Source organism: Oreochromis niloticus, linkage group LG3 (assembly GCF_001858045.2).
Source record: "Oreochromis niloticus isolate F11D_XX linkage group LG3, O_niloticus_UMD_NMBU, whole genome shotgun sequence".
Taxonomy (NCBI): Eukaryota; Metazoa; Chordata; class Actinopteri; order Cichliformes; family Cichlidae; genus Oreochromis; species Oreochromis niloticus.
Genome location: NC_031967.2, coordinates 49,877,099 through 49,949,187, shown reverse-complemented (window position 1 = coordinate 49,949,187; position 72,089 = coordinate 49,877,099). Strand labels below are relative to the sequence as shown.

At 37.9% G+C, this 72,089-nt stretch overlaps 3 protein-coding genes and 1 long non-coding RNA gene across 4 annotated transcripts; all 4 read left to right on the top strand.

Moving 5' to 3' along the window:
• Positions 1–23,349: 23,349 nt before the first annotated feature.
• LOC112846504 (uncharacterized) lies at positions 23,350–24,374 on the top strand. Its single transcript, XR_003219513.1, has 2 exons — positions 23,350–23,674; positions 24,337–24,374. It is a non-coding gene; the product is annotated as an uncharacterized LOC112846504 (long non-coding RNA).
• A 6,949-nt stretch (positions 24,375–31,323) lies between these two features.
• On the top strand, positions 31,324–43,964 carry LOC109199761 (Fc receptor-like protein 5). Its single transcript, XM_019355089.2, has 5 exons — positions 31,324–31,547; positions 36,696–36,956; positions 37,226–37,471; positions 37,983–38,043; positions 43,934–43,964. The coding sequence occupies exons 1-5, from the start codon at positions 31,451–31,453 to the stop codon at positions 43,962–43,964; spliced, it is 696 nt and encodes a 231-aa protein (XP_019210634.1). The 5' UTR covers positions 31,324–31,450.
• Positions 43,965–44,632: 668 nt separating this feature from the next.
• Positions 44,633–49,122, top strand: LOC106096880 (high affinity immunoglobulin gamma Fc receptor I). Its single transcript, XM_013265843.3, has 6 exons — positions 44,633–44,697; positions 44,874–44,936; positions 45,375–45,632; positions 46,623–46,868; positions 48,073–48,342; positions 48,545–49,122. Exons 1-6 carry the CDS (start codon positions 44,667–44,669, stop codon positions 48,691–48,693), a joined length of 1,017 nt encoding a protein of 338 aa, XP_013121297.2. The 5' UTR covers positions 44,633–44,666; the 3' UTR covers positions 48,694–49,122.
• A 3,337-nt stretch (positions 49,123–52,459) lies between these two features.
• On the top strand, positions 52,460–63,801 carry LOC109199760 (low affinity immunoglobulin gamma Fc region receptor II-like). Its single transcript, XM_025906175.1, has 9 exons — positions 52,460–52,526; positions 52,885–52,947; positions 53,663–53,917; positions 54,041–54,289; positions 55,677–55,853; positions 56,175–56,184; positions 59,094–59,116; positions 60,834–60,908; positions 63,650–63,801. The coding sequence occupies exons 1-8, from the start codon at positions 52,469–52,471 to the stop codon at positions 60,905–60,907; spliced, it is 909 nt and encodes a 302-aa protein (XP_025761960.1). The 5' UTR covers positions 52,460–52,468; the 3' UTR covers position 60,908; positions 63,650–63,801.
• The last annotated feature ends 8,288 nt before the right edge of the window (positions 63,802–72,089 follow it).

The window sequence follows — 72,089 nt, the reverse complement described above, 5'->3', positions numbered from 1 at the left end:
TTCCACTGGAGGACCTGAGCAGACCCATGCTGCAGAAGACCATGATACAAAACAAGGGGAGCATGAACATATTGCCGCAGGATCAAGCATTCGTGCTCTCCAAATTGGATGAAGCAAAGAGGAGCTCATTTATTTTCCTTTTGATTTTTTTTTTTTTTTGTTTTGTTACACAACTGACATCATTTAAGAAGACAATATCAAATAATTAACGTGTATAATACTTAATACTTTTAAATGAATAAATGGTCAACTTATGAAATAATAAAACTGGGATAAATAAGCATTTTTTTTTTTTTGCTTAATACACAAGCACAGCAGTGAACTAGCTGTAGCAGAGGCTACGAGTTTTCCTTTGAAATCAAAGGAGCGAAAACTAAATTTTGACTTCATTAGAAACAAGGGGAACCGTGCACATAATATTGAGGTTCTGAAAGCTGGCTGTGGGACACTAATCCTAAGTCAGCAAACTCAGAAACCAGTGAAGGCAAATGATTACATTGCATAAACTGCCTGTTGGAGTCGAATTGTTAAATGTTGTCATTGTGTTACTTAAATTTGTAAGTCGTGGTTCAAACTGTATGATCAAAGACATTCCTTTGTTTCTGACTCCCTCCCCAGCCAGTCAGTTGGTGCAGGAGGCTGTAGTATTTTATTGTAGGGACATCTATGTGAGGGTTCTGTTTTGTTGCTTAGTGAACTTCCTGCCTTTATGACCCTTTGGTGAGCAGGAGGTCACACAAACGCACCCACAAACACACACGCACACTCTTGCACATGCACATATACGCACTTACACGTGCACACACATACACACATTGTGCCTTGTCTTTTGTAACCATCAGTGTTGGGCAAATTACTTTGAAAAAGTAATTAATTATAGTTACTAGTTACTTCTTCAAAAAAAGTAACTGAGTTACAATATTCTAAAAGTAATTAATTACTTGAAAAATAACTATTGCATTACTTTAAAAAAAAATGTTTAACCCTCTAGGGTCCAGGGTACAATTGGCCATTTTTAACTACTTTTGATTTTCCCTCCACATTTTACCTTTAAAAACAATTTACTTCACCTTGTTTAGCATCATTCTTTTCAGCACAACCTCATGTGTCTGAATTTACAGTTGTTTTCATTTTGAGATACTGTATTAACACAATTGATCTAAAATCAGACAGAAAACACAAAATCCAAGTAGAAAAAGTTATATTTTTACTGTAACAACCACAAACATGTTTAATGAATCATATTTCACAACTTTAAATGCAAATATAAATTATCAATTTTAAAATCCTTTTCACAAGTTTTGCAAACAACAAATTTATTTGCATCCATTTACCTTTTACCTTGATTTTTTTAAACAACAATTTCAAACTATTTAAAGAACAATCAGCTGTTCTGCATTCATTCAGTCTCGGTCGTTGTGTCCTTGGGCAAGACACTTCACCTGCTGCCTACTGGTGTTGGCCAGACGGGGCCGATGGCGCGATATGGCAGCCTCGCTTCTGTCAGTCTGCCCCAGGGCAGCTGTGGCTACAACTGTAGCTTGCCTCCACCAGTGTGTGAATGTGAGAGTGAATGAATAGTGGAATTGTAAAGCGCTTTGAGGGTCTGTCCACTATAAAGGAGAACATCACAGCCTGATACCTGCAGGTCTGACAGCAGCAGGTGTATCACTGCTGTTTCTACCTGGAGACAGCAGTCGCCTCATTGTTCTGACACACAACACAAAACTATCCACAACACTACACACTAACTACACACTCCAAACATGCTAAACGTCACAAATCTTTTACATCTCAAAACTCGCTCTCCCTCTTTTTCGTCTGTCTGTCTTGCCGTCACTCCTAAAACTTACCCTGTTTTTATTTTTTTTTGCCCATAAGCAGAGAGTGCTTGCTAGCACTGTCCTTAGACAGTAAATGTGACAAAACTATTGAGGAAAAAACGCCGCGTATATCTTGTTTATCACGACTCTGGTTTTACGTGGCCTATCAACACAATTTAAAAACTGGTATATATCACCTTGTTGCTTTGTCTTTAAGTGGTCATGTGATTGGCTTACCACGACTACTTTATTCTTCCTCAGTCAAACAGCAGCACTCATGCGATTGTTTTGCCCCCTGAGCTCCAGGTGTTGTGCTAGACAGTGATCGTGATTACCGTCCGCGGGAGCGCGCAGCTGCTTAAAGCTGTAGCATCCAGATTACTTACAGCTACTTCCTGCAGCTGATATAAGATGCGGTAAGCTGAACACAGCTTCAACCGTCTGTTTGTTGAAAAATAGTAACGGACCGCGTTTCCTTGTTAGTAACTGTAACGGCGTTGTAACGATAGGAATAGTAATTAGTTAGATTACTCGTTACTGAAAAAAGTAACGCCGTTATTCCCATCACTGGTAACCATGGGGGGGGGTTACAATGGGAGGTGCTTCTGTGTACTGTAACTGTTTTCAATAAAAGGCGGCAAGCAGAGGCCTAAGTCGGAGTCATTTTGCGGTTGGATTCAGAGTGCTCTTCTGAGACTCTGACCTGGGCTTCCCTTGTGCAAGTAAAATCAATCGATCGCTGATTGTCTTGCTTCCTTGTCGTTAACAGGAATACGTTTCTAAACCAGCGGGGCCCGTGGAAGCACAGACCCAACATTGCCAGGCATTATGGAGACATATTTCAAGATGCAAGCTTTCAAAGAATTGCAGCACAGCAAAACCAGGCAAAAGTCGGATCTAGTCAATTTGCACAGCCTGTCCCAGATGGTGTCAGCAGAACGGTTTGGGAACTGGTGGATGCTATGCATCAGGATGAAATCAGAAACATCATCAGAGAGGAGAAAAGTATCTTGAGACTCGGAGGGCACTTGTATTCAAATCATGGACATGACAAGACCAAACATAAGTACATCGGACAAAAAATGCGAGAAATAGCATGATTACTTCTGCAGGGAGACAGAAATCCTCAATTTTTTTCAATGTACCTTCCAACTTCAACTTTGTGGTTGAAGCAGTCAAGGATGTGGCTGGCTTTGATGAAGACAAAAACAGAAAAGAATACCAAACCAGACTTGCCAGTGATCTCAATAAGAAGAACTGGTCCATGCTGACCAATTTGACTCTTCGTGAAGTGATACTCTTTAACCGCAGGAGAGAGAGTGAGGTATCAAAAATGCCACTAACTGCATTCATCCTGCGAGACACTTCAGGAGTTTGAAAGTCCTACTGCCAAATCCAGAGTTTGAACAAAAACTTTGTCTGCATTTCCAGCACATCGAAATAAGAGGGAAAAGAAACAGAAAAGTTCCTATCCTCTTAACACCAGACATGATGTCTTCAATGGAAGCCTTGGTTTCACATGGGTGGGCCTGTGGGGTGTCTGATGAAAATCCCTTTTTCTTCTCTAGACCTGAAGCAGACACTCACTTCAGGGGATTGAATACCATCAGACAGATTGCAAAGGAATGTGGAGCGAAGCAACCAGAATGCTGTCCTCAACAAAGTTGAGAAAGCATGTGTCCACACACTGTTCAGTCCTAAAACTGAGAGACAATGAGATGGACATCCTCACAGATTTTCTAGGCCATGATATCAGAGTTCGTAGGGAGCACTATAGACTGCCTGAAGGAACACTTGAGTTGGCTAAAGTCACTAAAGTGCTCATTGCTCTAGAACAAGGCAGACTATCAGACTTCAAGGGAATGAGCCTCAATCAAATCCAAATTAATTTAAAGAAAAAATGCAGGAAGATGTGGACAGTGATCTTTCAGAGACTGATGCATCAAAGGACTATCTTTCAGTTCCTCAACATTGAGTAGGTGTCAGGTTTAAATGTTTTTAGCATCCAGCCATTTACTGTGTATAAAAATAGATGACATGATAGTTTTTAGCTAAAATGTGGAATCTTATAGTGGCAGACTGTTAACAAAGGGGATAAACTAAAACCTCAAAGTACATGGCAAAAAATTGTTCCAAAAGAGCTTCTAAGATAAGATAAGATAAGATAAGATGGCCTTTATTAGTCCCACAGGTGGGAAATTTGTTTTGTTACAGCAAAAGTGCAAAGTTATGTAGCAGAAATTAGAAAACACTGGAATGCAATAAAATACAATAAAATAAAATAAAATACTATATACAATAGAATAAAATAGAATAGAATAATATATACAATAGAATAAAATAGAAATACAAATACTATATACAACTGAGTAGGAAAATACAAAAACACAACTTCGTCAGAAGAAGAATTGCACGTATAGCAGTCTTATTGCACATGTGTGGGTTTGTGTGTTTGATCAGCTGCAAAAGTCTTTATTGTAGAGTCTGACAGCAGTGGGGAGGAAAGACCTGCGAAATCTCTCCGTCCCACACCGTGGGTGCCGCAGTCTCCCACTGAAGGAGCTGCTCAGTGCTGTCACAGTCTCATGCATGGGGTGGGAGATGTTGTCCAACAGGGATGACAGCTTAGCCACCATTCTCCTGTCACTCACCACTGGGTCCAGAGGGCATCCTAGAACAGAGCTGGCCCTTCGGATCAGCCTGTTCAGTCTCTTCCTGTCCCCAGCAGAGATGCTGCCCCCCCAGCAGACCACACCATAAAAGATGGCTGAGGCCACCACAGAGTCATAGAAGGTCTTCAGGAGTGGGCCCTCCACTCCAAACGACCTGAGTCTCCGAAGCAGGTACAGCCTGCTCTGCCCTTTCCTGTAGAGGGCGTCTGAGTTATGAGTCCAGTCCAGTTTGTTGTTCAGATGAACACCAAGGTACCTGTAGCTGTCCACAGCCTCGATGTCCATACCTTGGATGTTCAGTGGTTGCAGTGGAGGATGTTTGTGCCTGCGGAAGTCTACCACCAGCTCCTTGGTTTTACTGGCGTTGATCTGGAGGTAGTTCAGCTGGCACCAGTCCACAAAGTCTTGAGTCAGTCCTCTGTACTCCTTGTCGTCCCCATCAGTGATGAGGCCGACTATTGCAGAGTCATCAGAGAACTTCTGCAGGAAGCACTGGGTGGAGTTGTGGGAGAAGTCTGCAGTGTAGATGGTGAAGAGGAACGGAGCCAGAACCGTTCCCTGTGGGGCCCCCGTACTGCAGACGACCCTGTCCGACACACAGCCCTGAGTCCTCACATACTGTGGTCGGTCGGTGAGGTAGTCCAAAATCCAGGTAGTGAGGTGATGGTCCACTCCAGAGTTCTCCAGCTTGTCCTTCAGAACCGAGGGAAGAATGGTGTTGAAGGCACTGGAGAAATCAAAGAACATGATTCTCACAGTGCTCCCAGCGGTCTCCAGGTGAGCGAGGGAACGATGTAGGAGGTGAATGATGGCATCATCCGCTCCAATGCCAGGCTGATAGGCAAACTGAAGTGGGTCCAGTGATGAGCTCACAAGGCGCCGAAGCTGAGCCAGGACCAGCCGCTCCAGGGTCTTCATCAGGTGGGATGTCAGAGCCACCGGCCTGTAGCTGTTGAGGTCCTTGGGGCGTGAAGTCTTTGGCACTGGAACAACACAGGAAGTTTTCCAGAGCTGTGGGACTCTTCCCAGCCTCAGGCTCAGGTTGAAGAGGTGCTCCATCACACCACACAGTTGGTCCGCGCAGGACCTGACGACCCTCGAGCTGATGCCATCTGGACCCGCTGCCTTCTTGGCTTTAATCCTCCTCAGTTCCCTCCTAACCTGGGTGGTTGAGAGAGACAGGCTGGAGCCTTGTGTTGAGTGTGTATTGGATGCTGTTGTTGGGGGTGGGGAGGAGTGAGCAGGGTGAATAGAGGAGGTGTGAAGTGTCTGAGGTGTCAGAGGTGGAACAGCAGCAGTGGGGGTGGGTGAGTCTGCAGCCGATGTTGGAGACTGCCTCATGGCTGAATCAAATCTGTTGAAGAAATGATTCAGTTCATTTGCCCACCTCACATCCCTCCCAGGCAGAGAGTTCTGATGTTTGTGGCCTGAGATGGTTCTGAGGCCTCTCCAGACTTCACCAACATTGTTTTGCTGAAGCTGGTTCTCCATCTTCTGCCTGTAGCTGTCCTTCCCATTCCTTATCAGTCCCCTAAGCTCTCTCTGCACCCTTTTCAACTCCTCTTTGTCTCTGGATTTGAAGGCCCTCCTCTTCTGCTTGAGGACAGCTTTAATTTCTGAAGTAATCCAGGGTTTGTTGTTGGAGAAACACCGTACAGTCCTGGTAGGTACGGTGTTATCCACACAGAAATTAATATAGTCAGTAATGCATGTAGTAAGGCTGTCGATGTCCTCTCCGTGGTTGTCACAGATCACCTCCCACACAGTCGACTCAAAACAATCCTTAAGAGCCTCCTCGCTCTCCTCCGACCATCTCTGCACTGTGCGGGTGGCTGGTGGCTCCCTGCGCACTAAGGGCTCATACACAGGGACAAGGTGCACCAGGTTGTGATCAGATCTGCCTAGGGGAGGGAGAGGTGATGAACTGTATGCCTCTTCAGCATTGGCATACAGTAAGTCCAGTGTTTTATTGTCTCTGGTTGGGCAGGTCACATACTGGGTGAAGGTGGGCAGTGTGGAGTCCAGTGAGGCATGATTGAAGTCCCCTGATATTATGAGAAGGGCTCTCGGAGATTGTGTTTGCAGTCTGCTGACCACAGAGTGGAGAGAGTCACAGGCTGCATCCGCGCTGGCCGAGGGGGGGACATACGCTGTTATCGCGATAACATGCGAGAATTCCCGGGGCAGGTAGTATGGACGCATGCTAACGGCTAACAGCTCAATGTCTCTGCTGCAGAGTTGTTCTTTTACAGTGATGTGCCCAGGGTTACACCATCTGTCATTCACAAACACTGCCAGTCCCCCTCCTTTCCTCTTACCGCTCTCTCTCGTCCTGTCCGCTCGCAGCATCTGGAATCCCGGTAGTTTCACGCTTGTGTCCGGAGTTAGCGGTGTTAGCCACGACTCCGTTAGCATCATGATGCTACATTGCCGGTACTCCCTCTGTGACCAGGTTAGCGACGTTAGCTCATCCATCTTATTGGGCAAAGATCGTACATTTCCAATAATTACAGAAGGAAGAGATGGTCGATAACGTCTCCTTCTCGGGCGACGGCGCTCCTTCCCAGCACGACACCCCCGTCTTTTCTTCCTCAGTTCACTGGGAATGTCGAGTCTGTCCGCCGGCAGTACCACTGCGGGACGCAGCGCTAACAGCTGATCCCTACTGTAAACAAAGGATCCCTGCTCTGGGTCCCAGACACGGGTGAAAAAAATAGAAAAAAACTAAGAAAAACAACCAGAACTAGCACAAAACGGTAGAACATGGTTGCAGAGTCTAATTACTAATACGTTAGTTATAAAAATTACTAGAAGAAAAAAGATAAGAAGGAAAGAAACTCAGAATGAGCAGAGCTGCTGTAACAGGCTGCCGCACACGGGGGGCGCCGGAAAACTCACTCTCATTTTACTTAGTTCTTATCACGTGAATGTGTGTTCAATTGTTAAATTTTCTTATCAGTTTGGTTTGAAGTGTACTTCAATGTTATAAAAAGGCTGAGCTGTCATTATTGACAGCTGATTTCAGTTTGTTTCTGGCAGGTGGATGGACAAGAACTATATCCCTTGCTGCAGTGTCCCATCACTATTGTGCAGATTCTTGATCCAAACGACAAGCAAAAGATTTCTGAGCTTGTTGTTTTGGCTTAATGTTTGAATAGTGCAAAGATGTGGAGACATACCAGTCATCTTTACATACAGTTAATACGTCGCGTAGTGTCCAGGCTGAATGGGCACTGAGTTCAACCATTCCTGACTCTTTTTTTTGTCAAAGGATCCCAAAGATCGAAATGTCAGCCCACAGATGAAACACCCACAGGTATCCAGCAGACTAACTAGATGGTACCTGTTTTTATTCTTTTGTGGTTTTTATAAACACAGAAATGTAATATACATATCATTATTATTATTATTTTTTAAACAGGATCCTCAACACCTAAGAGAAGAATGGAGACAGATCTGACATTGATGACCCTAAACGGGTACTTCTCACACCTACCGCACACCCTGTTACATCTGAGCTACCTGTCTTAATTTAACCTCTAAGCAAGCTTAGAGGCGTTACAGTGGACAAAATGTGTGCTAAATTTCTTAATTAAGGCTAACTACTTCTGGTTGATTAGCTGGTTATTAAACTCTTGTCCAAAAAGACTGTTACTGGTCAAATAATTTACTCTTGTTACTTAACATAAAAACACTTCTTCATCTTTCAGCTCTTTTTTGAGACCTCCAGTATGTGAATACTTTTACCTGAAGCAACCAAAGTCATACTCCTTGGGTGGGTGAATACAGACAGAAGTCTTTATCTCATATTAATTCTGGACAAGATGATTCCAGGAATCAGGGCTCTGTGCCAGAAGACATGTTTGGATAAAATTCTGAGTTTAACTTGGTGATGAGGTATAATCTGGGTTTTCCATTTCATAGTGAGGGTGGAGTCAGATACTGGGGTACAGACCCTGTAAACCTAACCTGCAGGATTTCTTTGACTCCTCTCCTGCTCCTGTTGTGTCTGAACTGGCTGACTTGCATTAAGTTTTCTTTTTCTCATTCATAAAGTTGCTGTCAAAGGTCATAGTTGAGTGGTTTAGTTTGCAGAAGTTTACAGTTTTACAGACATTGAGAGACCTAGTGAGATAGTAGTTTGTACTTAACAAGATGATTTACCAATGTAAGAACGGAAACAGAAATTACATCAGATTACTATCAGGTAAATATGAAATTTATAGCCCACTTTCTAACTCTTGATGGCAGTACAGCTGTTAGGCTGGTAGTTCCCATGTACTCAAACATTTCCTGTGCATTACTGTTTTTTTTTTTTGTTTGTTTTTTTGTTCATTAATAGCATGTAGCGACTGTCATCAGATATAAAAAACCATATGTCATATTTTTGATGACAAAGATGTCATACTGATGCAAATAAATACACTGGGTGCATCCTAATTCCCTAATTTTCTTGTTCTTTTTTTAAAATATAAAGTTGGCTTGATTCTAACTCTTGCAGGCCAGTGAAGCAACATTCACAGAAGCAGGCTTCACAAAAGTAGTGGCGATCGTGGCTCAACAGTTGGGAGTTCGCCTTCTAATCGGAAGGTTGCCGGTTCGAGCCCCGGGTCAGACAGTCTTGGTCGTTGTGTCCTTGGTACTTCAAGGACACTTGACCTACCGCCTACTGGTTTTGGCCAGAAGGGCCGATGGCGCGATATGGCAGCCTCGCTTCTGTCAGCCTGCCCCAGGGCAGCTGTAGCTTGCCTCCACCAGTGGGTGGATGACTGGATCTGTAAAGCGCTATACAAATACAGGCCATTTACCATTTAGTTTTCCAACTATCAAGCCACCCTATTTATATATTATTGATATTTTTATTCATAGAACTTAAGTACATACAGACACTGATTCTGTAAGCGGATTCTGTGTTTGTGAGCAGGATACAGTATGAATCCAGATGGCAGCTTGTTACTTATGTACAGGTGCTAAACCGATAGCAGGCTACAGGGAGAAAACAATGCCGCTTTCAAGTGTCTCTATTAGTATAAGTCATCTTGCAGGATAAGTCTCAACTGTTAAAGCTGACTGACAACTGATCCAGCTGTGATCAGCTACCTCACTTGTCAGAGATGGATGTTTCCTTACATTTTCTTGTATCTATCCTCTATCCTACGTGTGGAATATTAAGAAGCAAGGAAAATATGCAAATGATAGAAAAGTGTAGGCAGTTTCAGGGAACTAAGACGTATCCACAGATAATCGTGTTAAAGCACCTAATATGTAATTTGCAAGTTCACTGTCAGATTTATTTTATTAATATTCCGAAAATTCATGATTTAACTGGACCCTCAACAGCTAAGAGGGAACATGTCAAAATGTTAAGCGATTACTGTTGTCGTCAAATTGTTAAATGTTGTCATTGGTTTACTTAAATTTGTAAGTCTTAGTTCAAGCAGCATGATCAAAGACATTCCTTTGGCTCTGACCACCTCTCCAGCCAGTCTGTTGGTGCGGGAGGCTATAGTTTTTTATTATAGGGACATCTATCTGAAGGTTCTGTTTTCTTGTGTAGTAAGTTTTCTGCTTTTATGACCCTTTTGGTGAGCAGGAGGTCACACAAAACACACACACTCACATACATACACGTGCACACACACACACACACACACACACACACACACATTCTCGTACATGCATACACGTGCACACACAGTGCCTTGTCTTTTGTAACAATAGGGGTTTTTACAATTGGAGGTGCTTGTGTGTACTGTAACTGTTTTCAATAAAAGGCGGCAAGTGGAGGCCAGAGTTGAGGTCGCCTGTGGTTGGATTCAGAGTGCTTTCCTGAGACACCGAGCGGGCCTCCCATGCTAGCAAGTAATAACCAGTTAAAGATGTTCGTTTTGTTTCCTTGCTTGTTGTTAACGAGAATAAGTTTCTAAACCAGTGGGGCCTGTGGAAGCGCAGACCCAACAATTACCCTAAAACTGCAGTTTCTACCCTTTTAGTTTGTCTTAATTTATCTTAAATTAATTATTAGAATACATTAAGTTACTTTCTTTTCTATTCTAGGAACATCAAAGAAGACGACTTGGACATCAGCTGAGGTCAATGCTGTGGAAAAGACACTAATGTCCTTCATTGAGTCTGGTAAAATACCAGGAAAGTCAGAGTGCGTTGCCTGTATTGAGGCTTCACTGAAAGCACTTAAAAATAGAAGCTGGACAGCGGTAAAGTTTTATGTAACAAATCGAATCACTGCAATGCAGCGTAAACCAAATGAGTGTGTGTGAACGAACTGCTGAGGAGGTTTCTGTTGGACTAATTCCCTTTTCCCCTGCCACATTCTGTATATATTATCACCTGGTGTTTTCCACTGTTAATAAATGCACTGTCTTCTTTGCAAAGGATTTCTGGTCTGCGCTTGAGTCCGTTTCAAACCCCTTGACAAGTGTGAGGTTTTCTACTGTCAATACAGACTGTAATTATCCTGTGGAGATGGCAACTTTCCTTTTTAGAGCATTCTAGTCATTTAAAAAAAAAAAAAAACAAAAAAAAAAACCCACACAACACACTGATATATGGACAATTGGAAAGGGCTTTTATTTTAAAAAGCTAAATGTCACTTCATCATTAGTTGATTTGGTTTGGTACTTGTACAGGTCCTATTTGTGAAACAGGTATTTGGGAAGGGCTGCCCCAGTACTTCCTGTTTTTACAGGGAGTGCAGAATTATTAGGCAAGTTGTATTTTTGAGGAATAATTTTATTATTGAACAACAACCATGTTCTCAATGAACCCAAAAAACTCATTAATATCAAGGCTGAATGTTTTTGGAAGTAGTTTTTAGTTTTAGCTATTTTAGGGGGATATCTGTGTGTGCAGGTGACTATTACTGTGCATAATTATTAGGCAACTTAACAAAAAACAAATATATACCCATTTCAATTATTTATTTTTACCAGTGAAACCAATATAACATCTCCACATTCACAAATATACATTTCTGACATTCAAAAACAAAACAAAAACAAATCAGCGACCAATATAGCCACCTTTCTTTGCAAGGACACTCAAAAGCCTGCCATCCATGGATTCTGTCAGTGTTTTGATCTGTTCACCATCAACATTGCGTGCAGCAGCAACCACAGCCTCCCAGACACTGTTCAGAGAGGTGTACTGTTTTCCCTCCTTGTAAATCTCACATTTGATGATGGACCACAGGTTCTCAATGGGGTTCAGATCAGGTGAACAAGGAGGCCATGTCATTAGTTTTTCTTCTTTTATACCCTTTCTTGCCAGCCACGCTGTGGAGTACTTGGACGCGTGTGATGGAGCATTGTCCTGCATGAAAATCATGTTTTTCTTGAAGGATGCAGACTTCTTCCTGTACCACTGCTTGAAGAAGGCGTCTTCCAGAAACTGGCAGTAGGACTGGGAGTTGAGCTTGACTCCATCCTCAACCCGAAAAGGCCCCACAAGCTCATCTTTGATGATACCAGCCCAAACCAGTACTCCACCTCCACCTTGCTGGCGTCTGAGTCGGACTGGAGCTCTCTGCCCTTTACCAATCCAGCCACGGGCCCATCCATCTGGCCCATCAAGACTCACTCTCATTTCATCAGTCCATAAAACCTTAGAAAAATCAGTCTTGAGATATTTCTTGGCCCAGTCTTGATGTTTCAGCTTGTGTGTCTTGTTCAGTGGTGGTCGTCTTTCAGCCTTTCTTACCTTGGCCATGTCTCTGAGTATTGCACACCTTGTGCTTTTGGGCACTCCAGTGATGTTGCAGCTCTGAAATATGGCCAAACTGGTGGCAAGTGGCATCTTGGCAGCTGCACGCTTGACTTTTCTCAGTTCATGGGCAGTTATTTTGCGCCTTGGTTTGTCCACACGCTTCTTGCGACCCTGTTGACTATTTTGAATGAAACGCTTGATTGTTCGATGATCACGCTTCAGAAGCTTTGCAATTTTAAGACTGCTGCATCCCTCTGCAAGATATCTCACTATTTTTGACTTTTCTGAGCCTGTCAAGTCCTTCTTTTGACCCATTTTGCCAAAGGAAAGGAAGTTGCCTAATAATTATGCACACCTGATATAGGGTGTTGATGTCATTAGACCACACCCCTTCTCATTACAGAGATGCAGATCACCTAATATGCTTAATTGGTAGTAGGCTTTCGAGCCTATACAGCTTGGAGTAAGACAACATGCATGAAGAGGATGATGTGGACAAAATACTCATTTGCCTAATAATTCTGTACTCACTGTATAGGATGTGTTGTCATTGATCATGTCAATTGGGTGTAACAAAATGAAGGGGTGTTTCTTTTGTTTAAAATTGTTTATTTCCTTTAAAATAACCTCATGAGTCAGATTTTGGGAAGAGATTGACTTTTCAAGCCGTTTAGCTGGGTGAATGAGTTTCGTAAGTGGAAGATTGATTTTACTTCTTTTTCTTTGTCTATACTGTGTTATTTAGTCTACCCTGTTTTCTCAATGGAAGAGGTTAATGAGGTTCCGATGTGAGTGGAATTCTATATAAAGCAGGTGAGATATGAAACTGCCAGGTTTTGATGTTTCGTGAAATATTTGTTGAAAGGCGACGCCAGAAAACAAAGGACAATTAAAAGAAACTTGAACAGTCTGCAGATGCTGTCTTCCTTTCACTTTCCATGCTGCTTATGTTATGCTACCTCACAGGCTTTGTTTTTGAAATCAGTTTTCAACATCTCTTCCCGTAGTACATGGAATACAAACACAAAACAAAGTTGAGGCTGGCTTGACACAAGTGCGAAGAACCCACTGGATTTTTTGGTAGCCTGTCTTTGGGTCTTCTGGCATAGGTGGCATTGCTGTTCCCTTCACCAATTTTTTTTTTTTTAAATTAAATTATTTATATATTTTTTTAAATACAAAACTAGGCAAATTTAAAAATGTAAATTATAGCTGACTGATACGAGAAATTTTCAAATACAATTTCTCTTTTGTTCCAGACATACTATTAACTACCTGCAACCAACTTCAACATGGTCAAATGTCACCTGAAACTGACATAAAATGTTAGTTTTACTTGCCCAGATTATGCTTGTTTCCTTGGTATCAACTTTATGCAGCTAGTTAAAAGATATGCTAGGGTGAATGCTGCAAAAACTGCAGAGCAATTTTCCTGCTCACTTTAATTGCCAAAATTTAGATTTTGTAGCTAAATACATGTTTTAAAAAATGGAATGGGGTTTTAGTGTAGAGATTGAAACAAAACAATGTTACGGTCATGATTTGCTGTGTGGCAGGCAGGATTGGACTCTAAAGCAGGACTCTCAGAGACGGGAGGTTAACCTTAAAGCACAGCTTTTATTGCTGGATAAAAAAAAAAAAAAAAAAAAAAAAAATCATAGAACTACAAACTGAAATCCAAACACTACGACAATAGAAAGCTACAGAACTAAACAGGGAGACAACTAGAAAAGTACAAGAAGCACAGAGGGAAAACACAGCATAAAGAGGGTGCAACGCAACAGAGGGCAAGGAAAACACAAGAAAATACACACTGGAGTAATCAGGGAATGGGAGACAAGAGGGAAACACAGCTGGGAGAAATCATCTTCTCTCTCCTTACAGATCACTAAAAGGAATGTCAGCTAAATAAGGTAAGATAAGATGGCCTTTATTAGTCCCACAGGTGGGAAATTTGTTTTGTTACAGCAAAAGTGCAAAGTTATGTAGCAGAAATTAGAAAACACTGGAATGCAATAAAATACAATAAAATAAAATAAAATACTATATACAATAGAAATCAAGGAGATTGTCCAACCCATTCACTTGCTAGGATTGGCCCACATTTATTAGATATTCTTCTAATGTTTTTGTTTTAGTGTGTGTTTTTGGAATAAGGTGACTTGAGCTAAATGTGTGTAAAATTCCAAAAAATTCTTTATAAATTTTTTTCTTGATTGTCTGAGCATGGTTGTGTTATAGTGAAAATATTATGTTGTAATGGAAACGCATCAAATTTTCAAAATATGGATGTAATAACTAAATGTCATGTAGCCACACGATAATTCTTGTTTATGGTTATGTAAGTAAATGTGAAATCACTTCACAAATTTGGTAAGCATCAGAATTTCTTGTTTGACAAAATTTGAATTATTGCAGTCCCTGATTTGTTTGATAACATGCACTTATAGTATGAATTTGCCAATCCTAAGTTAACTCATTTTCAGAAAGATTTTCAGAAAACTTGACCACAAAGCTTGGACACTGCTAGCACGGGGCACCCACACAAACGCAAAGCAGGAGATGAAGCATCGCTGAATATGTTTCCAAACCAACTTCCTTCCAAGCCAAAGACTAGAAAATATGGTGAAGCATATCTTCCCTTTGGCTTCACCTGCACAAGTGCCAAGGTAGGTCTCCCTTGCAGAATTGGTTTTCCCTTCGTCGGGAGCAGCGCTGGGCTCTCCAAATCACGGACAAACAGTATCCCACATTCTTGATTTTTAGTTCACAAACACTTCTTGTAATGACTACTTCTGACATTTTGGAGATGTTAGCTCTTTATACAGTAAAGTTACAGTGGGATACAAATAATATCAGGCTGATCCTGCCAGGATTGGTACCCCCATTTCAAATCACAGGCAAACAGCATCCCGCAGTTGTTTATGTTTTTAAACCCATTTTGCACAGAGAGACATTTTTTTGAAAATTGTATTGATAGCAATGTTGAATATTATTACACAGGAAAAAAAAAAAAAAACAACTACATGTAAAATAATTACACTGTGACGCCTCTGCCTTTCTAAATGGAGGGACAGCGCGTATGTCATGGCTACTGGACGGACTCACGCGCAGACAGTTCTTTCTTTGTGAACAAAAGGAGATTATTTATTTACAACAGTGATCACCTCAGTGCTATATACATGTACAGTGAGTTGGAAGGGGGGGGTCCAGGGCTCCAGGGAGAGAAGGGGGGTAATCCACACACACGCTTCCTCTTCCACACAGTCACCCCCACAGCTCCTCCGCACACACGCACTCCTCTTCAGCCGCACTCGCTCCAAAACTCCACACACGCTGCCACACCCAGGCAGGTCCCATGATTTGGTCCAGAAGAGGGATATCTACACACAGAATTCAACGTTAGTTTCACAGCAAAACACATAGAGGGATTTCTTTTGATAATGCCGAGAGCACGAACTCAGGAGGTTCAACGTTCCAGCGGTGAGCTGCTCTGTGCCACTGCCTTAAATAGCAGCTGGGGAAATCAGCCAGATCAACAGCAGGTGGAGACAATCACACAGGTGCGTGGGCCAAGAGCGAGAGCCCGTAACGAGCTCCACCCAGGCAGAGAGGAGGAGGAGAGACAAAGAAAACAAAAAACAAAAAAGAACAACAACAAAACCTGTAGCCAGCGTGAGCCAACCAGAGAGACACGGGGACCGTGACAGTGTAAAACCTGAAGATCGAGACAAAATACTGTTAATCTGACTATCTGCCAATTCATCTTATGTAAACAATAATGTGGCGCACAGCATGACGTGAAAAAAGGCACATACCTTTGACGTTGCGTGACGAACTCTGTATTGCTCGTCCACACGTAAACGCAAAAAAGGAGTTTTAAAAATCTCTGTTTTCGGTGAATCGAAACACCGTTTACGTGTGGACGACACAGCTGCGTTTTCAAAAATACTCATGTAGGGGCGGATGTAGCGTAAAAGAGTTATTAGTTTATTTCCTTACTACCTGTAATTTATTGCAGATTACTTGTATTTGCTTAATTGTTTACTAAATGTTTGAGGTGTGAAATAAACCGCAATGGAGCAAAATATGGGTGTGTGTGGTTGGAGGATGTGTTCGTGCGCGCGGGGGGACATTTTTCTTGTAAAACAAAGGGGGGCCCAGCAAAAAAAGTTTGGGAACCACTGACTTAGTAGATGCAGCTATGGTATCATTTAGAAAATCCTTTGGGACATATTTCTCAATTCATTGCATTCACAAAATTTTCAGAAAACCTCATCTCTGACTCACCAAGATTCGAACTTGTTCAATATGATTAGTAGATGCATCTATGATATTAAACTTCATATTAAAGATGCACTACTGAAGCAGTTTTTGCCATTGCTGCTAATTGAGAATGTGTGATTTACCAACAAATCAAAAGTTGCAATTGTTTCATACAAGAAAGCAGCCCAGCCCAGCAGCAGAAAAATGAGAGAAAAACTATGAAAAAAATCATGTAAAAATGATCAAGAAAGTGGAAGAAAAAAATGCAAGAGATTAGACGCAAAATACAAGAAAAAAAGAGCAGTGATTACAGACATCACTCAAAGCTGCAGAGAAATGTAACAGAGAGAAGTCAGAGAAGAAATAAAGTAAGAAATAATACATAGTTTATGACTTTTACTTGTTGAAAGTCACATCCATCAGAGTAGAGGAGCCCCTCACTTATAACTATTCCTGCCACTACCACAGTGGTGGCTCATACTGAAATCTTTATAAATTAAAAGCTGAAGCTGTTTTACTTTATAAGTTTCTCCTAATAATATTACATAAAAAGTATAAGAAAAGAGTCACACATGAAATGCATCATGGTAATATAATAAAAATGCATATTACATCATCTAAAATTACTACTTAAATTTAATACATTTGCACTGAAATACATTAAATGAGTAAAAGAAAACAAAATTCCTGCAAAATTACCTTTTACAACCCATTTAACACTTCATCGAGGCCTGACTGTGCTACTGATCAAAAGCTTTTTATTAAAGTTCTGCTGTGTTGACAGTTAACTGGTTGTAGAATATTAATAACCAAGTCTGAAGGTACATGTAGACATTTAGAGACATGTATTGAGTTTTTACAGCATGTCTTCAAAGTTTTATTTAGTAGCTGCAGCATATTAAAAGCAAACCACACATGAAGACAACAAACAGAAGAAACACCCTACTAGACACAGAAAAAAATGGTCATATGGTTTAAAAAAGAAAGTTGTATCTTAGTTCATGAATATTAGCGTAAACACACAAACAACCAAAAAAACAGCAAAGGAAGTGGAAGACCTTAAATACTTCGAGCTTTATTGTTGTCTCATTGTCACAGCCAAGACAACATCAAGACAGCATGATGGTCACAGCTTTCTGGAGCACAATCTGTAAGTAGTGTATTATTCTGTAGTCCTCATAAATTGTCTTTCACAAGTAAGGCATGACAGTTTGCAAACTATGTTGCTGTTTTTCATTCACTGGCTAGTTTTAAGTTTTTGAAATTATTCTACTTCCACCATTCTTCTTTCGGCATAATGCAAAGTTAATGTCTTTTTTATTTATTTATTGGACATTTTTGCAAGTTATATGATCAATGAGATGATGTCAAACATTTAAACGCAAGACTTGCAATGCAATATGTGCAATGTGTGTCCCAATAAGTTATCAATAAGTAATCAACTGGTGTAAATTTTAACCTGTAAGTTACTATTAGTTCATCCTATCAAATTCATTTGGGCCTTCTTCTTGTTTGTCTTTGATTTGCATACAATTCTATGGTCTATAATGAGGACACAGAGAATGATTGCTGTAAATTTTAACTTGCACATTTGTTTAGAAACTTTTTTGGGAAAAATCATCACTTTTTTGAAAAATGAGGCAAAAACTATTGAAGAAAGGAGCCTGAAATGTTCCCTGTGATTTTTTATCATTGTAATTTACCAGGATTTGGATTTTAGAACAGACACTTAAAAAAAAACCCTCTGAGTACTAGCAAGTAAAAAAAAATGTGGAAAGAAAGCCAGCACTCCTGCAGATGCCCAGATTTGACTAACTAAAATGTCACAAATGTCAAAGGTTCGTGGCAATTTCTGATGGTTTACAGCTGAATTTCACAAAAAGGCAAACAAAAACATTTCAAATGCTTTTTTTAAGATAAATGCAAAATGACAAAAATGCTATTTTTTATTAACCATAAAAACAAAAACGTAAATACAGATTTTATTTTAAATGTTTGATCATTTTCAGATGATACTCTAATTATAACTGAGAAAATTTATTTGTTAAACATTTTTTAAAATTTTACTCTACCTGCTGTTTTAAGACCTACTGCCCTCAAGCAGTCATATAATTCAAGTAAAATTTATAATATTGTAAGAGGCATTAAAATCAACAATATATGTTTTTACTTTTTATTAGCCTATGCGCAAATATGGGACTTTAGTAGCATCTGAATGCTAGACTTTTCTTTTAGTTTTAGATTTACTTTAGGTTCTTAACATTTGTTCATGTAAGATCTACAGCACTGAATTGTGAAGTGTAAAATAATAGATATCCAAAAGTCTCATAGTAAAAACTATCAGCTAAAATAATATTTCAAGAAAATAAAATAAGATATGCTAAACCGTTTATTGTTTATATATTTTTTTACATTTATTTTTTGTGAATTCATGAACCAAAAGTACTAGACAACACCCCTCTTGTTCGTTTATAAGAGCAAGAACCGTGTTAGCCTCAGATTAAGATTGAATAAAAAGGGAGCTCCTTCCACACAGCACAATACTAATAAGAAAATTACAAAATTGTTTCAGAACTTGAAGTGAAAACATACTGAGTATAGCCAGACTATGACAGCATCACCAGGTAACCATAGTTTAATGTGCAGTGCATGTACAGCATATGTATGGTGCTCTATCACTCTCCAAAGTAGATTATAAAAATGAGTGTATATTTATATATATCGTTATAGAATCAACATTATACAAAACTATCCTTGCTGTTTTTTTTAAGGGTCGATGCTGCTGGTTGCATATGTTGTATCTGGTAAGTAGTAGTCAACTTAACGTTAATCTTAACAAAAAATCACACACACACATTTCTTTCACACTCTTTTGATGGGCTTTGCTTAACCTTGTTCTTTTTTCCCTAATGTCTGCATTAAACTGAATTTTACATTTATGACATGCTTTCTTCTCAGATTCAGCATTTCACATCCTTCCATCGAGGCTGCAGCTCTTTGAATATGAGTCAGTCTATTTTACTTGTAGTGGGTTTAATATTTCAGCGGAATGGAAAGTAAGGAACGTTGAGCAAATCGTTTCGAAATGTTCCACTAACACTACGATGAAGACCTGCACGATCGACTATGCTTTTGTATCAGACAGTGGAGAATACTGGTGTGAGAGTGGAGCGGAGAGAAGCAACACCATCAATATCACTGTGTCAAGTATGTTTTCTCAGAGTTAAAATCTGAAATAAGAAAATTATACAATCCAGCTTTTATAAAGTCAGAAGAAGAAAAAAAAAACCTTTCTACACATTTTTCAGCTGGTTCTGTGATACTGGAGAGTCCCGTCCATCCTGTGATGGAGGGAGAAGTTGTGAATCTGTACTGTAGAAACAAGACGACTTCCTCCAATTTTACAGCTTATTTTTACAAAGATAACTTACTCATTGGCACAAGCTTTGAAGGAGAGGTGAAAATCCAAAATGTTTCCAAGTCTGACAAAGGATTTTACAAATGCAAAATACATGGAGTTGGAGAATCACCAGAGAGCTGGCTAGCTATCAAAAGTAAGCACAGCACAAAGGATATATGTCGTCATTTTGTTTTATTGTATATTTTGTATATGGTGTATGCATACAATTCGTAATGTAACACTAATGGAAACATTCTTGGTTCCAAATTGGATACCAACCAATGTGAATCAGGATTTGTGTGCTAATCAGGATGCATGTGGGCATTTTTGATGTACTGTAGGGATAAAAAAAAGTGATTTTGAAAGGCTGAAAATTCTGTGATTAACTTTAATATGTGCAAACATATTTTTGGTCACATACAGGTAGTGCTTTGACTCTAGGAGCTGCTAATGTTGGCACTGAAGGTAAACCCTCAACTCTTGTTGATCTCGATTCTTATTAATATACGAATTATTGTCTTATATGTCAAAATATACAGTTAGGGTGATACATTTGACAGAGCTTCTGTAATCTTTCATCTGTTAAATGAAACCATCAAGATGTGATTATCATGCAGATTTTCAGTTGGGCAGAAGGTATTTTTGATAACATGTTGATGTCAATGATCTATTTCAGCTGTTACTGTTATGCTAGAGAGTCCTACACATCCTGTGATGGAGGGAGAGGCTGTAACTTTGTGCTGCAGAAAAAGAATGTCCGCCAGTCTCCCAGCTGTCTTCTATAAAGATGGCATCTTCATTGGGACCAGTTCTACAGGAAACATGACCATCCACAGAGTTTACAAGTCTCACAAAGGGCTCTACAAGTGCAGGATATCTGGAGTTGGAGAATCCCCTGAAAACTGGTTGTCAGTCAGAGGTGAGACATAAACATATTTCAAAATAAAAGCCTCAAGTTTGTTACATATAAAAGTGTATAAGAATAGATGAATTAGTTGTTCTAGGATTTAAAATGTATCTTAATAAATATGGGTCAAATTTTAACAAGATCAAACAAGAAATTTGCAACACTTATACAGCAGTTTAAAAAAATGTTCAATGTTGTTTATTTTTATGTCACTTTAACAAAAGTAATCAAACTTTAGGATGCAAGGATTAAATTTAGGGTATTTTTGACTCTATCAAGGAGAATTTAAGGATTAAGGGACACATTTTGGCAACCAAGAATGTTTCCAGTAACTATGTTGCCTCAACTTTGAGGGGCTGCCACAGGTTTACACTGTTTGATTTATTTACCGTATTTTCTGCACTCTAAGGTGCATTTAGAATCCTTCACAAAAATCGCCAATAATCCAGTGTCCCTTATGTATGAATTCTGGTTGTGCTCACTGACCTCGATTTTATGTGTTACACGGCACTCAAAAATCTCTCAAAAAATGGATTGTCGGAGCACCATACCATACCATAGTCCAGTGGTTCCCAAACTTTTTTTGCCAGGCCCCCCTTTTTTACAAGAAAAATGTTCGCCCCCCCCCACAAACACATCCTCCAAACACACACACCCATATTTTGTTTACAAACTCCATTGCGGTTTATTTCACACCTCAAACATTTAGTAAACAATTAAGCAAATACAAGTAAACGGCAATAAATTACAGGTAGTAATAAAATATACTACCAACTCTTTTACGCTACGTCCACACCTACACGGGTATTTTTGAAAATGCAGCTGTTTCTATGCGTTTGGGCTTTTCGTCCACACGTAAACGGCGTTGCGATTCACCGAAAACAGAGATTATTTAAAACTCCTTTTTTGCGTTTACGTGTGGACGAGGAATACAGAGTTCGTCAGGCAACGTCAAAGGTATGTGCCTCTTTTCACGTCACGCTGTGCGCCACGTTAATGTTTACATGAGATGATTGCAGAATGGCAGATAGAGACAAAATACTGTTACTGTTAATCTGACTATCTTCAGGTTTTACACGCTTACATATACACACGCAGTTACTGTCCCTCCATTTAGAAAGGCAGAGGCGTCATGGTGTAATTATTTTACGTGTAGTTGTTTTTTTTCCTGTGTAATAATATTCAACATTGCTGTCAATACATTTTTCAAAAAATGCCTCTCTGTGTAAAATGGGTTTAAACACAAAAACAGCTGTGGGATACTGTTTGTCCGTGATTTGAACCGGGGGAACAAATTACGGCAGGATCAGCCTGATATTATTTGTATCCCACTGTAACTTTACTGCATAAAGAGCTAACATGTCCAAAATGCCAGGAGTAGTTAGTCATTATAAGAAGTGTTTGTGAACTAAAAATCAAGAATGTGGGATCCTGTTTGTCCGTGATTTGGAGAGCCCAGCGCGTGCTCCTGACGCAGGGAAACTAATTTTGCAGGGGAGACCTACCTCGGCACTTGTGCAGGTGAAGCCAAAGGGAAGATATGCTTAACCCTATTTTCCTGTCTTTGGCTTGGAAGGAAGTTGGTTTGGAAACATATTCAGCGATGCTTCATCTCCTGCTTTGCGTTTGTGTGCGAGCCCCGTCAAAAACCTGTCCACAGTGTCCAAGCGCTCTTTTTTTTTTTTTTTTCTTTTCATACCGCGCCCCCCCCTGCAATGGCTCTGGGCGGGCCCCACACTTTGGGAACCTCTGCCATAATCCATAGTCAGGAGCCTTGCAGAGTAATCTGGGTCCAAAACTCCGTCTCATTCAGGTCCCAAAGTCAAACAAACACTGCAGCAATGCTGAGAGTTAAAAACTGTCTAAATTCTTTCATCCTTAATAAAATGATCAGCGTTGCTGCTTTACCAGGTGTAATAATTAAGTTTAACATCCAGGCATCCATGAAAACAGAATGTATTAAATTTAACAGAGTTAGAAGTTAGCAGGAAGTTAGCTCGCTAGTTTCCACCTAAACATGACATACCGTTTTCCGTTACATTACTCAATGAGAGTAACGTATTCTGAATACTTTGGATTACTTAATATATTATCATGCTGTTTACAACTACATGAATGTACTATTGCTGTGTGATTTATTGCTATTACTGAAGGCTATTCTACGGTGGCCCTGAGAGGCAAAGCACGTACAAACTCCAAAGCACATGCAAACTCCAAAACACATGCAAAATCCAAAACACTTGCAAACTCCAAAACACTTGCAAACTCCAAAACACTTGCAAAATCCAAAACACTTGCAAACTCCAAAACACTTGCAAACTCCAAAACACTTGCAAACTCCAAAACACTTGCAAACTCCAAAACACATGCAAAATCCAAAACACTTGCAAACTCCAAAACACTTGCAAAATCCAAAACACTTGCAAACTCCAAAACACTTGCAAACTCCAAAACACTTGCAAACTCCAAAACACTTGCAAAATCCAAAACACATGCAAACTCCAAAACACTTGCAAATTCCAAAACACAACGGAAGTGCTCCAGGACGCTAGGGGCAGTGTTGAGCTTTTGTTACCTAGTAACTACACAAGCCAGGAAGTACCAATGACCGGATTTGGGCTCTATCCCAATTCAGGGTCTGCAGCCTTAAAGGCCACATTTTAAGGACGATTATGTCACAGCGACACGACGAAGGCTGTCCCAATTCAAAGGCTGCTCCAAATGCGGCCCTCAAATGCGTCCTTAATTTCCCTGAATTTTAAGGATGGGTCGGTGTAGCCTTCATGGCCCAACATATCCCAGATTTCATAGCGCGGCCGTGGTGTGGATAATTTTGCCGAAAAAAACGGCGGAAGCGGAGCCGCCAAAGAGTAAACTTTCAGAAGTAAGTACTGAATATTATGTCACTTATTTATGCGCAAATGTTTTTATAATGAAGAACATTAAAACATTACTGTTGGCCACATGTCAGCAAAGTTAAGTGACATTAGCGATGTTTGTACTAACTTGGTTTTAAAGCCTTTACTTCAAAATATACGCCGTTCAATAGTTGACTTCAATCTTACAGAGAATGTGATGATTTTATGGATAATTAAAGTCAGTCATATATCCACAAACACAACAAGCTGAAAGTCAGTGATGCTGCTCGGTTTGCAGTCCTGAATATGACGGCACAAGCAGGATTCACTGCACTGTTAATGTTAGCTATGTTATATTGCTGCCTCTGTTCGGTGGTGTCGAGCCAAACGGACTTTAACGTGTGTTTGAACGAGCTGACGGTTCACTCGTTAAGCTGAAAGAAAGATGCTTTAATCACAGGAGTCACACATGTGTCCACTGGACCATCTGGGAACTCTTCTTGTTCAGCACTCGTAATAACACAAACACTAAATCCTCCTTCTCTTGTGCTGTTTTGTAGCAGTGTATACACCTGAGACTGTCACCTGTCTGTCTGTCCTGCACTCTCTCTCTGTTTCTTTCTCTCTGATTGTGGAATAAAAGTATGAACATGTATTTATAAGTTACACTTGTGTTTGAATCCTGCAGCTTATCACACATTTGATTTCCATGTGTGACAACTGCAAGTGTCCAGAGTGAGGACAGACTGAGGGACCCACTGCTGCACATCATCTGTGAGGCTTTGCACCCCTGATGATCCACCAGGACAAACTCAGCAGTGTGTGAGGAAGAGGAGGAGGAAGAGCCAGCAGCAGCTGACAGATGGAGAGAATAGACAGACTGTTCCCTGTTTGTGAAGGACTGCTAAGAAAGTTTAACATAACTAATTGTCTGTCCTGAATCAGTCTTATTAGGTAATGTTCAAATAATGTTATCATCCCAGTGTTTTCAGTGTGGGAGAAAGTACTCAGGGCCTTCAAGTTACACACTATGAAAGGCAGCAACAAGTTTAATATTCAGAAACCTAAAGTATGTATCAGCAGCAGAATGGAGCTAAAAATAAATGTTTGTTTCAGTTCTATGAAGCTTTGAGTATTTTGGATTAGTAGCACTGCTGTGTTTGTTGCATCATATTGCTGTAACTGTTTATATGCTTTATATATTCTGAGGTAAGTTGATCTATAGTGTTACATCATATTCTATAAGGATGTTATGTGTTTGTAGACTTTCTGCCCAGTTTGACCCATTTAGCAGAAGTCAGCCTGTTTAAGGCTCTGATATCTATTCTGTATGACTTAAAGCAGTTATGACATGCTCTGATTTTCTCACCCAATAAAGGAATATTTAATATATCAGTCTACTCTTCATTTTATCAGAAACAGTTATCACAGTTTGTACATTTTCTTTTTATAAATATATGTAAGCAATGAGCCAAATTTAGCAATGCCAACATACTGAAGGAACAACATTTGTCTCTTATATATGATACACCTATATATGCACTGTCAAAGATACTTCTCTTTGAGTGAAGATTTAAGGTGATAAGACATAGATAACTGCAACTTGAATCTGTACTGAGGCTCAGTATTTGACACAGAGTTCATGTTCACTGCTGTAATAGCTAATAATGATTAATATAATAACTATAATATTGGCCATATTATATTTACATTACCAAAGTGATATGACTTTAGTCTCATGAACAACATTAGCTAATTGTTATTTACTAACTAATCTTAAATGACTGTTCATTACAGAAATGAAGCTCAAAAATCATGTTTTACAGTCCTGTGGTCTCAGCCTCAGATACTTATCAAATCACACAAAGCTCTTGTAGAAACAAACAAACAAATGAACAAAATATGTTCTCCTTCATTTCTGTCAAACAAAGTTGTATGACACGTTTCCAGCGGTTAGTATCATGGTTGCTAGGCAACCTGGGAAGCGCGACGGAGACTAGACCGTCCCATACAGACAAACTTGCCGTTTATTTTGCAAATTGAGCTCAACACTGCCCCTAGCGTCCTGGAGCACTTCCGTTGTGATTTGGAGTTTGCATGTGTTTTGGAGTTTGCAAGTGTTTTGGATTTTGCAAGTGTTTTGGAGTTTGCATGTGTTTTGGATTTTGCAAGTGTTTTGGAGTTTGCATGTGTTTTGGAGTTTGCAAGTGTTTTGGATTTTGCAAGTGTTTTGGAGTTTGCAAGTGTTTTGGATTTTGCAAGTGTTTTGGATTTTGCATGTGTTTTGGAGTTTGCATGTGCTTTGGAGTTTGCATGTGCTTTGGAGTTTGTACGTGCTTTGCCTCTCAGGGCCACCGTACTATTCGCCATACCAATACCAACTAGAATTTTAAATCTTAATATAAAATGAGTAACAGTAGGTTGGACATTATGTAAGGCTGCTATTTTTGCAGCGATCTCGTATAGAAAACTATTCTGCGCGTATATAAAACAGGTCTGCGGCTCTGAACCGTAGTAAAAGGACCTCTGGCTAATGCGTTGGCTTCCGTGTTGGGCTCGTAACCGAAAACTAGCTTTACTTTGTTGTCTGGGTCAACTTTGCTGCTCCAACGGAACTTATTGTTTTGGAGGAAAACACGAACACAGTGTACCGTCGAGTCTTAATAGCTTACTTACAACTGGGCTACACTCCCCATGAGGCTACATTCTTTAGGGCTATGCCTGTAAAACTCTGCCTATTGCCTTCATATTAAATAATCTTTTGAACAATAATAAATATTTCGTCACATCATTATGCAGGCCGCTAGGAGAGATTGAGACACAGGCATTACAGCCGTGTAAATCCCTTTATTTCAACAAAGTAACTGTATTCTGAATACCACCTTTTTAAACGGTAACTGTAACGGAATACAGTTACTCATATTTTGTATTTTAAATACGTAACGCCGGTACATGTATTCCGTTACTCCCCAACACTGGTGCTACGTGATCGCTAGCGACACAGCTATGTTAGCATAACATAAACACAGTGAAGCTGTGTTTATGTTATTTTTTCCACTCGATAAAGGTTAACGGGAGAGATCCCGATGGTTATGGACAAATGCAGTCGCATGGCAGGATGCTGTAAATAGATCAAACTTCAGGCAGGAGAGCAACTGAGATAATCCATCCACAATACGAGGTTAGTCATTAATATACTGCAACAACATGGGAATAGGGCAGCTGCGAGAGAATTCATGAATCAATTGTATGGAAGTGGAGGAAGCAAGAAGAATGTGTTGAGTAAAGTTTGACTTATTTGACTATTTTGTTTCGCGTAATGCGCTTTATAATCTGGTGTGCCTTGAATCATTAGCAACGACAATGAAACAGGGTCTTATCTCCCTTATTCCTAAACCTGGTAAAGATAAAAGATTAATCGATAATTTACGTCCAATTACTCTATTGAATACAGATTATAAAATTCTTGCTCATGTTATTGCAAATAGATTAAAGGACGGTTTAGATCAGATTATTAGTGAAACACAATCTGGGTTCCTTAAGAATCGTTCTATCCACAATAATATTAGATTAGTTTTGGATTTATTGGACTATAATCACTTAATTGAAGATGATGGTGTGATTCCTTTTTTTAGACTTCTATAAAGCATTTGATACGGTCGAGCATCCTTTTATTTTTAAAGCTTTACAGTATTTTGGTTTTGGTAAAAAATTCATAAATTTAATTTCTTTGTTATACTCTGATATCAATAGTTCTATTTCTTTACCTTTTGGAACATCTAAACGATTTAACATTAGTCGAGGAATCCGTCAGGGGTGTCCAGCTTCTCCGCTACTTTTCATTATTGTAACAGAACTCTTGGCTATTTTCATAAAACACAATCCAAATATTCAACCACTGAACTTGATGGGAGCCCCACTGATTATAAGTCAGCTAGCAGATGATACTACACTGTTTTTAAAGAACATGTTACAGGTTCCTCTCGCACTAAATGAAATTTCACTATTTTCAAAGGCCTCTGGTTTGTACCTGAATATTAGAAAATGTGAAATATTAACTATTCATGATGGTAAACCCAGCATCTCTCTTAACATAGCTGTAAAAACTGAAATTAAATATTTGGGTATTATAATCTCAAAGAATATAAATAATAGAGAAATCCTAAATCTTGAGCATATTACCCAAAAATCTAAAAAGATCCTAATCAGCTGGTTACAAAGAGACCTTTCCATCTTTGGACGTGTCCTACTTACCAAAACAGAAGGTATTTCGCGACTGATTTATCCATCTCAATGTTTATATATTTCCAATAAACTAATCAAGAATATAAATCAAATTAACTTTAATTATATTTGGAGAAATAAGCAACATTATATTAGGAAGAATGATGTAGTGAAGTCTTTAGAAGAAGGCGGATTGAATGTGATTGATTTTGAAGCATTGGATGGTTCCATCAAACTTAAATGGTTGCAGTCTTTCATAAATAACTTAAATAATATTTGGTTTTATTTCCCAAAAGTAATTTTTGAGAAGCTTGGTGGCATTGAATTTCTCTTAAAGTGTGATTTTGAAATCTCCAAATTACCAATTAAATTATCTAATTTTCATAAACAGGTTCTCCAGTACTGGAAAATGATTTATAAGCACAATTTTTCTTCACATACAAATTCGATCTGGAACAACCGATGTATATTGATAAAAAGAAAATCCTTCTTTTATAAGGATTGGATGGACCACGGAATTGGGACCGTTCTACACCTTTTAGACAATGACGGCAATGTATTATCGTATAATAAATTTATTGATAATTATGGCTTAGTATGTACTCAAAGTAAATTCATTAAAGTTGTGAAAGCCATTCCCCCTGCAATGATTCAGATGACTAAAGCCAGTTTAACCTATTCTTCCTTTATAATCCGTGAACCATCCTTATTTATTGATGACCGTCAATTTAAAGGAAAGACTTGCAATAACAAATTTTTAAGGACAATTCTAACCAAGCAACTTTTTCCTTCTCAATTAACAAGAAAATATTTGTTTAAAGATTATAACCTTAGCTTTTTGACCAAGTATCTTTCCTTTCCAATTCCGCCAAAAGCTAAAGAAATTCACTTTAAAGTGTTAAATGCCATATACCCGTCCAAGGATTATCTTCACAAGAAATTCAATATAGATACGAACACATGCACATTTTGCAACACTGATTGAGACTACAGAGCACCTTTTCTACTCATGTGAAAGCACCAGATCCTTTTGGGATGGTTTCCAGTACTGGTTAACTTCTAAAAATATTGACTGCCCTTCTCTAACCTTTCAAGTAATTAGAGTTGGCCTACAAACAGAAAATAAGAAAATAGAATTTGGGATTAACAACCTATTTATAGTCGCAAAATTCTTCATTCATAAATGTCGCTTCTTGAAAATTACTCCGATCTTTGCTGCTTTTAAAAATGAAGTCTCTTTATTGAAGGCTTCATTAGACAAATGTAATGTTAATAAAGCTCACACCTTACTTGATTTTTTGATGCAGCTTCTAAGCTAATGTAGATAGACTGTATGTGCGTTCTCCGTTTTTTTTTTTTGTTTTTTTTTTCTTAGTATTACTTTTCTTTTTGATTTAGTTATATCTTACTTTATAAGGAAGGACATTAAGATAATTGTTTGCTGCTGGAGACTTCTATTACTGTGCCTTTCCTTTCTTTTCTGATTGATGGCTGCTTTGTTTCCTCATCACCCATAATTGTACATTTTTGATGGATCTGCTTAAGTTCTGCGATGTATTTTTGGTACATTGTACAATAAAAAAAAAAAAAAAAAAAAAAAAAAGTTAGCGTTAGCACTGCAGCTAGCGTTAGCATTGCAGCTAGCGTTAGCAATGCTGTTAGCGCTAGCACTTTTACTGTTAAAACTGAGCCACAATGGCAATAAAAAAAAAAAAAAAAAATCTGGTGTGCCTTATGGTCCGAAAAATATGGTACTAATTAAATTATATGGTTACAGAATATTTTCTGTTATGTACAGGTGAAGCTGTGTCACAGGAGCATCTTTCTCATCCTATGACTGAAGGTGAGAATTTAAGTCTGGTTGACCTTCTAGCTTAATTACATGAAGATGATCACATAATACATATGCCATTATATCTAAAATATTCTCTTTTGGGAAGTCTGTCATACAATATCTCTGATACAGTTAAATGTCTTATAAGTGCTTAAATACATTCATTAAAAAAGCTACAACTATCCAAGAAAGTGGAGTTAAGTATGACTCAGGTTCTGATACAAGTAATTAAAAACAATTACAGTAACAACTCTATTGTGGCCACAAAAACTAATTCTAACATCAAGGGTAATGCAGTTTTTCCAAGGTTAACAAAACAGTTACAGTTATAACTCTGTTTATTACACTATGTGGAGCTATAGTAGCTGTTAAATTTGCAAGTTTGTGTAGTTTTCATGTAGTATTGTGGCAAGAGCCTCAGAATGTATCTTTTGATTACAGTAGTATTATTAATATTTTTAGACCATTTGGAAGCCAACCCAGCATATTGTTGGATTATACAGTTACAAAACTGTGTAACCTGCACTGCAGGTTCAATAACTGAACAAGTAGCCCTAGTATTAGATATTTGTGATGATGAATTATCTTTTACCACTTTCTTGTCTAATACATGTTAGGTTAATATGGCCACAGTCATGTCTGGGAATGTTTTTCCTGTGTGTGTGTTTTTTAAGTAGTTTGTCACATGCTTTTTGAATCTGCCCCTTGTTTCTTACCATATGTATGAACTATTTTTGTAACCCCCCACATGGCATATCATTATCTAATATTTTATGTATCATTCACATTAAATGCAATTTTGTATAATCTGAATTCAGGACTAAACTTTTATTGTACATTTATTAAATGTTTCAGTTGGTTCTGTGATCCTGGAGAGTCCACCTTTCCCTGTCATGGAGGGCGAAACTATCAGCCTGCATTGTAAAAAGAAAGGAGCTCTTCTAAACCACATAGCTGATTTCTATAAAGATGACCTGAAAATTGGAACTGGCTATTCTGGGAAGATGGTCCTTCACAATGTTTCCAAGTCTGATGAAGGACTCTACAAGTGTATAATCTCTGGAGCTGGAGAATCACCAGAGACCTCCCTGGTGGTGATAAACAGCAGTTTGGAAAATCAAAATGAAGAAGGTATTTGCTTTCAATTTCATGTATCCTTTAAATTATGTACCAAACTCTGTTAGATCTAACCATTTAGCAGTGGAACATTGTGGGGGTTTTTTTTAGGTTATTTAATTCCTGGCATAGTCACAACACAAATAGAAATACCCTAAAGTTAAATACGAAAAAAATACAACTGTGCCCATGTATTTTTGACCACTTATGAGGGTTTTGAGGCCTGCGGTATGAGCAGATATGCCCAGACTTCCCTCTCTCCCTACCTCCCAAGGCAGCCGAGATGTATAATCTCTTCAATGTGTCCTGGGTCCAGCCCAAGGCTTCCTTCCACTTGGACATAAAAGAAACTGTCAAGTATAAATGGCATTGCAAAATCATTTTTTCAGTGTTATAATAATTACCCTCAAGTTTGATGGATCACCAACAAATTGATTAAGAGTAATTTACACTTTAAAAATGTAGAAAAAAATGTTTTCTAGTTGTTTCAGTAATCCTGGAGGGCCCTGCTCATGTGCTGGAGGGTGAAGCTGTAACTCTGCATTGTAGAAACAAGACACTGTCTGCCAGCCTTCCAGCTGTCTTCTATAAGGATGGCATTTTCATTGGGACAAGCTCCACTGGAAACATGACCATCCACCAAGTCTACAAGTCCCATGAAGGACTTTACAAGTGCAGAATATCTGGAGGTGGAGAATCACCAGGCAGCTGGCTGTCTGTCAGAGGTGAGAAATAAACATGGATTCAAAATAAAAGCTTGTTAACTAAAAAGCGTCACTTTAAAATTACTACCACTTATGTCAAAATGTACAATGTTTTTGAAAAGCATTTTACTAATTTGAGTACAAATTTAAAATTAAAGCTTAAAAGAGGGCTGGGCAATACATTTTCTGAAGGACCGCAGAACAAACTGGTAATATTGCCGAGGGCGACGCCAATAAGCTGAATTCAGTTGTGCTCAATATTAATTTTACGTCTTTATATGCTTATTGGTACAGTCCTCCACAGCATTACCAGGTGCTCATGTGGTCTCTTAAGAAAAGTAATTACCCACCATTACTTTAAAACTCTGCAACACCATAGAGTAATTCTGTTTCAAATCAATCAAACCTTCTGCTTGGACGCCTCCAATTTACATTATAGTAAATTGGAGTGGACTAAGATGCCGCCGGTGTATTTGGCTTGCCGTCCGTCTCGCCGCTTTTTCCCCTCCCTTTTTCCCTTCCCTTCCCTTATGGACCTCGGCACTGTGTTTTTTATCTTTATTTTTCTAGTCTTATGTTTATCTAGTGGTTGTGGACTGATTACATATGACAGGCAAACACTTTTAAATCTTCGTACTTTCCATTCGTTTCGGGCCGACCCCTGTTGGAGTGTGGGCAGCGCTAACTTACCACAACTGGATTCGTCCTGCGGCTTCTCCTACCTACCGCTTCCTAGTCTCCACAAGAAACGCTACAGGAAGCGGGGAAGACGGAGTGGCCGTCACGTCCGTCTCAGGGCCTTTCTCAGAGCCAGAATTACGGACCATGTACATGTTAATCTGGATACGCCATCATTTTTTCCCTCCTCCCTGGATTGCCCGGAAGCTAAACTGCTTACTTGTCGCTGGATTTACCCGGCTGATCACCAAGCATCTGCCCGCTCTGCGACACGCTTTCCTACTCGGATTTGGATAACATCGCGCCGACGGGGAGTTTGTCGAAGCAATCTATGCACTCTGCGTCGTGCTTCTAGAGGTGATTTAGTACCCTGGCCACGGATGGCACTGCTTAATGTCAGGTCGCTGGTAAATAAGACCTTTGTTTTAAATGACTTATTCTCCACTAGTGGCCTTGATGTTTTATTCCTTACAGAAACCTGGATTCGCCCTGGTGAGCTCATTCCTTTCTCTGAACTTCTTCCTTTGGACTGTGCCTTTTTTAGTTCACCGAGGCTTTCTGGTAGGGGAGGTGGTTTAGCCTCGGTTTTTAAAAACGTATATAATGTTCGGCAACTTTCCTCACCTAACTTTGCTAGTTTTGAAGTTCAGCTATTGGAGATGACTGCTTCCACGACCAGTTTATGTGTGTTGGTCTATCGACCGCCCAAATACAACAAGTGTTTTATCTCGGACTTTGCCGACTTCTTGGGTTCCGTTCTTTTTAAATATGATTCTGTTCTTATTCTTGGTGATTTTAACATACACATCTGTTGTAAGGATGACCTGCTTGCTAAAGACTTTCTTGCTTTAATGGACTCTTTTAACCTCCTTCAATGGGTAAATGAACCAACCCACGTTAAAGGCCATACTTTGGACTTGGTTTTTACATATGGCCTGGATATTTGTATTAAGGATATAAATGACGCTGGGATTTCAGATCATTTTCTAATTTCCTTTGATATTGGCTTATCTGCCGCTGGACTGCACCCTGGAGCTCTTTCTCGTCCGCTATGCGTACTCAGCTCTGAAGCTGTGTCAAAGTTTGCTGTGTCTTTTTTAGATTTGGCGCCTATAATTCCTGACTGTTGCTCAGTTCGCTCATCTGATGGTTATGCTGATACTTTGCTATCATTATTTTCATCTACCTCTGATTTGGCTGTACCTGACAACTGTTCTCTCTGCTCGGTTGATGGTTGTGCTAATATCCTGTTATCTGTTTGTTCTTTTATTCTTGATTCTGTTGCTCCCATCAAAATGAAGCGCCCTAGAACCTACTCTCATTGCTGGCTAAATGATACTACGCGTGCTTTACGACGTATTTGTCGCCGTGATGAGAGGAGGTGGAAAAAAGATAAACTTCAGGTTTCTTATGATATGTTACGGACCAGCCGCTCACAGTTTCAAACTGCTGCTAGAATGGCTAAGGCATCTTTTCTTTCCAAAGTCATTTTGGCTAATGGTCACAACCCCCGTATGCTATTTAACACTTTTAATTCTGTTGTTAATCCCTGTTCTGATATGCCTTTACTGTATTCACAAGCTCTTTGTGAGCGTTTTCAAATTCTTTTTTTAGATAAGGTTTCATCCCTTAAGTCTTCCTCTTCGTCTGCCTCTTGTCCTGTCTTTTCCTCTGAGTGTAATTCAACTTTTCATCAATTTGAGCCCGTGTCGCTTTCGAATCTGAAGCAGCTGGTTGATCAACTGAAAAACACCAATGCTGTGTTTGATATTCTCCCATCACGCATTGTTAAGGGCTGCTTTGATGTAATTGGACCGAGCATTTTATTCTTAATGAATTTTTCTCTACTCTCTGGATCTGTCCCACTGGCCTTTAAGCATGCTGTAGTCCAGCCTATTCTGAAAAAAAAGAATCTTGATTGTTATGATCTTTTGAACTATCGACCAATCTCTAAGCTTCCGTTTCTGTCCAAGATCCTGGACGACTAGTTCTCTCTCAGCTTCAGGCGTATTTAGATGCGAACAACATTGCAGAGAAATTTCAGTCTGCCTTTAAGCCACGGCACAGCACTGAAACGGCCTTGCTTAGAGTTCTCAATGACCTATTTGTAAGCACTGACTCTGGACGCTCTGTGGTCCTGGTTTTATTGGACCTTTCCTCTGCTTTTGATATGGTTGATCATAACATTCTTCTACTAAGACTCGAGCATACTGTGGGTATAAGAGGCACTGCCCTCAACTGGTTTAAATCTTATCTTGCTGACAGGTCTTTTTCGGTTAATTTGGGCAACTTCTCATCTTCCTCGGTACCTGTACGCTGTGGTGTGCCTCAAGGTTCTGTATTAGGCCCTATTCTCTTTTCGCTATATCTGCTCCCTCTTGGAGCAATTTTTGAGAAGTATAATATTGCCTTTCATTGCTATGCTGATGACATACAGATTTATTTTGAGATTACTGACGATCTTGCCTTTTCACTATTTTCGTGAATGCATGTGTGAGGTTAAAGATTGGTTCAAGAGTAATTCTCTTGTCCTGAACGAAAAGAAAACGGAGATCGTGGTGTTTGATAGTAAAATCCCCCGCGACCAACTGTGTGCTGCTCTGATGCCTTTTGCTAGCTCTCCTTCTGATTATGCCAGTAATTTGGGCATACTACTGGATAGCTCGCTTAAATTTGACAAGCAAGTGTCTGCTGTTGTGAGGTCTAGTTTTAATCAGCTGCGCCTCATTTCTAAGGCTAAGCGCTATATTCCGCACAACGACCTGGAAAAACTCATTCACGCATTCGTGACTTCCAGGTTGGACTACTGCAACTCTCTTTACATTGGCCTTTCCTCCACCCTTCTCGTTAGATTGCAGACTGTCCAGAATGCGGCGGCACGCCTTTTGACAGGTAGCAGGAAGTTTTCTTCCATCACTCCTGTTCTTGCTGGCTTGCACTGGCTTCCAATTAAATACCGCATTCAATTTAAAATATTACTTTTCACCTACAAAACCATTAATAATTTGGTGCCGAGCTACCTCAATGAGCTTCTCAGGTTACACACTCCTGTCAGAGCACTTAGATCTGCTACCCAAATTCTTCTGGAGCAACCTCGTTCTCGGCTGAAGTCTCGTGGTGACCGCGCGTTTGCTGTAGCTGCCCCGGTCTTATGGAACAACCTTCCTGTGTCTATCCGGGCGTCTGACTCTCTGCCTCTGTTTAAATCACGGCTGAAGACTTATTTGTTTAATCTTGCCTTTCCACCTAGTTAACACTTGGTGTGTGTTGGTACATTTTTATCCGTTATGCTTGTGAACTACTTTTATATCTTATGATTGTCAAGGTTTTATAATTGATACGTGCCAGGTCCTTTCTCTTTTCCCTCCCTTCTCCCTTCTTCTCCCTTTCCCTATTTTATTTTGTCAAGCACCTTGGTGTACCCTTGGTTTTTTAGTGTGCTTTATAAATAAAGTTTATTATTATTATTATTATTATAGTATGTTATGGTAGAAAATTAGAACATTTATAATTATTGCTGTGAAATTTTAACTTCATATGTCAAATACTTTTCAAGATATTTATAAATATATATTTTAATGGTTCAACTACCCACTTTCAGGCCCTTTTTTCACACATTGAATTCTACAGCAATGTTTGAACATGAGTATCTTCAAGAAAAACCTGACCTTTTTTTGCATAAAAAAATTAGAATTTGTAATTTGGGACAAATATTTTTAAAAAATGTGTACTAATGGGCAAATTAAAATGTAAAAAAATTCAAACAATCCTGTAAAGTCCCATATTTGAGCACAGACTAATTGCAAACGATGATTTGTATATAGATGAATTACACAACACTGTAAAACTACTTTTTAACATGAAATTCTTAGTCACAAAAATTAAGAAAATGTCATTTTCATTAAACTTCAATGCTGGGATGAGCAAATATTACAAGCTGTACCTAAAAAAAACATATATATCATATCAAGCACAATATAAGATCTAATATCATATATAATTTTTTTAATATTTTCTGTATGGCCATCTCGAATTTCCATAAATATTTTATGTGTCAATATACAATGTGAAGATATGCTCATTGCCTACTAGAATATTTACACATTTACATTGCTGTGGCAGAATTTTGGCCCACTCAGACCTGAGCCAGGAAAATGTACTGTTGAAACTTGAGAAACTTGAAATTCAAGAAAGGCTTGATCCAACCCATCCCAACTATCGTGCAAATGTGTTTTCTTGCTTACAAGTGCACTTCTATATTTAAAACCAAGACAAAACAAAATAATGATATATATAGATTTGACAGTACAATGTTTTAGATTTTTTTTGTATCAATAGATAGTATACTTTTTGTGAATGTTTTTGACAACCATAATTCTTTAGTTAAAACTAGGTGTCCTGAAAGCCTGAACACCCGATAGTTGTTCAGGCAACAAAAATAATTTCTAATGAATGCATATTAGGCCTTAACATACTGTATAAATGTTTCAGTTGGTTCTGTGATCCTGGAGAGTCCACCTTTCCCTGTCATGGAGGGTGAAACTGTCATTCTGCGCTGTAAAAAGAAAGGAGCTCTTCTAAACCACATAGCTGATTTCTATAAAGATGACCTGAAAATTGGAACCGGCTATTCTGGGAAGATGATCATTCACAATGTATCCAGGTCTGACGAAGGACTCTACAAATGTATAATCTCTGGAGCTGGAGAATCACCAGAGAGCTTGTTGACTGTGAAAGAACAAAAAGCAGAGGGTAATAAGTCTTGAATTTAATATGTTCTGTATATTATATTGTGAAGTGTAATTATAGGCTTCATCATTTAATAATTGAACAAAATTGTGTACTGTAATTTGTTTTATCTTTTGTTATTTTAGTTATTTGATTCTGACCGTAGTCAAAAATTAGCACATCTTTAAATTGAATGAACTGAAAATTGCATTCAGTTTAGATGGGTTGCCAGTGACCTAATGAATGTTAGAAGGTTAAATTATATAAATATTGATAAGCCCTATCTTGTTTAGTTGTTGCTTTAATCCTGGAGACTCCTGCTCATCCTGTGATGGAGGGCGAATCTGTGACTCTGCACTGCAAAACCAAAATGGTTAGTGCCAGCCTTGCTGCTGTCTTCTATAAGGATGACATCTTCATTGGTACCAACTCTATGGGAAACATGACTATTAGCACAGTCTACAAGTCTCACGAAGGATTCTACAAGTGCAGAATATCAGGAGTTGGAGAATCATCAGAAAGTTGGCTGTCTGTCCAAGGTGAGGTATAAACATGTTTCAAAATAAAATCCTTACATTTGATACTTATATCTGGTCACTTTGTAGTAAACTTTTATAATAAACTTTATTGACTTGTATATCACATTTAAACGTGACTAAGCATTGTCATTTTTGTCAACTGTGTCACTGTTCTTCCAGCCATGTAATCATTGCCCCAAAATAACACATAGGCTGGCAGTATTTTAAATTAAAGGATTAGCAAAATCTAAATTAGGAGATAAATGCTCATGAATTCTGAAAAGCACACTTTATCATTCAATATTATTATGTACCATTATTTAACCAACATAACTGGGTTCTTTTAAAAAGTGCATTTTGCATGGCAAGGTTTTATTTATATATTTTTTAAGTAATCTTACAATGGGATAGAAATATTTTTTCCATTTAGGGTATCATGATGTTAGAAGAGACACCATGATGTGAAAGACGACCCAAAAAGAAAAATTGCAAATGTTTCTTCTAAATATGCAAATTTCTGGTCTCTTTGCAGGGCTTCACAGAGATACTTCTCTCTTTTCTGACACCTTCCTTGATCTCCTCCTCCTCTTAAGGCAGAGGTTCCCAAAGTGTGGGGCCCGCCCCCTAGGGGGGCGCAGAGCCATTGCAGGGGGGGCGCGGTATGAAAAGAAAAAAAAAAAAGAGCGCTTGGACACTGGACAGGTTTTTGACGGGGCTCCCACATAAACGCAAAGCAGGAGATGAAGCATCGCCAAATATGTTTCCAAACCAACTTCCTTCTAAGCCAAAGACAGGAAAATATGGTGAAGCATATCTTCCCTTTGGCTTCACCTGCACAAGTGCCAAGGTAGGTCTCCCCTGCAAAATTAGTTTCCCTGCGTTGGGAGCACGCGCTGATTTTTAGTTCACAAACACTTCTTGTAATAACTAACTACTCCTGACATTTTGGACATGTTAGCTCTTTATGCAGTAAAGTTACAGTGGGATACAACTAATATCAGGCTGATCCTGCCACGATTTGTTCCCCCCGGTTCAAATCACGGACAAACAGTATCCCACAGTTGTTTATGTTTTTGAACCTATTTTGCACAGAGAGACATTTTTTGAAAAATGTATTGACAGCAATGTTGAATATTATTACACAGGAAAAAAAACAACTACACGTAAAATAATCACACCGTGACGCCTCTGCCTTTCTAAATGGAGGGACAGTAACTGCGTGTGTATATGTAAGCGTGTAAAACCTGCAGATAGATTAACAGTAACAGTATTTTGTCTCTATCTGCCATTCTGCAATTCATCTCATGTAAACAATAACGTGGCGCACAGCGTGACGTGAAAAGAGGCACATACCTTTGACGTTGCGTGACGAACTCTGTATTCCTCGTCCACACGTAAACGCAAAAAAGGAGTTTTAAAAAATCCGTTTTCGGTGAATCGCAACGCCGTTTACGTGTTGACGAAAGGCCCAAACGCATAGAAACAGCTGAGTTTTCAAAAATACCCGTGTAGGTGTGGACGTAGCGTAAAAGAGTTAGTAGTATATTTTATTACTACCTGTAATTTATTGCAGATTACTTGTATTTGCTTAATTGTTTACTAAATGTTTGAGGTGTTAAATAAACCGCAATGGAATTCGTAAACAAAATATGGGTGTGTGTGTTTGGAGGATGTGTTTGTGCGGTGGGGGGGGGGGTTAGGTGGTGGGGGGCGCGAACATTTTCCTTGTAAAAAAGGGGGGCCTGGCAAAAAAAGTTTGGGAACCACTGTCTTAAGGGTTGTTTTCACTATTGTGATGGTGGCTCTGCTGCTGCTTTTGGTGGGACTCCTTCACTGTGGGAAACTCAGCTCTAGACTAGAAATTGCACTCATAGATACAAAATCAGCCATATAAATGTTTTTAAAGCCCTTGCAGCCCTATGCTGTATACATCCTGAAAAAAGACCAGTTGTTATTATTAAAAGCCTAAAACTCACATTACCAATACATTCATGCCCATGATCATGTATATAAGCTTTTAACTGCAACTATATCTATAGATAGATAGCAAGTCGTCTGTATCCAGTAAGCGTCCCTAGGCTAGGCCCCCATGCTAATCAACCCTACATTATATATAAGTGAGAGTGGCTCCGGCAGATCTCAGGAACAACATACATATGTATATATATATATATATATATATATATACATATATATATATATATATATATATGTGTGTGTATGTATATATACATATATGGATGTATGTATACATTAGGGGTGCAAAGATACACAAAATTCATGGTTGGGTTCGGTTCAAACTTTGGTGTCACAGTTCGATATTTTTTCGATATAAAAAAAAGGTCATGCCTTTTTAAATCTGTAATTTATTACAATTATAAATGTTTCACATATTTACAGTTTTAAAATTTAATGTTGCTAAAACAACAAAATAATTAAAAAAAATGTCTCCTAGCTTTTGTATGTATTGATAATGTTTTGAATCAGAAATATAATATTTGCATTAGTAAAAGAAAGAAATATCATTGAATTGTTTCTTTATCACTGTTCACATTACAGCTAATAAACCTCATTGTCCAACTAAAACCTTATCAGTATAAGCAACTGGAGATGCAAAAAGTTAAAAAGGACACCAAGAGTCCATTACTTCCATAATTGCATGTCTTATGATTTTACTTTTTAATAAAATTAAGTAAAAAATCTTTTTATGGTTCCTCTTGATGTCTTTGATACAGTTTTATGCTCATGCTTAAACATGTACACCTGGTCAAAGGCATAACTCAAAACTCAAATAAAGTCCTGCTTAGGCATGCAGTCTACTGAGTGGTGATTTCTACACTCATAGTAAACTATATGGAAGAAAAGGTACTGTAACACACTTCTTACTCTTTCAATTCAGATGTTTTCCGTCCCCTTGCCACAAGTGTGTGAAGTTTGCCTTTATAAATGTGAAATAATTGGTCGTTCTAAAGAGCTTACTAAATTCGAGCATAGTGCTCTAATAGGTGTAATAGTTTTTACTGGAACAAGTAAGCATGTGCAGTTAATTCCCTCCTAGATATTCCAGAGTCTACCGTAAATCTTGTTGTAAATTGTTACAAAAAGGAAGCGCTCAGGAATCACAGACACTCTTACACAAAGTAGCAGAACATGTGAAGTTTAGAACAGGGTTGCCAACTGCTGAGGCACACAGCCACCAAACCTCTGCTTACTCGGTGGCTGCAGAGCTCCAAGCCTATTCATCTTAAAGCTGTATGTGTCTACATTAAACAGTGACAAATACTACAGAACAAATATTTCTACACTTCTGTAAATATAGTCGTCTTTTTTTTTTTTTTTTTTTTTAGCACTGATGAGTTACAATTAAATGCTTTGATAGTCTTAATGTAGTATTTGAATAAAATATGAGTATCACTACTTGGTGATCACCTTCCTCTTTATTCCAACAGTACTGTGAATTAATTACAGTTAGTCTGAGCAGTTTAGAGACAAGGTTAGAGAGGCAATGCTCATAGGTTTTTAACATGTGCAGGGGAGGGATAGTGGACATTATTGGTTGAGGGATATTGAAGATAGAGTTGTCAGGTAGGAAAAAAGAGGAAGACAATAGAGAAGACTGATGGATATAGCAAAGGAGGACATGCAGAGGGTTAGGGTTAGTGGTGTGACAGAGGAGGATAGAGATAATATTTTTGGTCTGCCCTTTTGTTAGAGGCAACTGCAGTAAGAGATAAAGTATTTAAAAAGAGTCCTTTTGCAAGTGCATATTGAGGAGCTGACTGGAGCAACGGTTTATGACGAGAGGAAACAAAATATTGTAGAGAGGAAGACAGAAACCTCCTGCTTCCTGAATAAGAAATAGGAGATGTGGTGGCATAATAAATTTGTGAGCCTCTTTTTTTTTTTTTAAATTTTACTTTACTGCTTGATGTTTAAGAATTAAAGATTAGATTTGGGTTAATCATACACAATCTGGTAAGCAAGCTACGAAGCCATGCTGCTCGATGGATTGTCGGATTGCGTAGTCAGAGTAATCTGGGTTCAAACTCCGTTTCAGGTCCCAAAGTCAAACGAACACTGCAGCATCACTGAGAGTTAAAAACTGTCTAAATTCTTTCATCTTTAATAAAACGATCAGCATTGCTGCTTTACCAGGTGTAATAATTAAGTTTAACATCCAGGCATCCATGAAAACAGAATTTATTAAATTTAACAGAGTTAGAAGTTAGCAGGAAGTTAGCTCGCTAGTTTCTACCTAAACATGATATAGCATGTTCTGACTGAGAGATATCTGAAAAAATTCAAACGTACAGCTCTGCTATCACTTCCAACATAAATGAAGACAGAAAATTAAACAGCAGTTACTTTTGGAGGGTTACTGAAGTTGGACTAGTGTATAATGATGTGCTAGCGACACAGCTATGTTAGCATAACATAAACACAGTGAAGCTGGAGGATGAATGCTAACTTTTTTCCACTAGATAAAAGTTAACGTGAGGGTTTCTGATTGTTTTTGACAAATTCAATCACATGGCAGGATGCTGTAAACGGACCAAACTTCAGTCTGGAGAACAACTGAGATAATCCATCCACAATACGAGGTTAGTCATTAATATACTGCAACAACTTGGGAATAGAGCAGCTGCGAGAGAATTCAACATTAATGAATCAATGGTACAGAAGTGGAGGAAGCAAGAAGAATGAGTTGAGTAAAGTTTGACTTATCTGAATGTTTTGTTTCGCTTAATGCGCCTTATAATCCGGTGTGCCATATGGTCTGAAAAATATGGTAATGCATATAATGCATTCAAATCTGATCCTAAGAAAACACATCTATAAGTGACAGCTTTGACTGGGCCATGCTTTACTGTTGTGTACTACTGCTGTATCATGGTGCTAATGTCTACAAGACCAACCAGCCTCTAGCAATGAGCATTACTGACGTCCCAAGATTTTCTTGATACTGTGAAACAAGCAAGTCTGAGCAATTTTATCCTTTACTTCACTGTGAATCAATCACTGAGCTGCAAGAGCTGAAACAATTATTACATTTTTTTGTTCATGACTTACTGTTCTGAAAAGGAACACCTTCATATTATAAGGAAAATACCCTACAATAACACAGAAAATCACCTATAGTTAACTACCCTACTCAAAGTTTTTTTGAGGAAAGCACCATCTCTTGGTGAAAGTCTGCAATTGAGTAAAAGAAACAGAAGAAACATAGTATATTATCCCCTATATAATAAATAAAACCCCAAAATAACTCAAAGAGTAATATAAAATAAGAGAGCTAGTTTCGAAGTTGAATGATCAAATCAGAACTTTAACAGTTGCCATTAAAATATATAGAGATCTATATTTACATACCATCACACACTTACTACTTGTTTCTCTGACTGTGTTTGCACCTATGTCAACACTGTACACAGAATATTTGGCTGTGCTGAACATGAAAAAGTGTAATGTGTGCTTTGACTGCCTGTGTACGCTTTGCTTTTCAAAGATCATAGATTTTGCAGGCTTATCTTAGACACTCAGCATAGTCCAGCGGGTTTAAATCTGAACTTAGAAATATACAGGTAATGTGTGTTAGCCTGTGTCTCTGATTATATGGTTCTTGCTGAGGATGACAGCCTTTAAAGTAATTGTGTATGGTAAATGTCAAAAACATGTGTGTTGTAACAGCTTTCTTTAGAGATTTCTTTTGTTGAACATAAGCCTTAACTTTATTTACCGTCCATTCAAGATTCAAGTTCTCTGTCCCTGTCACCTACATTCACTAGTTTTCAAGCACGGGCTTCATGTATTACACAGCATCTATTTTCAAGATGTTCTAAGGGTAGAAAAGTGACCCAACCATTCTCTGCCTCTGTTCATAGACTTGTTATTTATATGTGAACAGACATGTTGTCACGTTTACATACACTCAATGTGGTGTGAACTGCTATATTACCCTTTTAGTACACATCAGTTTGAGTTGAACAAGAAACTCTGTGACAAGAACTCCGCTTGACATTTATAGGACATTTAAACAATGCACTGTTATGACTCGGCTCAAAAGCCGCAACATAAATATGTTGACCAATACCAGAATTTCACAGAGAAGAGATTTTATTTTAAATTATATAGCAAGTTAGTTAAAATAGCTGGTAACACTAAGACTAGTGAGCCTTTATGAAAGTCTGTCTATATCCACACCGGACCAGGTGTGGTGAATTAGTACCAGCTGACCACTCTTGCACTGCCACTGCAAAGAGATTAGGGGCTGCAGAGGGGCGTAACATGCACATGAACCACAGAAACCATAACCAAAATATGCAAAACAAAAAAATGCAAAACAAAGGGAGGACTAAGATATTTTATAAAATATGACATTTTATTGCTCGTTTTTTCTTTTTCTCTCTCTATAAAAAAATAGGGCATAATGCTACAACAGTGCACTAAACAAATTTTGACTCTGCATTTATGTTTGTCTTCCAGGTCAATGGGTGCTAAAAAGACATCAGACTAATGAAAGAGCCGTGACTATTGTATAAAATACCTTTTGTCACTTTGTTTTCTAGTTTTCGTATCTTTAGGATACATTACAATGTTATGGTTAAACAGTGTCTTTCAGCTATGTTGCAATGCTGTTGATTGTAATGCTCAGTCTTAATCATTATTTTAAAGATAACCCTTTGATGTATGTTATGTATTTAGATGACATAAAATGTATCCTTAAAGATTTCATTTTATTCATTACATTTTTTTTAATGATTTTTTACTTTTTTAAATATTCAGGTAATAAATTACAGCAAATATACAAAAGCAGATTTCTTACCCAAGTTTTAAAGTAGTTAATATCACAACAGTTCATTGGTGCATAGGGAAAGGTTATGAGCAGTGTATTTTTGTTGTTTTATTATATTATATTATATTGAGAATGTTTCGCAATGACAATTGGCATCCTAAGCGTGCTTCAACTTAACATGATAAGCATATTATTATTTTCTACAGGATATACCACACTGCTTTTTGCCTTAAGTGTTGCTACTTCTCTGGTTATTACTAATATTACCTGTAAATTTACAGATAATTAGATACATAAGGCATATATGAAATGATCATAGTGCCGCAGCCATTTCTCACAGAAAAGGGAAGGTCTCCACCTACGCATTTGTAAATGACAGTCAGTCTAATGTTCAGTCAGTCAGGAGGAAGTTAACTCCCTAACATGGAGGTGACACCTTTGTGCATCAGACTCGGTGAGCTTTCCTTAGCTTTATACTCTTTTATACTTTTATTCGTTTGTCATTTATTTATTTTCTCCCAAGTATAAATACAGTATATATAACAAATGTTGATACATCTGTATCATGTATGGGTAATTTTTCAGGTAAAGTCAATAGTATCTAACACATTGCTTTTTTTGTTTCTGCAGTTTGGTATTCATTGTTGTTGATCACAGCTGAAGTTAAGAACGGCTATTTTTCTCAAAACGCTGGTAAGTTGAGGTTTGATGCATAAGTCATCCGGTTATTCCTTCCACCATTAAAGATTGTTTACCTTTGTACAGTTATGTGGAAAAAAGAAAGTTTTGACATTAGTATATGCAGTCGGTTGAAGAAAAAAGTACCAGCAATGATTCAGCAGCTTGTAGAACCACCCTGAACAGTAATAACTTGAAGAAAATTTTAAGTGCTCCAGACCAGGTGGCCACATGTTCTGATGACAAATAATAAAGTGGATTTGATAAGTTGCACCCACTACTTACTGCACCCTCTTACATACTGGAAACGGTAAAGATGTACTTTTGTAGCAAATGTAATCCATGCAAAAATGTTGAACCCAGTTAATAAAAAACCTCTTTCTAGCAAAGTATAACAAATGTTTTGCTTAGAGAGGCCTGTTTTTCTGTATGTTTCTTTCTTGTCCGTCACAGAACTGGATGGAACTTATCTTTATATTGAGCCCAACAGACTGCAGTTCTTTGAATATGAATCAATCACATTCAAGTGTGAGGGGTTTTCCAGAGGAGCTGAATGGCGAGTGATGAAAAAGACTCCTTCAATGGCTACCACAAGGAAATCATCAACAGGAATCTTGAACATTATGACTGCATATCTATTAGATGGAGGAGAGTATTGGTGTGAAAATCTAAAGGGAGAAAAGAGCAACACTGTCAACATCACTGTCACTGGTATGTGAAGAAACCGAAAAGTGGGGCTAAACTAACTGCTTACTTACTTTGCTTAGGATTACTAAAGTTTCTTTTTTTTCTTTTTTGTTGTGTTTTTTAGTTTTTTGACTTTGTGGCTAAGCACAAAAATACGACCTTCACGAATAATGCAGAATGTTTTATACCTTGTTTTTGGTGCCAAATCTTTTCTGCTGTTATAAGTTAAAACTAAGTTAAATCATAGGGGGGACCTTTTGTCCCCCTTGCCAATTTAAAAACTCTGTGTAACGCTGTTAAAATAAACCCCTTCATCATCATTCATGATGTTTCCTAAAATGGGCAAATTGATTAAATACTGAATTTCGTGGTGTGTAGGCTCAAAAGTTAAAAAAAAAAAAAAAAAATACAATTATGACCACTTTTACCTAGAGCTGCTGAGGATGTAATTTTAACCTCGTAGACATTAATTTAAAACTATTACTGTAATACTTGAGGTTGCCTAGGCAATACCAAATTTGAGGTGAAGGTTGCTCTAACAGAGAGCTAGATGGATGTAACTGATAATTAAATATACAGGAGACTGTAATTAGATAAAAGATGAGTACTTTACTCTGTACTACATATTACTGCTGGGCTGAACAGGTCATGCATGGGAGTGTAAGCTGTTTCAGAGCAGGCAGTAACCTTTGTTTATCAGTTTATTTTCATGCATACTCTCTGTGTATTTAAACTTTATGATCTTAACAAAGTTATTTATAAAACTAGTAAATCCCTTAAAAATGTATCTTAAATATTTGGTTGGTCAAATCTTACTTCTTTAAAATAGCATCAAAAATGACTCCTGTTCTAGTGTTTATAGTAGTTCTTCCCAACAAATGAAGGCCTCTTAGCTGCAAAGCAGATGAGCTTGTAGAAACAGCACCACATTTCATGGGGAAATTGTGTTTCTGCTGTGTATTATTTGATCTTATTAGGATTATTGTTTCATGGTGGATAACGTATTTTTTTCAGATGGCGATGTGATATTGGAGAGTCCTGCTCTAGCTGTGACACAACACATTAATGTCACTCTGCGCTGTAAAGAGAAGACAGCTTCTCTCAAACGCTCAGCACATTTCTTTAAAGATGGCCAGTTAATCAATACTATATATGAAGGTGAGATGATCATTAACAGTGTATCCCAGTCAGATGAAGGACTCTACAAGTGCAGAATATCTGGAAGTGGAGAATCATTAGAGAGCTGGCTGGCTGTAAGAGGTAATCCTATTATGATTGTTCTATATATGCAGCTAATGAGTAACAAAGGAATTACAGGCAGTTGTACAGATGATATAGCCATTCTTACAGTCTGCCATTTGCAGTGTTAAATGTGCAATTGGAAAATGAATGACATCATTAAAATCTAAATATTCACTCTATTTGGATCAAGAAATCACATCACATAGTAAAAACAAAAAATAATAGTATATAAGTGAAATACTAAAAGAAAATGTATATATGCTTAAAACTAATTTACTGATATATTAGTTTTACTAGTCTAAAATTATTCAATTCAAGAATTACATTTAAACCAAAATTTTGGTAAAGCAAGTAATAAACACATTACTATTAGTATGTCTTAGTTAGATTTTAGTTTTTCCCTTCATCCGTGTTTCCTTGTGTATGTGTCATTCCCCGTTTCCTGTGTAGGTCTGCCTTCTCCTCTGTGTTTGTCTCTTAAGTTATGCCCATGTCTCCCTCTGACTCATCTCCCTTGTGATTTACATATTCCCCTCATGTTATTGTTCCATGTCTCCCCTGTCTGTATTGTGTTACATGTGCATTCTTCCAGATCGTCGCGTGTGCCTCCTCTCATTGTCTTTCAAGTTCATCTAGTTTCCCCAAGCTTTCCGTTCCCTGTGTCATGTTGTGTGTATTAGTCTTTGTCTCAGTGTTTCCTGTTTTTCTTTGACAGTGTTGTGTCCTTTGTTCACTGTGTGTAGTTTATCTGTGTCGTCAGGTCAGCTCGTTCCAGCTGTGTTCTCTGTGTGTGTCCAGTCTCCCTATTTACTCTTGTGTGCTTATATTGTATCTGTTTTCCTCTGTTCTTTGTCAGGTTGTCTGTATTGTTTCTGTGTTTCTTGTGTCATGGTCTAGATTCCTTGTCCCAGTTTCTCTGTGTCTCATGTTTTTGTTTTGCTTTAGTTTTCCCATTTTAGTCAATTAGTCTAGTTTTGGTTTAATGTGTTGCCTTTTATTTATGTTAACATTATCAGGCTCACCCTCTGTTCCACCTCACTCATGTCTCAGTGTCTGCATTTGGCTCCTCTTCCTCTCTCCACATGATCTACCAATGCAGATTGTGGCAGTAATACTGGGTTTGAAATTTAATTAGATGACTCTGTTCCCATTCTCCCATTCTACTCTGTCTTAAGGAAATTTATATTAATTCCCACTTATACCCTTGCTTCTTGTTGTTAAGGTGGTGATGTTTTCCTGGAGTTTCCTGGTCTTCCAGTGATGGAGGGAGACAATGTCACAATCCACTGTAGAAGAAAAGGAACTTTCTCCAAATTTACAGCTAATTTCTTTAAAGACGGTGATTTTATTGAGACTGGATATAAAGGTGAGATGACTATTCAAAGAGTTATGAAGTCTCATGAAGGATTCTACAAATGCAGCATCGCTGGATTCCGAGGAGAATCAGAGGAGACTTGGCTGTCTGTCCGTGTCAGAGAAGAGCTCCAACATGGTATGTAAAACAGTTAACGGAAGGGTTTGACTTGGTTTTGTTTCTTTGCTTGTTTTCATTTTGTTGTATTTCAGTATGCTTGCTTTGGTTTTATCACAGTACTATGAAAGTACCTGAAAACATTACATAATTTCAAATAATGTAATCATATACTGCATGTATATAGTGACATTACAGCAGATTGTCTCTATTATTGTTGCAGAAGGTCATGCAGAGCCCCATCCCTCATCAGATCACTCTTGTCATATTTACCTGACGCTGAGGACTATCTTCACTATTTTACTGGTGGCTCTGCTTGTGCTACTGGTGGGACTATTTTACTCTAAGAAGCTAGGTATTACACAACAGTAATTTGTAATGGTTCAAATGTACAGGCCGATGTAATAGATGAGCCATAATTGCAGCAGAGTCAACAAGATAGTAGTTCATGTGCACCACATTTACTGTTTATTCTCTGACAATACATGGAATTCTGTTCATTTTCTCATTTTCCTTGGAAGAAAAAGAGAGTGGAGGATTAAGCTTAATTAAGCTTAATATTAATACCTCCTCAATCTGTACACTCTGTACACTCCTTGTCGTGCATTAAGATCATCAGGTCAACTACTCCTGGCCCAAACTGAGTTTAGACTGAAGACCAGAGGCGATCGTGCCTTTGCTTCAGCTGCACCCAACCTTTGGAATAGCCTCTCTGCTTCTATTTGTGCTTCAGACTCTATCCAATCCTTTAAATCAAGATTGAAAGCATACTTATTTAACCTGGCTTTCTCGACCAGTTAATACCCTTTTAAACTTTGTATTAATTCATTATTTTATTATTAATTTTAATGCTGTTATTTAACTTTTTAGTAGATATTTTGTATTCACGATCTGACCTTCCTCCTGTATTGAGAGTTGATACCTATTTTACTTAACTCTTCCGGTCTATTAGTGCCTCCATTCTGTATGTGCTAGTGCCCGATTGGTACTTTGTTATTGACTTATGTTGTTTCTCTGTATTACTGTGAAGCACTTTGGTGTGCCTTCGGGTTTTTAAATGTGCTATATAAATAAAACTGTGTTGTATTGTAATAGATAAGAACAAGGTTGCAAGACTGACTAATGCATGGCCTACTTTAAATTTAAAGTAGCCACAAACAATATTGTCTTGATTTGAACATTTAACATTATGGCATGAAAGGCTCCACAGTAGCTATTTTTATTATTTTTAATTGTTTTGTTGGGGGGGTGTCATGCGCCACGGCGCGTACGCACAAAAGGATCCAAATGCAGACTCAGCGCTACAGAAAAGGCACTTTATTATAATAACGAAAAGCGACCCGGGAAACCTAGAGAGCAAACGAGGAACTGAAAAAACCCGGGGAGGAAACGACACGAGGAAGCCGGAATCGGGACCGTGGGAGGCTGCAAGAAAAAGGGGAGAAGATTACTGGGAAGCCGGGAAGCAGGGAAACACATTAGAACTTAGCGGGGAGTCGCGGGCTTACGATAGAGCGGGACCGTGGGAGCTCGGGGGGGTAGAGTGGCAGTCCGTGTGCAGGAAGTCCTGTGGAGCTAGTGGAAGAGCCAGGTGATATACTGAGAGATCCAGTCGAGCAGGAGGACAGGCAGGTGACAGACGCTGAACGCCGAATCGAAACCACTTGTGATGTGATTACGGACTGGCATGGAGCATCCGTCAGCGCCGGGTGAAGTAGCTTCTCCTGTAATCACAGCGATGGAGAGTAGGTGTGCCGAGAATGGCCTAGCCCGGAGGGCGTGGCTATCCGCACATTCCACAGACACAGGACCACGGACCATGACACGGGGATAAAGAAAAGTGTCATTTAAAATGTAAAATTTAACATATAAAATTTATTTTAAAATTGCTTGACTGTGCTTTAATGTGCTGAGGCTAAATCCTATATTTTAAAGAATAAAGGATGAGTCACGAGCCTTTGCTGAATGCAAATGTAATAATAGTAAATTCTATGTAATAAATTATAACTATAATAAACTTAACTATTTCTATGACTGAACTACTGAAATTATAAAACATATTCCTTTAATAGTTTTGTTTTTTTTGTTTTAGAAATCCAGTTAGATATCAATGTTTTAAGCTTTAAGCTTTTAAATCACGGGGTGTACTTATTTTTTTCACAGCACTCCATATATTACCCTATCAAATCTTCAATTGTCTATTCTCAGAGTACTACAACAAGCACTGAGTATTACATGATTATCCTACCACAAGATTGTTTCCAGCTTTTTAGCAGTTTTGAAATTGTTAAGGTTGACCATATTAGCAATGTCATGTTACCATTTTAAGACTGAAATTTACTATACACCAAATTTTAAAGGTTTTCTTTCTAATGTCAGTCAATCTTTGATGATTAGTTACAACAATCATAGGTTTTGTTTCCTTTTTTTGTGGCATGTTGTTTACTTCATCCATAAATTCATGTTGTTAAGGTTTTTCCTTTAGTTTGTCAACCTGTTATGAAAAATGTCCACTTACCAAACATAAGCTCAATAAAAGATTGTTTGGACTCTGAAGGAAGTTACTTGTCCGAAGCAGCAGGATCACAGTGTGGTCCACGAACAAAGAACATAGTTGAGCTTTAAAGATTAGTTGACCACATTGGGGAACCATCCTGGAGTTCTGAAAAAACATTATAGTGCCAAAAATGTGAATTGCTTGAAACTAATTTAACTAAACTAAAAAAAAAAACTAAAACCACCGATAACTAATCACCAATGAGGTAAACAGACATACATAACATTTTTCCAGTGGCATGAAACGAAACACAGACTTGAATAATGGTAATATTGATACAGACTATGCAAAAGAAACTCTAAGAAAATAAATAAGCAGTATTTATTAATTTTAAAATGGGGTGATATGGTACTATAAGGTCATTAAGATAAGATGGGCCCTTATTATTTAAGACCTTGTATGTGAGGAGCAGGATTTTGAATTCAATTCTGGATTTAACAGGAAGCCAATGAAGGGAAGCCAAAACAGGAGAAATATGCTCTCTCTTTCTAGTCCCTGTCAGGACTCTTGCTGCAGCATTTTGGATTAGCTGAAGACTTTTCAGGGAGTTTTGAGGACAGCCTCATAATAATGAATTACAGTAGTCCAGCCTGGAAGTAATAAACGTAAACTAGTTTTTCGAAGTTGCACAGGGTTTAATTTCTCAGTTTTACAGGATGTTTCTAATTTTAGAGATATCATGCAAAATCATTTAAATCCTATCTAGAAGCCTTTTTTTTTGATGACAGGAAAAACTTACACAAACATGTACAAATACAGTTTAGTTTCTTCTGATGTGTTTTTGAAATTATTATTTCCTTATTTATGGGAACACGGGGAAAGTGTAAGATTGGTATCTGAATAGTACTCTTTTTGTGCCTGACATAAGTGGCAAACAGAAAATAATTGGGTGATCGAAGAAGTGAGGTAGTAAATATCTACAAAGATATCAAAGCTCCTGTATAGATTTTCATTCATGTATATTAAAACTGATTATTATTGCTAAAAGAACACGACCTAAAAATTTCAGTTTACCAGCTGATGGATTTAACACTTTATTTCCTCAATACAACATACATTTGTGGCCAAATGTTTGGGCTACAACTTATATGTTTATATGTTAATTTTGCATGTTATATGTTCCTACAGTATATCATAGAAACATATAAAAACAGTTATCTAAAGAAAAACTGACGCAGCAAATTGAATGCAACACAGAATTTGTGTCAGTAAAAAAGCTTGCCACACCATTATGTTAGTATTGCAGTGTGATAATATGAATATTAATAAAAAAAACAATAAAGAATATTAAATGTGCAGAGATGGAAGAATTCATAAACATATGGTTGTGCACCCAAACTGCTTTAAGTCGTCTATGTTTAGTGTTTGCTTTAATATAGCTTAATTAAGTAATCACATAAAATAAATCATAACATATTTATGTTGTCTTCATCTGTAACAAGTTGTCCTGTATGTCATGTGTGCAGTAACAGTGGCTCTTCTTTCCGAAAGTTCAAGAGATGGGTTGACAGAAAAAAATCCCCCACATGTGACTGTGGCTTCTATGCTGCACAGAAAAAGGGAAGTACTACCCTGTCACGTTTTACTTTTATGCAGTCAAATAGTGAGGCCCATGTGAGGTACAATATGGAGCTCTGCATCAAACTGAGTGAGTACTGATCCTCCTTTGCATTTATGTGTGTGTCTATTAAGCGGTTTTGAAAATTAAATATTTGTCTCTGCTTAAATGCTTTTTTTCAGAAGTCACATTTATTTATAAATTACAGTGTATGTGAATTTCACTGAGTAATTGATTTCTTTTTATATGGTGCAAGTGTTAACTCTGTTGCCTAAAGAAACCAGATCATTTGGTAACTTTAAATTGCTTCTGCTGATCACTCTAGAGTGTCAGCTGGAAACTCTGAACTAAAAGTATATAAAAGCCAGACTAGTATTTTTTGCTGTTGAGCTTCCATGTCTTACATATAAAGACATCTCTAATGTGTCATTTTTTTTTGTCTCTACAGTGGTGAAAATACTGTTGCTGCTCATAGCTCAAGACCAGAAATATTGTATGTATGCTAAAGAATGTAAGACATTCATTTATTAAGAGAGACGAATGTCTTTAAGGCAGACCTTAGTTAACTGAATACACTTGCTGGTCACTTTATTAGGTACAGTTTGCTTGTGCCTGGTTGAATGTAATGACAAACCTGTTGTTGAATAAGTGATGCCTCGGTGTGAGTGCCCTATAACATCATGACACTGCACATTAAACCTGATTTTCATTCCAACCTTTACTGCCTTCAAGTTGGGAAAATGTAAAGTTATAAAACAAGGTCAGAAAAAAATACCAACATAAATTATTATTATACTATTTGTTTTGTTACTGTTACTGTTACTGAAATCAAGGGGAGCTTGAAAAAATGTCTATCTATGATAAATCTGTGACTCACAACAACCCATTTGGTACCATGCCACACTGAAAGTCTTTGAAATCATTTTTGTTTTCTATTCTAATTGTTGATTTGAATGATTAGCTATTTTGTTAAAGAGCAGTTGAACATATGTCCCTAATAAAGTGACCTGTTAGTGTATATAATAATTATAAATACCGGACATGGCTTATCTTTCAATTTCCTAAAAAATGATTTGGGAAAAAAGTATATTGTACTTTTATTGTACTGTACTTGCAAGTGGGTGGTCCTTATTAAATTCACTTTTTTTGAAGAGTAAATATCAATTTCTTCATCTAGTCTTTTTTGATTTAATTTCATCCATTCACTTATTTTTGTGTGTGTGCAGCAGAAGGAGCTTATCTTCATCTTCATCCAAACAGACTTCAGTTCTTTGAATATGACTCCATCTCATTAAACTGCTCGGGGTTTGATGGCCCAACAGAATGCAGAGTGATCAAAAAGCCTGGCTTAAATTCTACTCAGTGGGAAACATCAACAAGAACCTTGTACATTAAACCTGCCTTTAAGTCACACAGTGGAGAATACTGGTGCGAAAACCAAGACGGAGAGAAAAGCATGACTGTCAGCATCACTATCACTAGTATGTTTACTAACCACCAACTTCACATTTTTCCAAAATTTCAATATGCTACTAAGACTCAAAATCAATGGGGGGGGGGGTGTCAATGTATTCATTATATTATAAGTCTTCTTGTTTTTTGAGGTGGAGATGTGATCCTGGAGATTCCTGCTTTTCCTTTTATGGAGGGAGACAATGTCACTTTGGGCTGCAGAAAAAAAGGAATGCCTTCCAGTCTTCCACCTGATTTTTACAAGGATAGTCACTACTTGGAAACTGGATATGCAGGAAAGATAACCATTCCCAATGTTTCCAAGTCTAATGAAGGACTGTACAAGTGCAGCTTTTCTGAATCTCAAGGGAAATCACCAGAGAGTTGGATGGCTGTGAGAGGTGAGCTATGACATTTTTTTTAGCACAATGGATGCATAATATTTTCAAATAAACTATACATTTGAGCAAATGCAATGCCCAAATATACATGCAATAGTTTCTTTGATATATTCTAAACTTTGTGTGGTGGTGCCAGAAGAAAATTAAAGTTTTAAAACAGGTCTCTGCAGTCTCTGCTTGCATGTAAGAATATAAAATATCAGGCATACTTAGGAAATGCTTGAACTGAATGTTATTCAAGAATAAAGCCACACTTTGGGGTTTGTAAAGCTCTAGTTTTGTAAGGCACAGTGTTGCTTTGCGCAACATCAGCATCAGCCTTCAAACATAATTATAATTTTCACCATTTCATGTCCCACTGTATAATGTTCAGATTTAGCATATATAATGATTGAGTGATTGGAGACAATATTTCACCATTATTATTATTTTTTTAAACATAAGTCAGATAACTAACGTGCCCAAATAATTCAATTGAATTCAATTGATGTCAGTTTTATTTGTATAGCAGAATAAAATCACAACAACAACTACCTCAAGGGGCTTTATATTGTGAGGTAAAGACCCTACAATAATACATAGAAAACAGAGAAAACACAGACAATCATATGTGACCCCCTATGAGAAAGTGCTTTGGCAACGGTGGGAAGGAAGAACTCACTTTTAACAGGAAGAAAGTTCCAGCAAAACTGTTTGGGAGTGAGGGGAGGAAGACAGGACAAAGGCACGCTGTGGAAGAGAGCCAGATTAATAATAACTAATGATTAAATGCAGAAAGGTGTATTTTGCACATAGAGGGGGGAAAACGTGAGTAAAGAAGAAATACGCATCATGGGAATCCCTCAGTAGCGTAGACCTATCGTAGTGTAAATAAAGGTGGATTCAGGAGCAACTAATCCAGCCCTAATCTTAAATCTAATCTTAAAAGTAGAGCGGCTGTCTCCCCAACTCTGAACTCGAAGCTGGTTCCACAGAAGAGGGGACTGAAAGCTGAAGGCTGTCCCTCCCATTCTACTTTTAAATACTCTAGGAACAACAAGTAAGCCTTTAGTCCAAGAGTGAAGCGCTCTAATGAGGAGTTTTTTAAGGACATCTTGATAATAATGAATTACAGTAGTCCAGCATAGAAGTAATAAATGCATGAACTAGTTTTTCAGGGTCACAATCCTATCTTCAGAATTATTAGAATGAATCTTCTGCTGACCATGACTCTGCAAAAGGTCATTGCAGTTTTTTTTTGAGTTATTGATTTAGTTGATCTAGTAAGAAACCAAACACTGCCTTCACTCACGTCAAGGTAATATAAATTAGATTGTTATCCATTTCATCATCTTGAAATACTTAACCAAAATTAACAAAATACTATATTGTATATTTATTGTGTTAGCAGCACATGTTGCCCCCACACCTCAGGAGACAATACCTCAAGATGATCAAGAGACTGAACAGGAGAGCTCTCCATCCAGGTCCACTGGACTCTCCATCCTATTGCCAGCTATGTTGATCATTTTGGCTGTGGATGTGATAATAGTGGCGGGACTACATTACTGCCAGAAACACACAGGTTTCTTTCTTTCTATATTTGTGCATTTACTTATTTATTGTGCCAATAATTTAAGGTGAACAGAAAATTAAATAATACAGTTTAATTCATATGATGGTCATCGAGGTAGAGCTCTTATAATAATAATAGATTAAAATGTTCAGTAGCAAAACAAAGCAGAAAGAAAAATAATTTTTGGAATTATTAAATGGATGTTTATTGAAGTAAGATTACTGGTTACTAATTGCTGAAGCTAAAATTCAGCAAGATGTGCCAGTTTCCTGTTTGTTCTTAAACTTTTTATGTATTGTTCTTCTTTTTATTTTATTTTGTTCCATCTAGTAGCAAGCTCTTCTGCTATGGGCAGAAATTTGTGCCATCAGAAACTGAATTTGAATAAGTTAAATTTGAATTTGAATTACTCGGATTGAATCTGAATTGTAACTTGAATGAAAGCTTTTGAAAACTGAATTTGAATTAGTTTAATTTGAAATTGAATTTATGGTTTGAAAATGAATTGATTTGCTTTGAAACTGCATTTTATCCTTTAAAAATTCAGCTCTCGAATAATTTCAGATTCACTTCTCACCATTCAGTTTCAGTTCTACAATTCAATTTCAGTTCCAAAATTCAGTTTTTTGGGACTTACATCCGGTTCCGGTTCAAGCGCAGATTAATAGAACTACAGACTGATAGCGTTACTGACGGGAATCTATAGCGTCTTGAGCTGAATTAAGACTTCAGAAGTCATTCGTCATGTCGAATGACCAGCGGATAAACTCTCAGGTTGGTAATAAATGTATTACATGTATAAGAACAAGCGTCATGTTAACAATTGATAGCCGTACAGTAACCTTTATGCTTATTGTAGCTGTTAGCTAAAAACGCTAATTTAGCGTAGTTTGCCCTGATTTCAGCTTTGACAAACAAATATGATCGACTGTTTCTAGTAGAATTCCAAAGTTGTCATCTTGTACCCTGTCAGAGCCCTGTATGCTTGCAGAGACCCCTAGAGTAGGGAAACATGCAAAACGCTGTCCAAACCTTTGTATTTGAGCTTTATTTATGTCTTACACAGCATCCCAACTCTTTAGCGAACTTAATAACTTTAGCTAAAGTGAATAGTTAGTCTTATTCATTAGTGCAGCTTTACTGGATCACCTCTGTTTGAAGTAATATAATACAACTATCACTGTGTTTAACTATCATAATAATTCTTAGGGTACTGAGTGCATGCTTAATTAGATTTTTTTTTTTTTAAACATACTGCTCCATTGCTATGTTTGACAGGCTGAAGTTGTCGGGTCACCTCCTAAATCGACCATCTTTTACAGGTGTTTTGTGCCAGAAATGGAGTGTCCACTGAAGACTGAAGATACTGAATCTTTACGCCGTGCCATTGATCCCTCCTGTGCCTTCATCTAGACAAGAGACATTAACTTAACCACTCTCACATGCTCTGTACCTACATCACCTTCCCTGACAGTCGTAGCTTGGCTCATCTGTGGGTGAAATTATAAGAATGTGTTATTTTGCAAAGTGCTCTCTAGGGTTCCTAAATAAAATATGGCATTGAGGTCATTTCTTTTGAATTAATCCCTTCTTCTGAAATATAAGAACCTCTCCTGGTTTAAATGGCACTTTCTGTTCCTTACTTCCTGTTCCACTCCCAACCCCAAATAGATGCTGACAAGCTGACACAGTAACATGGAAGAGGGAAAGAAGCTGGAAAGGACTACTACAAATAAACCCAATGCCTAACAGTGAAAAATGTAAAATAAGAAAAATAATAATAAAGATAAAAGATGAAGTAACAAGTTTTTTGTTTTTTTGTTTATTCCAAATGATCATCCAGATGTCTGTGACATGTGATGACAAACACCATAATGGAAGGCCTTTGTCATCACATGCTTAAACTCATCATATATTTTTGCATATGCTGAACAGGCAGTCAGACATGCTGTAACTGTGGGGTAGAAAACTGCATGAACACCATACGGCAGGGGTCTCAAACTCCAGTCCTCGAGGGCATGGAAAAGTTGCATGACACCGGCCTTCGAGGAATGGAGTTTGAGACCCCTGTCATATGGAATATGACAGGTTTTGGTTGAACTTCATGAAGACTCTGAAGTTTCTCTTCTCTTCTGGCAGGACAGGAATGTAGCCTTGTCCTGTGAGCCACCGTAAGGATGTACTTAGAGTAGAACTGGAGTGTCACCGGCCTCAGGCTCTTCACCTTTTCAAAGACAAAGCAGTCATTTAGATAAAATATTAGATATTGTTTACCTGTAAATGCACAAAGAGAATTTAGAAATGTAATTATTGTCAAGAGTGAACAAGCACTGATAGTGTAATCTACAGCTGTGGCCAAACGTTTAGAGAATGAGAAGTGTTGTTTATTTACAAAGTTTGCTGTTTCAGTGATAGTTGTATATCATATTATATTACTTCAAACAGAGGTGATCCAGTAACGCTGCACTAATGAATTAGACTAACTATTCACTTTAGCTAAAGTTATTAAGTTAGCTAAAGAGTTGGGATGCTGTGTAAGACATAAATAAAGCTCAAATACAAAGGTTTGGACAGCGTTTTGCATGTTTCCTTACTGTAGGGGTCTCTGCAAGCATACAGGCCTCTGACAGGGTACAAGATGACAACTTTGGAATTCTACTAGAAACAGTCGATCATATTTGTTTGTCAAAGCTGAATCCAGGGCAAACTAGGCTAAATTAGCGTTTTTAGCTAACAGCTACAATAAGCATAAAGGTTACTGTACGGCTATCATTTGTTAACATGACGCTTGTTCTTATACATGTAATACATTTATTACCAACCTGAGAGTTTATCCGCTGGTCATTCAACATGACGAATGACTTCTGAAGTCTTAATTCAGCTCAAGACGCTGTAGATTCCGTCAGTAACGCTATCAGTCTGTAGTTCTATTAATCTGCGCTTGAACCGGAACCGGATGTAAGTCCCAAAAAACTGAATTTTGGAACTGAAATTGAATTGTAGAACTGAAACTGAATGGTGAGAAGTGAATCTGAAATTATTCGAGAGCTGAATTTTTAAAGGATAAAATGCAGTTTCAAAGCAAATCAATTCATTTTCAAACCATAAATTCAATTTCAAATTAGACTAATTCAAATTCAGTTTTCAAAAGCTTTCATTCAAGTTACAATTCAGATTCAATCCGAGTAATTCAAATTCAAATTTAACTTATTCAAATTCAGTTTCTGATGGCACAGATTTCTGCCCATATTCTGCTGTCATGTCAGTAACAGGTGAGTAGTTTATAAATTCAAGATTCAAGGTCTTTATTGTCAATACAATGATATACACAGTATACAGTATACCAAAATGCCGTTTCACCCCAAACCCCCCATTATGCATTTATGAGAATATAAAAAATAGGCAGTGTTGGGGAGTAACGGAATACATGTACCGGTGTTACGTATTTAAAATGCAAAATATGAGTAACTGTATTCCGTTACAGTTACATTTTAAAAAGGTGGTATTCAGAATACAGTTACTTTGTTGAAATAAAGGGATTACATGGCGGTCTTTTCCTGTTTCATATGTTAGGCTGTCCCCTCTCTATTTTTGGTAATTCCACGCAGGTGGAAACCCAAACAAAACACAAATTAAGAGGCTCTAATACCTAATGTCTCAATCTCGCGGCCCATGTCACCCCTACTTGCGGCCCGCATAATGATGTGAAGAATTTTTTTAAACTTTTTTATTATTCAATATGAAGGCAATAGGCGGAGTGTTACAGGCATAGCCCTAAAGAATGTAGCCTCATGGGCAGTGTAGCCCAGTTGTAAGTAATTATTAAGACTCGACTGTACACTGTGTTCGTGTTTTACTCCGAAACAATAAGGTCTGTTGGAGCAGCCTTTCAACGCCTCTCTCTGTCTCCCACTAGCAAAGTTGACCCAGACAACAAAGTAAAGCTAGTTTTTGGCTATGAGCCCGACACGGAACCCGACGTATTAGCCAGAGGTCCCTTTAGTACGGTTCGGAGCCGCGGACCTGTTTTATACATGCGCGGAATAGTTTTCTATACGAGATCGCTGCAAAAAGTGCAGCCTTACCTAATGTCCACCCTACTGTTACTCATTTTATATTAAGATTTAAAGATCTAGTTGTTATTGGTATGGCGAGTATCCTTCACTAATAGTAATAAATCACACAGCAATAGTACATTCATATAGTTGTAAAAAGCATGATAATATATTAAGTAATCCAAAGTTTTCAGAATATGTTACTCTCTTTGAGTAATGTAACAGAATACGTTACAGAATATATTTTCGAGCATGTATTCTGTAATCTGTAGTGGAATACATTTTAAAAGTAACCTTCTCGACACTGAAAATATATCTCCAAGAGATATAAAAACTAGAAATGATTAATAAATAACAACTCGCTAAATTTAAGTAAAATTAAAACGATAAAAAGATACTGCCACTAACTATGTACAATAAACACAGACAGGACAACAGACAATACAAAATGGTCATGTGCAATTGGAGTAAAGTGAGATGATTGTGCAGTAGGTATTGAATACCAGGTTCAGGTTATGGTCAGGTTTTAGTAGACAAGATAAGCTGAAGACATGTGCAAGGTGTAAAATGTGCAAATATAGCATAATGTAGATGTGTTCAGTGACCATGTGACTGAGGTGTGCGAATAAGCATATTGTTCCAAGGTCCAGTTTGTAGTAGATTTGTGGAAGTTTTTCTTGTTTTTGAGTCTTTTTGGTGAGTATTGTAAAGGTGTTTGTAAGAGTGTTTGTGTTTATAGAACTCAAATAGAACTTAAGTAAAAATATAATAATCCTATACTCATCTCTCCTGCATAGTTTTGAGTCTCAGTGAACTAATTGTAAAATTAGGAGGCTGTAACACAGTAGCACCAAGATAGAGTGCTTTTACGTGAGTAAGTTATCTTTCTGTCACCACACACTACTTATGTCAAAACTTTTTTTATCTGTTTCAGTGTATAAAAATGCTCAGGTAACTCATCTACAAATGGATACCTACAACAATGAGACAAAACAGAAAAAGAAATGAGGTACTCATTTTACATTTTATTATTATTATTATTATTACTATTGTTACTTTATTTAGGAAAGCCATATAGGAAAACTATATTTTTCTATAACTTATAGAAAAATATATATCTTCAAATATGATCATAATCATGATATCATCATTTATAGTGTTCTGTATTTGACATTTGACATTTTATATTTTTGATTTGCTTGATTGTTCACTGACAATGGGACACAAAGCGCATTATAAACATTAGTGCTGAAATAGACACAAAGCTATTCAGGGTGTACCCCACTTGCTGGGGAAGTGCAATTAGTAAGAAAGCTCCTCCAGATGATGATTGTTATCAATTGACAGTGAATAAAAAAATACATTAAAATATCCAGTGCCAAGTCAAGTCAGTTCATTTATGAGCACAAAAAAACAATACTGACCAAAATACTGTTCAACTATATCATGAAAGCAATAACAACAACACAATACACATAACCGCAAGAAAAACCTAAAAAGTAATGTGAAGGCTCAGCCTAAATTGAATGCCAAGGAATGAAAATTAGTGTTGAAACAGGTTTTGAAAGGTGTTACTGATTGTTGGTGAGGTCCTAATGTGAGGCCAGGCTGTTCCAAAGTTTACAGGAAGCTAGGTCAAAGATCCAAATTACTCTCTTCTTTAACTTCTTGGTACAACCAGAAGCAATTTAATGACTGAAACAAATAAAATATTACAATCAAATCCAAAATGCACAGGCATTTGGATATGATGATTTATCCTAAGAGCCTCAGTGGGTAAAAACTAGCTCTGACATCAGCATTTTCTTTCTTAAATGTAAAGATATTGTCAAATATAACCCACCAGGCTTATTACCAAAGGTGTTGTTCAGAGCTTTTAACAAAATTGAAAGGCATACAATTTTTCTACACTCAACATCACAGCTAGGACTGCGGTTCAATTAAGTACCTTTGAAGTATGAATCTACAATTAATAAAAGATCACTGAACATGATTAAAAGTGCTGATTCTGCACTATGATGCGCTTCTAAACCATTCTGAAATGATCCATCCAAGTGATGGTTGAATAGATTGCTGATTTTGATGCTTTTCATGTTGCTTTAGCATTTACTTTTATCTATTCAAGATTCGTTGCTCTTAAGCCATCAACTTTGAACTTTTCAATATGGACACTGTTGTTAGCTGCTATTACAAGTGCAGCTGTCAATACAGATGAGTTTGAGTTGAACATGTGTACTGGCAGATGTCTGAAATGAAAAAAAAGAAAGAAGAAAGAAGTGATTAAAGATTAAGTTTATCTAAAATTCCACCGTAGCAAAACATAACAAAGCCATGTGTGTTTTAGTTAACAGGTATTTGATAATTATTTGCCATTTGTTTTTAATTTTTTAATCTTTCTGACTCTTGCATACAAAAGGCAGGGCATGCACTTAATAGTGTCCAACAAATAATGAGTGAATATTATAGAAGACTCAATTTGCAAAGGTCAACTTTAAGTGCTATGTAACTACAGCAAAGAGTCATTTTTATGATGTTAATTACTAATGGTGTTATTAGGCGATATCTTCATATATTATACTGGCAGCTGCATTTATGTTTGACTCTTTGACTTCAGTTGCAATACATGTGACTTCTGGAAGAGCAGTTGCATAACTTTTTGTAACTTCTATGGCCAGTTTTCTTATATTGGGCATGTAATACACTGTCCTGTATAAAATTATTTTTTAGCCCATGTGTCTCTTTATTTGTGCCTGTATTATGTGGACCTATTAGTTATACATTTAGAAGACATGTACATGTATTAATTAGAAACATAATAAAAATAGATATTCAGATTCAGTTTATACAATGGAATATGGAAAACAGCATATTTGTCAGATATATTTATGAATTTATGACACATCAAGACAAAAACAAACAAAAAAGAAACCTTGAAATGCAACAAACATTTAGAATTACTATTCTTAAACTGTTTCAACATTTCAAACTTATACATGCCTTCCTGTTAGAGCTTCAATTTTTGTTTTTTAAGGTAGTGGTTTACTATAGTTTAGCAGTTATACCACAATACAGTTTTACTTTAGATGCTGGTAGATACTGTGGTTATTGTGAATATAACCATTGGATGTTCGCTTAACCTGAAGTAGATATGCAATGTGACAGATATAACTGTGGCTTAAGACATTAGAATATATATAGAATACAATTTAGCGGTCCAATTTAGAGGACCTTTAGAGGTCACCTGCTCTCTAAAGGCAATAAATAAAAATAAAACTTTTTTTTTATAATAAAAGAAAAAGAGAAATATATCTATAAGATAACATCATGTATCCACGCGTGTTCATTAACAGCTATTTTATAATGTGTGAATAATTATTTGAACACTTTTGCATACTCCAAGACATGCATCGTTCTGTTTTAGTACTCTGTGCTATTGTGGCTCAAGAGTTGGCAGTTTACCCGTTGCCTACTGCCAGTGTCCGGCAGCCTCGCCTCTGTCAGTGCGCCCCAGGGCGGCTGTGGCTACAATGTAGCTTGCCATCACCTGTGTGTGAATGGGTGGATGACTGCATGTAGTGTAAAGTGCTTTGGATTCCTTAGGGACTAAGTAAAGTGCCATTTAATACAGGCCATTTACCATTTATGCCTCCTATCATGTTAAGAAAAGAGCGTGTGCAGTGGTGATTTTGGAGGCAGGCTGAGAGCTGCATTGTTGGTTCTCCACAGTCACTTCTCTGACTTTCTCTGTAGGTTAAGTACACTTTAGAGGTTGCAAGGAAGGCCCAGCAGCATCTCCACTCTCTACTCAGAAGCCTCAACTTGAAGCAGAAGCCCTTGACCGTCTTCTACCAGTACTTGACCTTATCTCATTAGGTCCTTTTATTTTTGCACCGATATATTTCTCTTTTTAAGCTCTGAACGTAATGCACATTTCATTACTGTATATTGTTGTGTATTTTATTCTGTACGTATGTTATTTATTAGGATTACTGCTTGCCCCATATTGTGTATGGTGGCCCTGAATGGCCAAATGGACTGCACACAAAGGAAACTGAAAAAAGAACACAAAATAGAAAAAAAAAAGAAAATGCATATGTAAAAAAAAAAAAGCTGCAAAAGCTAAAAGAAAAGAAAAAGGAGCAAAAACTGTTGCTGGGGACATGTGAAAATGAGAATAGACCATATCCAAACATTACAAGCTAACAATAAATAGTTAATGAGTTAGTAGCATGCATGTATTTTATGAATTATGTGATTAAAACACGGATTGCCTTGCATCTTTCTTCCCTCACAACATTAATGAACCCTCTGCTTCTCTTGAACGTGTCTCAGTGGGTTAATATGCTTCATGAGACCAATGACAACCAAGGTTTGGTAATATAATGTATATATAATATGTTCAACATTACATTGATTGTATTAATAAATTTTATGTATTTAATTAGAAAATCACAGTAGTAGTAGTAATCACAATATGAAATTTAACTCTGTTCCAAATACTGCGCTTCAGCAAACATTCAAGGTGCAATTATTTCTGTTTCATATCACTTTATATCTTTTTTATCTCAAAGAAAAAATATGTTACAGTGAACAGACACGAAATGGACCCAAAGATCAGATTCAACCAGAACACAGAGATGCATGAGAAGAGTTTATTTACACATGTGAGCAATAGATACAGTGGTGGTTGAGGTAATGCAAGCTATATACATGTGACAGTGAAAACAGGTGTATAACTAACACAGGTGCATGGCCAGGGAATATATACAGGGGACTAGACACTGTGAAACTATTAACTATGAGGACGATTTAACTATGACAAGGGCTAAGGATGCTGTGACTCTGAATCCTAGAGACAAAAATACATGGCTTATACATATAAAGCATAAGCTATGACTGTGAATCTTACTGTGGGAAAATACACATGAACTAGGGAGCTCTACTTATGTGAAGAGAAGATCATGACTATGAAAAGCTTATGCTGTGGATGAAACTAGAGTCTAAATCTGGGAACGGGGACCCTACTGGTGCTGAGGTGGAGATTGCAGCAGGTGAGTCCAGCAACTGAGTCATGGAGATTATTCTCATTCCAAATGCATAACATACTAACGATTCATCACGTCCCGGGGCAACCCATAGAACAGTGGTTCCCAAACTTTTTTTGCCAGGCCCCCCTTTTTTACAAGGAAAATGTTCGCGCCCCCCACCACCTAACCCCCCCCCCCCCCCCCCACCGCACAAACACATCCTCCAAACACACACACCCATATTTTGTTTACGAATTCCATTGCGGTTTATTTAACACCTCAAACATTTAGTAAACAATTAAGCAAATACAAGTAATCTGCAATAAATTACAGGTAGTAATAAAATATACTACTAACTCTTTTACGCTACGTCCACACCTACACGGGTATTTTTGAAAACTCAGCTGTTTCTATGCGTTTGGGCCTTTCGTCAACACGTAAACGGCGTTGCGATTCACCGAAAACGGATTTTTTAAAACTCCTTTTTTGCGTTTACGTGTGGACGAGGAATACAGAGTTCGTCACGCAACGTCAAAGGTATGTGCCTCTTTTCACGTCACGCTGTGCGCCACGTTATTGTTTACATGAGATGAATTGCAGAATGGCAGATAGAGACAAAATACTGTTACTGTTAATCTGTCTGCAGGTTTTACACGCTTACATATACACACGCAGTTACTGTCCCTCCATTTAGAAAGGCAGAGGCGTCACGGTGTGATTATTTTACGTGTAGTTGTTTTTTTTCCTGTGTAATAATATTCAACATTGCTGTCAATACATTTTTCAAAAAATGTCTCTCTGTGCAAAATAGGTTCAAAAACATAAACAACTGTGGGATACTGTTTGTCCGTGATTTGAACCGGGGGGAACAAATCGTGGCAGGATCAGCCTGATATTAGTTGTATCCCACTGTAACTTTACTGCATAAAGAGCTAACATGTCCAAAATGTCAGGAGTAGTTAGTTATTACAAGAAGTGTTTGTGAACTAAAAATCAGCGCGTGCTCCCAACGCAGGGAAACTAATTTTGCAGGGGAGACCTACCTTGGCACTTGTGCAGGTGAAGCCAAAGGGAAGATATGCTTCACCATATTTTCCTGTCTTTGGCTTAGAAGGAAGTTGGTTTGGAAACATATTTGGCGATGCTTCATCTCCTGCTTTGCGTTTATGTGGGAGCCCCGTCAAAAACCTGTCCAGTGTCCAAGCGCTCTTTTTTTTTTTTCTTTTCATACCGCGCCCCCCCTGCAATGGCTCTGCGCCCCCCTAGGGGCGGGCCCCACACTTTGGGAACCTCTGCCATAGAACATGAAAGGTAGTGTTCCGAGTCCCTATGATATGCACCGGATTGTGGATGGAATCCAATATCATGACGCTCCCGGTGGTAAACGATGTTGCAGCCGTGTACTTAAATCTTATGCCATCAGCTTGTCCTAGGTCACAGTTTCCTTCCACACATAGCTTTGCAAAAATTGCATAAAAAGCACTTGCAGCAACAAAAACATAATATTCCAGAAACATGCTTTGCTGATCCAATCAGCTGTTCATAACATTTCCTACGTTTTTTACCCTCAGGGCCTTATAAGCCCATACATACATATAGTGTTTTTAAAAGTCACGTTTGACTTCATGCTTTTCTGTATCATTTCTGGGATGCTTAGAACTCAAATTGCACTGCTGGAAATAGTTTATTTTGATGCATATGCTGTTTTTTATGCAAATTTGCATGATAATATTTATTTTCATTTTTCCTGCAGTATATAAAAATTGGTGTATCTCAAAAATAAAACTATGAAGACACTCAAAATAAATTTGAGGTTGGAAACTATTTTGTGGAACTTTTTTTGTATTTACAGTTTAGAGAGATAAACTTCTTGAATTTCTCTAATTAGAAATAGATGTTAAAAAAAAAATTTTTTCTATTTTTTTGTAGTTTATTGCACTTTTTTGCAATTTATGTAGTTAATGCATACATATTATTAAGATTTGGACTGTAACAGTTGTAGTGATGTATAGCAACTTGAAATACTCCCAAAATGGAACATGAGTCCCATTCACAGAGAGTTGGGGAATGGCTGCAATCACAGCATTGTAAGATGGTGACAGATGTACCCTTAGGCCCCCTCCTCGATTCAGAGATGGTCTTTCCCTTTTCACGTAAATGGTATTGAGAATAGAAATATTTTACTGCTATTATTTGCTGCTATTTTTATAATCATCATTACCATTTCATGTTAATAGTGATGTTGCATTCAGAGGCATTCAGATGTTCAAATATATGGGTATTATATTAGTCTTTATTACAAGTCCAAGAAGAACCATTTTAAATTGTTGAGTTGAATCTATAATTTTAAATGCTTTTCTAATGCTTCGATAATCTTAAATGTTTCTGTGTAGACTGCAGGGACAGGAAGTTACATGTGTTTGAAGTTGCAGGCTTTTGCAGAAGTGAAACTGAAAGCAGACTCTGAATGCAAGTACTGTGAGTGGGACAGGAAACTGTATTAAGCTGTTAGTAGAGGCTTTTGATTAAAACATTTATTCAGTAGATTACATATATATTTCCAGTTAGGTTATTATATGTAAGGATGAGCCTCTGTTCTGGTGAAAGGTCAGAAGTGTAACGGGTGAGATGTGAGAGCATTTAAGGGCGAGACACACACATACAGACACATATAGTGAGAGAGGTCATGACACGTACGCAGTACACAGCATGCACGCGCCCTCGCACGTGTACGCACACACAGATAGACTCATTTAGTAGGTAAGAGTTTATGACTGCAAAGTTGTGCATGAGTGACATTTTGTACAGGAAGTGCACCTGATGTTCCAGGAAGATAAGCCTGGGCAGGATGGAGACAGGAAGCGCTTGGCGTCGACCCGAAGAAGATGTTCTGTTTTAGACTATGTTAAGAGTCATTGTGGTTTTGGAGTGACGTATGCTTTGTTTAAATCTGCCTAGCAACAGAAGAGGGGGCTGTACTATCTTAACCCTATAAAACAGTTGTCTGAATATGGTAAAGACAGTTCAATACTGATTGGGTTGTTGAACTCACACATGTGTTCATTAAAATGCCGTCTAAATTGCACACGCCTGGATCTGTGGTTATTTATGGATTCCTTCTCTCAACATTGAACCCTAACATTGGCCTCCTTGACTCCGCGCTCAAACCAGCGTTCTTCCCTGTCCAGGATGTGTACATCCTCATCATTGAAAGAGTGTCCACTGGCCTGTAGGTGTAAATAGACTCCAGAGTCCTGGCCTGACGAGGTAGCTCTTCTGTGTCGTGCCATCCGCTTCACCAAAGGTTGTTTGGTTTCCTGGATGTATAAATCCTGGCAATCTTCCTGCCACTTAACAGCGTACACTATGTTACTCTGTTTGTGTCGGGGGACCCGATCCTTGGGGTGGACCAGCGCGTTTTGGGGTTTAACCCTTTAGAGCCGAGCGTAGCGCCCCCGCTACGATTTGCGTATCTATTTTTAAATCCCTCTATCACTGCAACCACGTAAGCTAGCGCAATAATTTTTTTTGCATATGAAACTGGAGAAGTTGTACTTACATCTTATGCCATCAGCTTGTCCTAGGTCACGGTTTTCTTCCACATATAGCTTTGCAAAAACTGCATAAAAAGCGCTTGCAGCAACAAAAACATAATATTCCAGAAACACGCTTTGCCGATCCGATCAGCTGTTCATAACACTTCCTAGGTTGGAATAGACGTCAGCGCGAACTTTCGCATGTCCGCCATTACCTGCCCGAAACCGGAAGTGACGTCATTTTCGCGGAAATGTAGTTTTTTTTACTGTCAGGGCCTCAGAGCCTATACTAGTGTTTTTAAAAGTTATCTTTGACTTTATGACTTTCTGTGTCGTTTCTGGGATGCTTAGAACTCAAATTGCACTGCTGGAAATGGTTTATTTTGATGCATATGCTGCTTTTTTGCAAATTTGCACTATAATATTTATTTTCGTTTTTCCTGCAGTATATAAAAATTGGTGTATTTCAAAAGTAAAACTATGAAGACACTTCAAATAAATTTCCTGTGGTGGGAAACTAGTTTGTGCAACTTTTTTGTATTTACAGTTTTGAGGGATAAGCCTCTTAAATTTCTCTAACTAGAAATATATGTTAAAAAAACAAAAACGATTTTCAATTTTTTTGTAGTTTATTGCACTTTTTTGCAATTTGTGTAATTACTATGCACTCAATGCAGACATATTATTAAAATTTGGGCTATAATGGTTGTATTGATGTATAGCAACTTGAAATACTCCCAAAAATGGCTCCACAGCATGTAAAAATATAATATAAGCTCTGGCGGACTTGGTTCTATGGTAGGTCTTAAAGGGTTAAAAGCACAGAGACCCGGTGTTTAGAAAAAATGCATCTCAACTGCTCCAACTGGGGAAACCTGCAGTCAGCTTAGACTGAAGAAGTCACTTGGATAAGTGACGAAACGTTTCTCCCACAAAATGCTATGTCCAGATGAACAGAATCAACATTTGGAGATTTACTTACCTGGATGATTGAGCATGCATCAAGATGATACATCATGTAAAAATATAAAGATAAGCTCTGGCGGACTTGGTTCTATGATAGGTCTTAAAGGGTTAACTAAAGTATTAATCGGATTAGATTGTGTTTTCCAAAGTGATTAATGATGAGAAAGTAAAATAAATGTACATGTGTAGATTCATTCCAAACGGTTCTCATGTTTCTCATGCGTAACATACAGACGGATTGGGTGGCTGAAAGCGTAACATACCGATGATTTGTCACATGGCATCGTATGTTACATTTTGGGATGATTATGTGTTGGAAGTGATGATATCTATAGTGAAGTGAAGCAGTGATCCGTATAGTAGTGGTGGGCGGATTGATCCAAATATCGATTATATCAATACCAAGTCGGTATCGGATTGACACTAGCCTGGTGAGATCGATTCTTTACTTTAACTTCTGCCTTTGTTTGTACTTTATGCAAAAAATGAAACAGCAAGGCCACTCCTGTGTCAGCGCAGAGCAGGCACACTTTGCCCCACACCATTTGTTTAGATGTGGTACTGTCACATGACGTGTCTTAGACGCTTTGGGGGCTGTTAAGTTCTTTACATATATTTATATATTTACCAGTTGTTTTTGTTGTTGAGAATTTTAATTGTAAATCTTGTATTATAGTTCCTCAACAGTGCTTGTTTTAATTTGTTCACTGGTTTGCACACTTTATTGTATGATTTTTATAAAAAAAAGAAATAAATAAAAAAAAGACAACTAAACCACCACGGCAGACCCGTTGGCATTTTCATGCTTGGTATCGTCATTTATTCTTACAATAATCACACAGTTGCTGTAACAGCACATTCAGTGGCTGCAGCTCTCATGCTGCCAGCTATACACATCACCACCAACAACAACACAGAACAGAGCACAAGTTTTAAGCAGGCGAGGCGTGGTTGTAGATGCCGTGCACATGAGTCCATCTCAGCTGCTGTGGCATCACAGACCAGCCACAATAATAAAAAAATATGCAGTATCGCACACCACTACTGTATGGCAATCTTGTCAGCAGATGTTTCCACGAAGAACAGTTGCCACGGCTGGACTAAATACTGCTGGGATAACCAGCATCAGGTGTGGCTTTTAAGGGAGAGATGAATGCTCCACCCAGAGGACGACACTGAGGCTACGTACACACGTGCACAGGTATTTTTGAAAATGCGGCTTTTCCTATGTGTTTGGGCCTTTCGTCCACACGTAAACAGCGTTTTGGGTCAGTTTGTCAAATTTACATAAATCTTTGATCGCTAGAAGTGCGACTCTGAAGTGTTGTACTGTATGTTTGTAAGTTTTCTCTCCAACAAACACAACAATGTCGATGAAAGGTTTTGCACCATCAAAGGCACCTGTGGTATTACCCAGAAGGCAGAGGAAGATGCTGCCCTTCACACAAAAAGTTGGACTTCTGGACATGCTAAAGGAAGGTAGAAGTTACCGTATTTTTGGGACCATAAGGCGCATTAAGCAAAACAAAACAGTCAGATTAGTCAAACTTTACTTCACTCATTTTTCTTGCTTTCTCTACTTCCGTACCATTGATTCATTAATGTTGAATTCTCTCGCAGCTGCTCTATTCTCATGTTCTGGACCTGAAAATAGGGTTTGATCTTTGGTTTCATTCTATAATACTGGACTTATTTTTCTACGAAGGTTTGAATTTTGAAAGTGTTTAAACAAAAGAGAAAAGTATGAAAATGTTGATGCCTGGCTGAGAAAAGTGCATAAAGTATGTAGTGAGGGGTTTTACAGCCTTAAAACATCTATTATAATTGTAAAAAAAATCGAGATGGCTATTTCGCATCCATCGCAGGTTATTTTTAGAACGTAACTCTCGCGATAAACGAGGGACCACTGTACTACTAATCCAAAATACAACATGTTTCATTTACCTGAAAAAAAAAATACTGGCATTTATAATCAGTTATATTCTGCTGCTGATACATACTTTAGGTTTCTGAATACAGAACTCTAATTGCCTTTTATACTTTTTATGTGAATGACCTGAGTACTTTCTCCCACACTGAAAACACTTTAATGATAAAATTATTTTAACATTAACTATAAAGATGGATTCAGGTCAGATAAATAGCTGTCCCTTTTTTAACAGTCCTTTACAAAGTGAGAATAGCCCATCTATTCTCTGCATCTCTCAGCTGTTGCTCTTCTTCCTCCTTCTCTTCCTCACACACTGCTGAGTTTGTCCTGATGTATCATCAGGGATGTAAAGCCTCCATCTCATCATCTCTCCTTCAAAGACACCACAGATGATCTGCAGCAGTGGATTTCTCAGTCCGTCTTGACTCTGGACACTTGCAGTTTTCACACATGGAAATCACATGTGTGATAAGATGCAGGATTATAACACAGGTTTAATCCGAATAAACTACTATTTTTCTGCTTGTTTCTCCTTATAACAAACATCCATTTAGCTCCACACCACTGATAGAAGTAGCTTAGGCAGCAATATAACTGCACTAACATTATCATTAGTGTAAATGATCCTGATGTTTGTGGAGGACCATAAAAATGATATTCAGATGAGCATCATGGCCCTCCTGTCCTCCACAGCTTTCTGCCAGTGTTTAGACAGCATTCACATCCTGTGT

Bases quoted from the DNA above. Each gene is read 5' to 3' on its own strand.
- LOC109199761 (XM_019355089.2), top strand. From the start codon at position 31,451: ATGACCATCCACCAAGTCTACAAGTCCCATGAAGGACTTTACAAGTGC. The intron at 36,957-37,225 runs GTAATAAGTCTT...TATCTTGTTTAG, and splicing joins GAAAGAACAAAAAGCAGAGG to TTGTTGCTTTAATCCTGGAG. The intron at 37,472-37,982 runs GTGAGGTATAAA...GTCTCTTTGCAG, and splicing joins AAGTTGGCTGTCTGTCCAAG to GGCTTCACAGAGATACTTCT.
- LOC106096880 (XM_013265843.3), top strand. From the start codon at position 44,667: ATGGAGGTGACACCTTTGTGCATCAGACTCG. The intron at 44,698-44,873 runs GTGAGCTTTCCT...TTGTTTCTGCAG, and splicing joins ACCTTTGTGCATCAGACTCG to TTTGGTATTCATTGTTGTTG. The intron at 44,937-45,374 runs GTAAGTTGAGGT...TGTCCGTCACAG, and splicing joins CTATTTTTCTCAAAACGCTG to AACTGGATGGAACTTATCTT.
- LOC109199760 (XM_025906175.1), top strand. From the start codon at position 52,469: ATGCAGTCAAATAGTGAGGCCCATGTGAGGTACAATATGGAGCTCTGC. The intron at 54,290-55,676 runs GTGAGCTATGAC...TTATTGTGTTAG, and splicing joins GAGTTGGATGGCTGTGAGAG to CAGCACATGTTGCCCCCACA. The intron at 59,117-60,833 runs GTGAGTAGTTTA...TATCTGTTTCAG, and splicing joins TGCTGTCATGTCAGTAACAG to TGTATAAAAATGCTCAGGTA.